This window comes from Colossoma macropomum, unplaced genomic scaffold (assembly GCF_904425465.1).
Source record: "Colossoma macropomum unplaced genomic scaffold, Colossoma_macropomum, whole genome shotgun sequence".
In the NCBI taxonomy this organism is placed as follows: domain Eukaryota; kingdom Metazoa; phylum Chordata; class Actinopteri; order Characiformes; family Serrasalmidae; genus Colossoma; species Colossoma macropomum.
The window spans coordinates 31149157-31221245 of NW_023494788.1; the positions used below are offsets into that span (position 1 = coordinate 31149157).

The 72089-nt window shown below is 37.0% G+C and overlaps 2 protein-coding genes across 4 annotated transcripts; both read right to left on the minus strand.

The window, feature by feature from the left end:
* Window positions 1–27333: 27333 nt before the first annotated feature.
* Window positions 27334–45642, minus strand: rell2 (RELT like 2). 2 transcript variants are annotated; one of them, XM_036569178.1, is made up of 7 exons: window positions 44974–45642; window positions 38098–38281; window positions 37791–37996; window positions 35712–35774; window positions 34096–34159; window positions 31171–31350; window positions 27334–30974 (listed from the first exon to the last, which is right to left on the minus strand). In XM_036569178.1, exons 3-7 carry the CDS (start codon window positions 37966–37968, stop codon window positions 30329–30331), a joined length of 1131 nt encoding a protein of 376 aa, XP_036425071.1. In that variant the 5' UTR covers window positions 37969–37996; window positions 38098–38281; window positions 44974–45642; the 3' UTR covers window positions 27334–30328. The 2 variants fall into 2 exon arrangements, with proteins under 2 accessions (XP_036425071.1, XP_036425072.1); XM_036569179.1 differs by lacking the exon at window positions 44974–45642 and adding an exon at window positions 40012–40173.
* Window positions 45643–45693: 51 nt separating this feature from the next.
* hdac3 (histone deacetylase 3) lies at window positions 45694–58904 on the minus strand. 2 transcript variants are annotated; one of them, XM_036569175.1, is made up of 15 exons: window positions 58737–58904; window positions 57604–57686; window positions 57353–57495; window positions 57118–57199; window positions 56889–56945; window positions 56236–56291; window positions 55925–56058; window positions 53318–53398; window positions 50174–50247; window positions 49980–50044; window positions 49431–49520; window positions 49254–49312; window positions 48418–48497; window positions 48067–48224; window positions 45694–46243 (listed from the first exon to the last, which is right to left on the minus strand). In XM_036569175.1, exons 1-15 carry the CDS (start codon window positions 58789–58791, stop codon window positions 46174–46176), a joined length of 1287 nt encoding a protein of 428 aa, XP_036425068.1. In that variant the 5' UTR covers window positions 58792–58904; the 3' UTR covers window positions 45694–46173. The 2 variants fall into 2 exon arrangements, with proteins under 2 accessions (XP_036425068.1, XP_036425069.1); XM_036569176.1 differs by lacking the exon at window positions 58737–58904 and adding an exon at window positions 58222–58704.
* Between the last annotated feature and the right edge of the window lie 13185 nt (window positions 58905–72089).

The window sequence follows — 72089 nt, forward strand, 5'->3', positions numbered from 1 at the left end:
CGCAAATCATTTCTGCTCTCAGCTCCACAGCGCGCCCTCAACTTTCACATCTGCTCGCTGTAAAATGTCTGAATGTTTGTGCCAAAACTCCAGCCAATCAGAGCTGTCGAGGGGCGGTTCCTGTCAGCGCACCAATCATGGCATCTTTTCTTAAGCAGCTTTGTGCCAATTGGTCAAGGCACGTTCGTGGCTGTGGTATTGAGTCGGCTAGTGTGCTTGTAGCCTCGACATTAGCTAGATGGTTTCTAGCTGTCTAGAAGCAAATTCACAGAAATGATTTATCAGTAATACTCCGTCATAAATAATAACGTATTAATCTAACTAACATTGGTAGCTAGGCCATTTGTTTCCTACCAGAGACTTAACGTTAGCTAACTTCAAATAGCTTAACATTAATCAACTAAGCTGACGTTAGCAAGGTTTCTTTGAAAGTAGCAAACAATGTCTAACAGTATTCTACTGAAAAAAGTCTTAACTCCATCAACAGTAGGTTGGTTTGAAACCAAACGTCAGTGTGTTTTGATAACCTAAACTTAGTGTCCAGGATATTAACTGCATTAACGCATTGAAATGCTGACAACAGATGTCAGTCAATTAGTTAAGCCTTTTAACAGTGAGTTTCAGAATCATCTGGTTTTTATGTTTGCATTTTAGAGTATACTGCTTATTCAAAGGGATTGGTGGAAATCCAGAGATGGTAGCAAAGAGCTGGGAATAATAAGAAATATCGTTTATATTTATAGTTTGTGTGCTTGATATTTTTAATCAATGATACAGTAACTGATATGTGAACACCAAATAGAGCAAAAAACATGTATGGCCCTTAAAAAGTAATATTATGTCTAGTAAACAAAATAGGATGAATTATATTACTTCCTGTGCTCACTGAAAAGTATTTTTGTCCATATAAAACTGCACGGCATCAGTATTATTTTTTGATGATGCCATTATAATATAAATATATAATAAATATACAGGATTAACAAGATGAGCCTATGAAGACAAGCGCTATAGGAGAGTTAAGACTTTTCAATAGAATACTGTTAGACACTGTTAGCTACAGTCAAAGAAACCTTGCTAACGTCAGCTTAGTTGATTAATGCTATTTGAAGTTAGCTAACGTTAAGTCTCTGGTAGGAAACAAATGGCCTAGCTACCAATGTTAGTTAGATTAATACGTTATTATTTATGACGGAGTATTACTGATAAATCATTTCTGTGAATTTGCTTCTAGACAGCTAGAAACCATCTAGCTAATGTCGAGGCTACAAGCACACTAGCTGACTCAATACCACAGCCACGAACGTGCCTTGAACAACTGGCACAAAGCTGCTTAAGAAAAGATGCCATGATTGGTGCGCTGACAGGAACCGCCCCTCGACAGCTCTGATTGGCTGGAGTTTTGGCACAAACATTCAGACATTTTACAGCGAGCAGATGTGAAAGTTGAGGGCGCGCTGTGGAGCTGAGAGCAGAAATGATTTGCGCGCATGTGCGAGTTTTGAAAGTGAAGAGCGCGACTGAGCAAGTTTTCCAGTTTTGAGTGAAAACCGGAGTGTTTTGCACATACGAGTTCTGAGAGGGAAATGAATTGTTGTGCAGATTTTCAAGTTTTGAATGAAACCAGAGTGTTTTGTTGAGCAAATCCGAAAGTGTTTATCTGCGCACTTCGTGCTGACAAATGCGTTCAAGTTCATTATCTGCACGCTCAGAGCACCGCTGTCCTCTCAAACTGGAACATTCCTCTCTCAAACATCATGATCTTCTCTCAAACATTTTGGCACAAAACTAACTCCACACAGGATTAAATCGGCCACAACTTCCTTATTACTCAACCGATTTTCACCAAATCTGTTTTGTTATAATCCTCAGACATAGATTAATCTAGGTTGCACGGACTGCTCTCGGTAGCTTTTATTTTTTTTAATAAACCAATCGTGCTAATTAGCCGTCCGGACCAGCAGAAAAGTATTCAGTCTGCACCTGACGTTAAAAACCAAGTTTAGCGCGAGAAACACAATCTCACAATCAGCAAATCCATCAATGTGTGAATCACTTCTCATCTTAATACACATAAAAATAAAATAAACCCCCAAAGACACTAAGAAAGACAGTAAGAAGGACAGTAAGCTAAAATTGGCTTCCTATTCACCAGCTTCTTTCTGGTGCCTCGAGCTGCACCATTTAAGGTGGAACGGGAAAATTCGAACAAGAAGCTGGCTGATGCACCATTTAAGGTGGAACGGGAAAATTGGAACAAGAAGCTGGCTGATGCACCATTTAAGGTAGAACGGGAAAATTGGAACAAGTTGCTGGCTTTTAAGGTGGAACGGGAAAATTCGAACAAGAAGCTGGCTGATGCACCATTTAAGGTGGAACGGGAAAATTCGAACAAGATGCTAGCTTTTAAGGTGGAACGGGAAAATTGGATCAAGATGCTGGCTGATGCACCTTTTAAGGTGGAACAGGAAAATTGGAACAAGATGCTGGCTGATGTACCATTTAAGATGGAACTGGAAAATTGGAACAAGATGCTGGCTTTTAAGGTGGAACGGGAAAATTGGAACAAGATGCTGGCTAATGCACAATTTAAGGTGGAATGGGAAAATTGGAACAAGATTCTGGCTTTTAAGGTGGAACGGGAAAATTTGAACAAGAAGCTGGCTGATGCACCATTTAAGGTGGAACGGGAAAATTGGAACAAGATGCTGGCTGATGCACCATTTAAGGTGGAAAGGGAAAATTGGAACAAGATGCTGGCTGATGCATCATTTAAAGTTAATGTTAGTCGGCTGTCAAGCAGAAACAGAACAGTCTGCTCTTATCATGCCTTTAAACTCTCCAAGAAGCTGAAGTCAGCTTCTTTTTTTGCTTGTTCAGACTTTGCTTGTATACCCTAAGACCTTAATGTGAACCAGCTGTAGGGAGTGGCTGCCATTTTGTTTGGAAAAGGGTTTGTCTGTGTGTATGGTTAGTCAGGGAGGTAGGTTAGTATACTGTCTTTTATTTCTTTTTGTTTGTATGTAGGGTAGGTAGTTGTGTTATAAAGTTAGTGTGGGGTTGTTTGTTGTTTTGGCCTGGGCCATTCCTGACGTTGTTTGTATTCTTATAACAAGTCACATAATACAGTCTTGAACTTAATAGTTACGTCTGGTGCTTCGTCCCCTCTCCCACATCACATTTTCACTTTATTCACATTGTGACAGCCTGACCTAGACCAGGTCGTAGCAGTGCCACACTCTTAAATATAAAAAGCACAGGAGCCTAGAGCGAGGAGATAACCATACTCACACTGAGCTAAATACCCCCAGCACCACCTCACAAAGTTGTGATATGGTAGATGTCTGTAACAACGGTAAATAACCCAATTAATCTGAGCTTAGTTAATAAAGATCAATAAAGATGTTATGATTAGCATATTTATTGATAATGTTTAACGTATGAGTAGGTAACCTGAAGGTGTCTCCATGTAGCTGCCGGTGTTGCATCCAAGTCACGTTTCCCTTCACAAATCAAACCCTCGGGCACGCACACTCACTGAACAGAAATCAATAGCAAGCAACACTGGAACTATGGAAAGTGAAAAGGTTCAGGAAAGATTAACGTTAAATTGCCAGTGTTGCTTGCCGTTGATTTTTTGTTCGGAGTGTGCATGCCCGAGGGATCAATTTATGAAGGGGAACATGAATTTAAGGGGGAACTCTTTGGCGGTTTGAGTCAGTGGCTCATACTGGTAAGGCTCAAGACACACTGCCTGATCAGAAACACCTTCCCCTGTCGGAAATGGGTATGGTAGTGGAGAAAAATTGTCAGCCTCGTAAGACCTCTCAGTTGCAAAAGTGCCGTTTGATTCTGTCACTCTGCATAATTTTTGATAGCTAATTTTAGTTATAAAAATACAGCAGCCCAGCCCGCCTGGTTTCCCTCACAGCCCCACCTCCAAATTTGAACATCACTGCAGTGCCCCTCTCAACGTGCCACCAGTCTAATAATATCAAATTAGTGTGCAGTGGCATTAGCTTACATGTAGCAATATTAATATTTCAACTCTTTTAACAACCTCGTAATTCAGAGGATCCAGTGATATTCGAGAGAAGAATGTTCTCTCAAACACAGGAGTGAAAATCAACCAGCAAATACACTGAGAATTTACAGAGTTTTGACTTCAGTCCCATTTACATAGCTGTATTAATGGCAGAGAGGCACTCAATGATGGCTGGCAAATTATTAAGAACTGCCTTTATTGAATGAAAGTGACATGCCCACAGTTTGTTTAACACCTGCACAAGTTCACATGGTTGCACATTTTAGCTTATAATAAGTATCTGTATCTTTATGGAGATGAACAAACAAGAAACTAAAAATGAATGCATTCCTAAAAATGGTGTGCACACCACTGGCTGGCACCCTCATCACTGCTGCACAATCATACCTCAATGCAACACATTTTAAATTGTTAATTCCTTTTTCTTGCAACTGAGTCTCTGTTAGAGCTGTTATTAATGCAGCATCAAAACTTAAAGCCAGAGCCTGTGCTTCACTGTACCCTCCAAAGTAACATACCTAACATAGATTGCAAACTGTTCTATATCTATATCTGTTTCTATATCTGGTCTAATCTGCTGTAATGGCATACGTTTTAAGATTCTTTTATTTCACAAATAATACTTGCGGTCACCTTCTGTGAACAGCATTCTATCATCTCATTCTGACTTGCATAGAAGAAGTAAGGGGTGTTTCATGAAGCCATGTATTTCTGAAGGAAAGGATGAAAATGCTCCAGGAGCGTCATGAACTCTCAGACTTTGCCTCTATTGTGAAATGTTTCATCATGACCTCTGAAAAGTAGGTCGCCACCACATTGTGCTACAAGCACTCCCTTTGTTGCCCTATAGCATTGTGGTAGTGTGGACTTGAAGTTGCCTGGAGGTTACCAAGTTGGCATGTTTAGAAGAAAGTTGGTTAAATGATTCTCTTTCCCTGTTTCTTTATTGCACACACAAGAGGACTGAATGACCCGTGCCATCACTCTGTCCAGGAAACAGGCAAGTAACTGTGTCTTTACTTTAATTAAAATAAAAGGCTCAGTCATACATTTGTCTCTTATAGTTTTTGTTCATGGCTATTGGTGATATGCTAGACCAGCTAGCATGATCACAAGCATCAAAAATGAACTTGTTGTTATATATTTCCAGGTTTCATTTGTCTGATGGTCTAAAACGATCAAGTGTGACAAATATGCAAAAATAGAACAAATTGGGAAGGGAGCAAATACTTAAATACTCAAATCTAGACTCACAAAGTTTCATCTTAGATACCTTTCCAAGTGAGAAAACACAATGAAATGCCCTTGCAATGGAAAGGAAAAAAAACATGAAGAAAATGTGATGCAGTGCCCTACAGTCTCCCCTACAACATGCCCTCTAGGGCAGGCATTCTCAAAGTGGGTGCCATGACGACAGTGCCAAACAGTTTGATAAGATTAAGAATTTACCTCTCAAACCCTGCTTAAACCTGGGGGTGGCTAAGAAGAAGTTTGTACTTTTAGAGTCTGCATGGACCTCCAAGCAGTTAATACTGACAAATACCTGCTCCCCACTTTTGAGGAACTCACAAAGCAGTTCTATGGCTCAACAGTGTTTTAAAAACTTGGCAAGGGTAGTTACAGGTTCCATTCCTCCCTAGCAGCAAGGCAAGGAAAGTTTATTCAATTATGTTAGGTCAACTGTATTTCATAGTAAAAGACAAAATAAATTATTCCCAACTATGACACAATAAAGGTTAAGAATCTTCTAAACCCTGAATCCTGCATATTCTAAACCCTGAATGCTGAATGTTCTAAAATCTAAACCCTCTAGAATGTACACGTCAAAGGGGGCTTAATATAATCTGAGCTGTAACATCCCACTACAGTGTGTGAGGGTGGTGTGTGAGGGTGGTAGCAAGCTTTCTTTGAAATTGTAAAGATTGAGTTTTACCAATGATGCATTACTAAATACTAATGTAGATACACTGCAAGTGCTTTTTATAGCTGTATCACATTTTTATCCTAGATGCCTAGGCTAAGGAGCTAACTAACTAAACATGTACCTTACTTAGCTGATTCTATGCCAACCTATGGACTCAAATAGGTGATTTGCACAAAATGGCAATAGGGCTTTAAAGTTCAGTGTGAACTGCTTTTTCAGTTAACCTGTGAGTGGGGTTAGCATAGGGCTACCCTATGATCGCAAAATGCCAAGGAGAGAAAGAAAACTAAAGCACTTAGAAAAGAAGCTGAAAAAATGCTGCAAGAAGCATATTTTCTTTGCAAGGTTGGGTCCATTGCTGTAGCCAGGAGGGAGGAGATAAGGATAAAGGTATGTTTATAAGTCCTCTTATTGCTAGCTATGTACTGGCTTGTCTCACAGAGCCATAGTTCAGATTATCACTGAGAGTCTAGTGCATATGTATCAGTAGCATGGTCAAGAATGTTCATTTTTGATGGAAAAATTTGACAAATTTGACATTTAAATTGACCAACCATACACCTTTTTGTATGACATTAAGAGGGGTATATTCCAGTAATTGTAAAGGTTTATAGTTCCCTGTGTGTTTTTATCATAGAGTTGTGGTTATACTTTTAATCAGAACCGACTAATAACACTATAAAAATAACAATCTTAATCAAGGATGAAGACTATTTCATCATTCATGATGCATCATAGGTTTTTGCATGTGGGTGGGGCCCCATGTAGTTTAGTAGGTGCTCTTTTTATTTTTTTTGCCTCTGCCTTTCAAACAACCCGAACCCACCACTGGTGGGGATACTGCATAAACGCTTATATATAAATAAGCAAATATGATAACATCATTGACGATGATGGTGACGACAACAATGACGATGATGATGAAAGATTTCACACTTAGACATGTAAATGCTTTCATAAATGAACTCATTGTGTCTGTTTATTGTGAAATGTGTCTGAAATTGTGAAATATTATTGGTGGTGTTTTATACCCAATAAAATGTCAGCTTAACCCAGTTAGACATTAGCATTCATTAAGCAGTTAGACTAGGTATTTAAGAGGCACTGTAGAAGATGAAAGGGGGGGAAAGTATAACATATTTTACAAAATAAAGAAGGAAAAGGAGTATAAAAATTTTGCGATTTTCATTGAATTGTCATGAGCTGAAAACTGCCCTCAATGAGCTGGTATGGCCTAACCCAAAGGCTTTATGTCAAATTGCCATTTCCAAGTCCATGACAATGATCACTGATCACTGAAATTCAAAGATTCATCAAAACCATTAAATGTCATAAACATAACATATTTCAATGTTTATAATGACATCATTTGCTCTTCTATTTTGTGATCAAGTTGTCAGTGTCTGTTTTAAATAACACTTTACATTAAGGGTACATGACCTGCCAGTAATTAAGGTATTTACTAATTAATAATTAATCAGAAAATAATGACTCATTAATCACAAACAAATTAATAAGTCATATATTAACAACAACAAGATTAAATTACGCAGTATTAACTAATGCATGTTCTAATGAATGAAGATGAAGGAAATAAAGGCTTTCTTCAACATCATAAATTATTAATTAAGCATGCAAATAGAATGTTAGTGCACATTGGCCTACTGCTAGAAGCTCTGTTGGTTTTGCTATTACAACAAAAATGTAAACTGTTGTGTTTATTTAGTTTATTTACTAAAAATAGGCATTATATTTAATTAAAACTGTGAATTATCCTAATGTATACCACAGTTATTCTGAAAAAATATATACCACCTTTAGAAAAAATGAATGTATTTTCCATTATAGATCTGTTATTCTTTTAAAAAAATTGGTATCACTGGGTTCATTGGTTATTCCTCCTTTGACAGGGACTCTTATTCTGAAGTGCTGTGTGTGCATGGTGGCAGTGCATCACAGGGCTTAGTAGTAAATGGTCTGAGCCAGGACAGCAAAAGGGTGTGCTAACTGCGCGTAGCCGAGCGCTAGCTTATACCTGTATTCTACTCTTTTCTTTTCTTTGCTGTTCTGAGTTTTTAATAACGTGGAGTCATGGACTTGGTCTTCAACTTGCGTGAGTTCTTTGGAAACACCGCACGCTACAGTATGAATATTATCATGAAGTTAATTAGCAGTTCTGTCCATTATACAGATGTTTGTGGAACAACAGAACCAGTATGTATTGGTTCCTTGTCATTTTCAGTGTACTACACTGACATATTCATGTACCCTCGTTCTGGGTATTATGTAAAAGTTATAAGGTGGTAATAAAATATTTCTTTTATTCCTGTGTGTACTTATCATTCATTACTGTTCTTGAGAGGGCAAATGAATAACTGTCATTTTGGTAAGTAATGATTAACTCATATTTTTTTTGTTAGCTTTTAATCAGTAATAAAGTGTGACTGGTTCATCACTTTACTTCAGGGGCACAAGCATTATGAATTCATCATGTAGAATTAGTATTTAATCAGTAGTAAAGTGTGACTGGTTAATCACTTTACTTTAGGGGAACAAACATTATAAATTCATCATGGATAGTCAGTAATCATTGCTTTCTTTATAATGAATTGAGAATTGACTCTGCATAGGCTTGTATTTTCCTTACTCTGACACACCTCAACCAGAACAACCGGAGCTTATAAATTATCAGTTGATCAGTTCAATCAGGTGTACTAGATGAGGGAAAGCCCAAAAAAGGGCATAGTGTGGGGTCCCAGGACTGGGATTGGGAACCCCTAAATTAAGGATTCTTATGAGGAGAAAGGCACTGCACTTTCCATATCAATCATTAACAAATCTCTGAGTTCAGTGGTAGGTATAGGATAAACCAGAGGCCCTGTGTATCAACATAGGAGTTAAAACATCATATTATTAACATGAAATTAAAACTATGGCAACTGTCACAAATGAGGACTAGTTGCAAAAAAGATGTAACTTTTGATTTTATTAAATAAACAGACACTAGGTAGGTAGAAACAGACAAGGTAACATAAGAAATCAAAAATAATAAACTCAAGACCTGACAGATAAAAACAGGCAAATACAAGGGCTGCTTACACAGCAAGATGAAGCAGAAGGACAAGATGATCAGAGGATGGAGCTACAGTTGACTTTGAAAGACACAATATTCCAGAACACTGTGCCTCAGTTGGGATCTTGTGACAACAAACATGATAAATTCAGATGTTGAAGAAAGCCTTTATTACCTTCATCTTCATTCAGTAATACATGCGTTAGTTAATGCGGAGTAATTTAATCTTGTTGTTGTTAATATATGACTTATACATTTGTTCCTGATTAATGACTCATTACTTTCTGATTGTTCATTAGTAGATGCCTTAATTACTAGCAGATCATGTAACCTTAATGTAAAGTGTTTCCTCAATTGGTTTTGATGAACATAATTGTGGTGAACATAATTTTATGTACTTTATTAATTAATTGTGTTTGCATCAGGCTGAATTTGGGGTATGTTGTATTTACATTTGTTACTTTCAGAAAAGTTAGGAGCTGGAAACCTGATTAATTATTTTATATTTTGTAGCAGAGATGTGTAGGTTGCTTTTATAAACATTATTTTTTTTGCTAAGACATTTTTTGCCGAGTTGTGTTAGATTGTGCTCCATGAGTCACAAGCTTCTTTCTCTTTCTGTTCCCAAACATAACAAACATCATATTTTCAACATAATCCTGAGAGTTGAAATGGTATTGCCAGGGGCATCGCTAGGACAGATTTAGCCCCCCAAATAAATGTACTTTATTAGTTCAAATCATCAATAGTATTTTGCAGTTATTCTTCATTATTCAACTGTAATAGTTGTAATAGCTGAAATGCATTACTCTGTAATAATAATAATATACACAAGCCTTGCTTGAAATGTGAACACATCTTTCCAAACTGTAAAAATAACATTTTTATCGTGGTTTGATTTATGAAGGGGAACGTGAATTTGAGGGGGAACTCTTTGGCAGTTTGGGATCAGTGGCTCCTACTGGTAAGGCTCAAGATACACTGCCTTGTCGGGACTAAGTGCAATTCCCGCTCGCTCAGAGCCCCAACATAAGGATAATTAAACACTGTTCTATAACTATATTTCAGTTCTTTATTTAATCTAATTGTTTGTTCTCATCATAAACGCAAAATAAAAAATAAAATAAAATTTAGTCAAAAATAAAAGAAAGTTGAATAAAAGACTTCAGCCGTTGAGTTCTTTTGGAAGGAAGGAAAAGGCCCTCTTCTTTATTGAGCTTCAGGTGGCAAGATGGCTCCTGGACAGCCAAATGCAAAGTGCAATACAGAAACATCATTTCTTATACCCTGTTTGGGGGCGATTAAGCAATCGCCCCTCCCTCTCACCTTTTCTCAGTTCACTTTGGTTCCCATTATTTCCTATTTTTACACTTCAGTTGGAAACCCTTATTTCCAACCGCACCTGTCCTTATTTTTTTAAAAACTTGCCATGCTCAGCTATCCCAGGCTACCCCCATCCTTCCAAGGCTACCAATTAGCTTCTTGTCTTATTGAACTGGTTCCAAAACTGTTTATGCCTGGTTCCCTATCAGCTTACCTCCCTCTTTGAGGGTCAGCTTTCCTTCACAACAAAGTACACTAGCTTCTAGATGCTTCTAAACTTCAGGACTTTCTCATGAGAAAATCTCCTATCTTACACACAGCAAGGCCTATCCTTAGTGAGAGGATTAATACACTTTTGTTAATCAACTTTTTAGCTTATAATTATGGATTTCTTATTGATTATAATAGTAATATATTCATTACAATACCACATTCCCCCATTTCATGGTGCCCTCACCATGACCTCTACAAATGTTTGATTATTTTGTATGCATAACACACAATAGATGTTATATGTTTACTAGTATATGGAAATCAAAGGTTACTTATTAGTATTAGTATGTGTCAAAAGGATTAAACATAGTACATAGTACACATCAAACCCCACAAATCGTTTCTCAAAATCATTTTACCCATATTTTACCCACTTCTTCCAAATTATATTTTCCAAATTACCAAATTATATACCAAATTATATGATTAACCCACATTCCCTCTACAAAATAAGACTACTACAAATTACTGTCCAACTAAAGTAACCACAACCTGTGTTCCAAGACCCAATATAATAATAATAATAATAAACAAAGTGTTCATAATTAAAGTAAATTTTTAAGACCAGGTCACGAGTCTGACGAACTTCTAAGAAATGGGTGAGACATATGGGCACAGCTTAATCGGTCTTTCCCGTCATATGAAGCCTTATGACCCCAATAAGCGAGCTACTTAAAACTCACCTGAGACCAGGTGTTCCAAAAAAGCCATATAGCCCAAATAAAGAGACCCTTCCGGCCCCTTGGTGGACCCTTCCGGTCCTATCTCAGTGCCAGGGCAATAACCAGTGTCCAGGCCCCAACTCCTTGAGACCAGGCAACCAATCTTAGCCAAAATAAGCAAGTCAGACTCATGAGGCAGCAAAAGAAATCAGCAATTTGCCAATAACTTCTAAGGATCATCAAACACAAGGAAGTGGCACTCTAGGGGAGAGCAAACAAAGAGTAAATGAGATTAGACTGCAAAAACATGAAATGATACAAAATATGGTTAATAGGGTAAATTATACAAAGTAAACTACTAAATAAGGAGTGAGTAAATGCAATAAGTAAACACATACATACAAACAGCACAAACAGTTATAGACAGTGTGAAATCTTGATCTTCAGCCCCAGTGAATTTACTCCACGTAGAGGGGACCGTTGTGGGCGGGGCGAGAGGTCACCAGTACAAATCATCCCCGCCCAATCAATTGTCCGTAGTCATGGGCGCCATCAGTCAGATGCAGTTGGTGTTTAAGACAGTTCGAGTAGATCATCATATGAGTCGTCATCAACCTGTTCGTTAGAAGTCATCATCAGATACGCGTTTCTTGCGTCCTTCTTCATTAGGGCCGTGTCGATGAGCCTCTCCAGAAGTCAGCTAGTCCTGTAACAGCATCTCTAGTGTAATTAATGAATTGCTGTTGGTTGTAATAGATGTAATTGATCCAGTCTACATTCTTGTTAATAGTAGACCACCAAAATAAAACTGACTCAAAGCCTGCTGCAATTTGATTTCTTGCTTTGAATTCATCAGGGACCCCTCTAGGGACCCCAATAGCATCAATGTAAATGGTGTTGTCAAAACTGCCAGGAACAGAAGTTGATCTCTTTTGTCTATAGTGAGGTGTATTGTCATGTAACGTAATTATATCTACAGGCATAGTAAGTACTGCAAGGGCGCATGTGCCCTTCCAAGTCTTGGGCAAGGTAGGCCTAAGGGTGGTTGTTTTACAATACCACCAAACATCTGCTCTAGCAACTGACATAGTGGAAAAATACATTGTTGGGATGTCAGTAGTATTGTAAGTGAGTGCACTGTGGGGAAAGCGTCCCACGTCTTTACCGTCAGTATCATGTCGAGTGAAACGTGTAATTTCCTTTACCAGGTCCTATCTTTTGCACTGGTGGAAATTTCCAATGCATGTCGGCACAGTCAGAGTCGTTTGGAAGTACTCTACTAGAAAGTAAAGGCAACAAACAAAGTGTACGGTTATAGTCATCTATCAATGCTGGAAATGGTGATGATGTCAACAATGGCTTAGCTGTAGAACATGCATAACAATTTTTGCACCTAGGGTGAGCGCAGTGTATTTATTTGTATCTCTAAATCCAGTCTCTACTGCTATCACTTCATCAGAGTCTCTAAAGGAAAGAGTCTTGATTTCTGGAACAACTTTAGGTGAAGTAGTGGTGTTTGGCTTAAGCACTACAATTTTAAATCTACCTATTGGGTCTCTGCCTGAGACGTCTGCTCCTAGGCTGAATGTCCCATTCATCAGTGCAGTGGCATTGTTAATGGTGAGATATAGTGGATTACAGTTCTTCGAACATGGGTGTGCGCTATGACCTTGAATTAAGGTAAGACTATTCTGGAATTGTTTCCACTTGGATGTAGACTGTCTATAAGTGTAACCATTAACACCTGTATTCCACCATACTTCATCCCATCGCCTGCAGACCCAAGAAGGGTCATGCTGATATGTAGGGCTTACACACATATATTTATCTGCAGTTATCAATTGTTGGGCATAAGTAGCATCTGGGCAAGAAACTACTGAACAAAAGTCAAAGTTAAAAGTGGTTGTGTTGCCCTCAATAATTGTCAAAGTTAACTCCATGCCATTGATAAGGGGTGTGATGACTGACAATAAAACTAGAATCCGCAACATGTTTGTAGATATGTAGGTGCTAATGTGTGTATGTTTGTGTGTGTGTGTGTAAGGATTCCGGCAAACAGGGGGAGCCTTTACCCTTCTTGTAGTATATTGGTGCTCGGAGTGCGGGCACGCCCTCTCAGCACTCGTCCCACCTCAACTGGGCTCCAGCACACCCTCCTTAGCCTGAATCCTACCTCAGTCTGTGTCTGGTGAGTCTGGTTCCGGTTCTGCCGGTGAATCTAAGTCTGCTGGTTCAGAATCGGAGTCGTCACTGTCCTCTCTGTCAGGTGGTCTCAGTTCCTTCCGGGCCACTGCTCTGGTTCATGGCCTTGGGAGTCCACTTGGTCCTTCCCCTCCAGAGTCGTCTTGATTGTCCTGTTCCTCTGGCTGGACTGGTTCTGGGGGTCTGAGTGCTATTGGAGCAGCTGAACAATGATTTAAATGAATCCACACTTTTCTACCTTCTACTTTGACAGCAGTTGGAGTAGCAAGGACCACCTTGAAGGGACCTTCACGTCGTGGTTGTTGCCAGCCTTTTTTGAAGGTTTTTATATAGACATAATCGCCTGGAAGCACTTTTTTCAGTTCCTTCTCTCTAATCTCTGATCTACGCCCTTCAGTAACTCCTTTAACGTCACAAAAAATTTCCCTATGAATTTTAGTCAAACATGTAACATAATCGTGCAATTCATCTTGCAATTGCTCGAGCCGGGTAGGTGCCCTCAAGTAAGTTACTGGCATTGGTCGTCCAGTAAGCATCTCATGCGGAGTCAGATGCGTATTACTATTAGTCAACATTTGCATGCTCATTAGGGCTAATGGCAAGGTATTTAGCCAATTCATTTTCTGTCCACTCGCCTCACATAGCTTAGCAATTTTGGCCTTAAGAACACCATTTTGGCGTTCAATCATACCCTGTGATTGTGGATGATAAACACATCCAAGTCGGCGCTTGATGCGTAATGCCTGTGTGATTGCTGCAATAATTTTATGGACAAAGTGTTTGCCATTGTCAGAACTAATTTTATGCCATATGCAAATCTAAACATGATCCACCCACAAACAAAATTAACTCACTATTCGATAGTGGTTCACTATATAAATCTTCTCTAGGTTTTAAGAAGGTTGTGGTTAACTATTCACAAGGATGTGGTATACCTTTTTCAGGCATAGCTAACCTCTCAGCTGGATTCACTCTGGAGCATCTCTGTATTGTCAATTCAGGGCTGAAGGAATTACGTCATATCCTGTTTATCTAACATTAGTCAACACAAAAGAGTAAGATGTTAATAACATGTGTATCACATTGTTATGGATGTTGCTTTCTCATATGTGAATGATGCCGCTTCTAAGCCTTGATACAATACCTTTAACTAACAAACTGAAAGGTGTTACTTCTTTCTTTTGTAACTTGGTTAGTGTGTTTCCCATAATATATTTACTTTCCTTTAATCAGTAAAATAATCTGTATTGTAGCCTCTGTGTGATCTCACGGTCCGCTGCTAAGAGCCCCCCCTTTCTTGCTTCTCTCTCTCTGCTGCAACTTTTTACCTGCCAAGATGACAGGTTAATACTCATACATTGATAATTTCCCTTATTTTCCAAAAAATCCTCCTTTTCCATTTTTTTCTTTTACTTTTACATGTCAATCACTATTTTAGAGTCAAATTCTTCATCAGCCATGCTTCACACACATCAATGTGTTCTTCTAACCTTTTTTCCAGCAGTCATTAACTTAATTTGGTCCTCAACTAATTGAGCTTGTGTCTTCCGGCCATTGTTTTTCCTCAAAGCGTGTTAACTTATTCCATTTTTTTGATGCACTGTTTTAACTCTTTCCAATGCCCTTTGAGAGCATTAAGCTAAAAGGTGTAATTTGTCCTGGTTGCTCGAGTTTAGCTAATTTGTTACCCATTTTGATCTTACTTTATGAATTAATACCCTGAGCCTCCTTATGAATCAATGCTGTCTGTGTTTGAAGCTCACTGTGTGAGGGTGGACACTCCTGTGTTCCACACGGGAGGGGCTGTTAGCAAGCACGCAGTTCCCCCCTCCTTTCTCTACTTCTCTCCCTGTGCTGTTTTACGCATACCCTCACGACGCAAAACTAGAGCTCCATTCCATTTCACTACTGCATTTATCTTACTCACTGTGGTACCTAATTTCATTAACAACTCACAGTGCTGATATAGCCTCAAATCATTAATTCCATTCCTCAATATGGACATTGCTGATCCTCTTTCCCAAAGCACCTCTGTCTTCTCAACCCAGAGGCGAATTTCCAACTCTCTACATTGTCTGTCATCTTCCGGGGGCCCGAAGGGACCCCACGGTAAATTATCTATTTTAAATACAGCCTCCAATGTAGCCTCTCACTAGTCAACAAAGTATCTAGCACTGGTGCCAAAAAAAATCCTTGCTCCAAACTCGTTTTATCTTGTCCTTTAATCTATGACTTGGAAACACTGCCTGGACTTCGTCCCAATTAGCCCACTGCGTTAATTTCCACAGTTTTTTATTAATTAATGTATCTGACTGCCAGTACTCCCTTCCTCCTTTATCTTTATATGTTCTCTCAAGCCAGAAATGTGTGAGAATACCCTGTGTTTCTATTAATAGATCACGGTCCGTGAAACGACTACAATCGATACTCTAACTCCAGTAAGATTGACACTCGTCATGGCTGTCACTGTAACTGTCAACTGTTTGTATGTAATCCTACTCTTATACTTCACCTCAAGTACCTCAATCATCTATCCTCTCCTCTTTCTCCCAAACAACCGTATTTTTTTTGCTGTAAATGACAGTGCTGGTACATATTCTTATGTTGCTGGTATTAAACGCATTTCATCAGTTCTTACAGGCCTTCCAAAAAAATATATTTTCATTTTACTGATATCCTGTTATTTTTATTTCTCTCTCAGTAACTTTGTTACCTCGTCTCATAATCGCAATGACTCTTATCACAACTTGCTCAAAATTTCTCAAGCTTGTAATGGTTACTTCGACATCTACATAAAGTATAATTCTAAATTCCAATCTTCTTATACTTCTGTAATTAATTAAACAGTAGCCTTTAATTGTTTATCCCCCTTAACATTCATGGCCACACATCAAGACAAAATCACACAGACACACACATAACATTTATCTCTCAGCGCTTTTTTCTCTGTAGCATGCTTTTTTCTCTGGCGCGCTTTTTTCTCTGTACACTGTTTTTTGTCAACCAGCGGCTCGCTCCAATCACTATATTATTTTCACACACAACATAAAACTACTTAATTTTTCCACTCGGTCTTTTCTAACTATTACTCCGTTTTTTTTCTTTTTTCTTTTTTCTTTTACATTTTCCTCCCTTCTTATACGGCTCACTACCCTTATCACTCTATTATCTCTTCAACACAGTTACAAATCTGTCTTTAAAAATATTTTTATTCAGCACAAGCGATCACATAACCCAGCAATCAAAGTCTGTTCGCACATATATAGCAGAACTTTTATAACAGGTGTCTGCTTACCTTTTTCTCTCTAGCGCGCACTGTGGACAGACTTTTGTCACAGAGTCACATGGTGGCCCACGATGGCAGTCCTAGCAATCTGGTGCTGATAACGATCTGTCAGGTTCGTCACTCGTCCCCGTACGGGCCACCAATTTATGTCGGGACTAAGTGCGATTCCCGCTCGCTCAGAGCCCCAACATATGGATAATTAAACACTGTTCTATAACTAGATTTCAGTTCTTTAATTAATCTAATTGTTTGTTCTCATCATAAACGCAAAATAAAAAATAAAATAAAATTTAGTCAAAAATAAAAGAAAGTTGAATAAAAGACTTCAGCCGTTGAGTTCTTTTGGAAGGAAGGAAAAGGCTCTCTTCTTTATTGAGCTTCAGGTGGCAAGATGGCTCCTGGACAGCCAAATGCAAAGTGCAATACAGAAACATCATTTCTTATACCCTGTTTGGGGGCGATTAAGCAATCGCCCCTCCCTCTCACCTTTTCTCAGTTCACTTTGGTTCCCATTATTTCCTATTTTTACACTTCAGTTGGAAACCCTTATTTCCAACCGCACCTGTCCTTATTTTTTTAAAAACTTGCCATGCTCAGCTATCCCAGGCTACCCCCATCCTTCCAAGGCTACCAATTAGCTTCTTGTCTTATTGAACTGGTTCCAAAACTGATTATGCCTGGTTCCCTATCAGCTTACCTCCCTCTTTGAGGGTCAGCTTTCCTTCACAACAAAGTACACTAGCTTCTAGATGCTTCTAAACTTCAGGACTTTCTCATGAGAAAATCCCCTATCTTACACACAGCAAGGCCTATCCTTAGTGAGAGGATTAATACACTTTTGTTAATCAACTTTTTAGCTTATAATTATGGATTTCTCATTGATTATAATAGTAATATATTCATTACAATACCACAGCCTGATCAGGAATACCTTCCCTCGTCGAAGATGGGGATGGTAGTGGAGAAAAATTGCCAACCTCGTAAGACCTCTCAGTTGCAAAAGTGCCGTTTGATTCTGTCACTCTCATATTTTCTGGTAGCTAACTTTAGTTATATAAACACAGCAGCCCAGCCTGCCCGATTTCACTTGCAGCCCCACCTCCAAACCCAAACATCACTGCAGTGCCCCTCTTGAGCATTTTTCAAAGTTGGGGATGGAGTTAGCTGAAAATACTGGAGTGTATTTACTCTTTAAGGGGTCAAAAGGACCTTTATGGAACAGCAAGAAAATCTGGAATATGAACACCAACAGATAAGTTTTCAAAGCAGTGTAATTTCCATTGTTCATCTATTTCCAAAACATATTAATTGGCTATACCCAAACCAAATATGTAGACAAATTATGCACTTGGCTGACATATTCATCACCCACAAGACATGATTTGTGTCTGAATTTATTGCCTTAGTTTTCTTTTTCTTTGAAACCAACATTGTTTATAGTTAATGCAAGCTCATTCTCACCTAGTTAGCATCTTGTAAATAAATGAGTTAAAATAATAAAACATTTAACTCACACTGGGCCAGATGTGCACAAGTGTGCAGGCGAAGCACAAATTATGCCATAATACACCGCCTGTGCAACCTGTGCCCACAATACACATGAATTTAATGTTACACTTACTAAGACTGCAGCCTGCTACACAAACTGTGTAGCACTGCCCACTATTTGGTAGCTCAAGAGGCACAGGGTTTAAATGGAACATTAAAATAACGGAGGCCTCAACTAGACACAGACAAAACAGAAAATGAAAGTTCAATGATGAAGAGATAGTGGTGTATGAAGTTTTTTCCCTATGAGAAATGAAGTTTTTTTCTACAGTGGCGTTGTTTTATTCAGGCTTAATTTGTGAAACAGTAACTCTGACTTCGCGGGCGAATATTGTGGCTGCAACTCATATTTTGAGCTGTGTGTACTCATGCACAAAAATATGGTCCCGAGAGTTAAAAAAATGTTATTCTGATAGAAACATTCTTTCAGTATGTGTTTGAGAACCGTGCCTTAAACACATGCTGCACATCCTTTTTCATGGTGTATCAGGCAGAACAGTGTTGCTGGGAGTATTTAACACTTCAGTGTCACTGCTGAGCTAATAATAGTCTGCCAGCTGGAAATACCCAACCTACAGTGTTGCTGTGGTTATAAACTGGCCATTTTTGAAGAGCTAAAATGTCTAACAAAATATCTGCTGAGAATATCTTCCATTTGTGCATGGGAAAATTTGAGTACTCTATCTGTACACCTACAAGGTCTACTAACAAAGTAGGTGAGTCTATTAAAATTGCCAGGAAGTATGCTGAGTGTTTGAAAATCCCAGCAATGCTTCTGTGGCTGATATGCTTAAAGTCACATTTATATGACACACACAAAAGGACAACAGGGGCTGGGCTGCCTCTCTGCCTTTGTGGATGCCTTGGATCTTGAACCTGGTGGTGGCAAAGACAAAGTTGACGCTCTGTGTATCTGCATGGATCTCCAAACAGTTAATAAGGCTGTAATTCCTGACAAATACCTGGTCCCCACTTCTGAGGCACTCACAGCCCAGTTCTATGGCTCAATAGTGTTTTCGAAACTTGACCTTGGAGAAGGGAAGTTACAGGTTCCTCTCCACCCCAGCAGCAAGGCAAGGCAAGGCAAGTTTATTTATGTTGCACCTTTCATACACTGCAGTCATTCAAATTGCTTTACAAATGATGAAAAACAAAGATAACTCAATTTATAATTTAAAAGGTAACAAAGTAAAGGAGAATAGAAATTAAAAACAAGATTAAAACAATAGATTTTAAAAGAAAAGAGTCATTAAAATTAAAAATTGAAATAAAAATTTAATTAGAATAATACCGTCCCAAGACAAGACAAAAGTGCAGTAGAGCTAACAGTGTTTTAAACTGATCTGAAAGCCAGCTCAAATAGGAATGTTTTCAGCCCAGATGTAAAAGTGTCTGGTGTCGGGGCTCTTCCAATGCTCTCTGTCAACTGTTCCATTTAAGAGTAGCAAAGTAGCTAAATGCTGCCTCTTCATGTTTAGGCTTTACCTTCAACAGGACTAACCAACTAGTTCCTAATGATCTGAGATTTCTGCTTACCTCATCATATTGCTGCAGCATATCAGATAAATACACTGGTCATACACCATTAAGTGATTTATAGATCAGCAGTAGTACCTTATTAAACTCTATTCTGTTATTTACATGTCTGCTTTAGTCAGAAAATCTCAAATCTTGTTGATGTTCTTAAGGTGATAAATGCTGATTTAGTAACTGCTTTGACATGGCTGCTAAAACTGAGATCCACTAGTACACCAAGGTTACATGCCAGTTTCTTAGATTTTAGGGCTCGCAAATCCAGATAGACGTCTAGTATGTGCCTTTTATTGCTATTCCCAAATAAAATAATCTCTGTTGTATCTTTATTCAACTGCAGAAAGTTTTGTCCCATCCAGTTAGTGATGTGCTTAAAGTGATTTTTCTAATTAAAGGTAGATTTGAAATCAGTCACTAATTACTCAACAGAGTTGCTCCTAGGTTTTTCTTTTTTAAGAGAGGCTTCACAACTGCAGTTTTTAAAGTGTTAGGAAAAACACCCGACACAAGTGAGGCATTGACTATTTGAAGTATGTCCACTGCTATTGAGTGAAACTCTTGTTCTTTAAAAAGTTGGTTGTTAATGTGTCAAGCCTACAGGTGGATGATTTAAGATGACTCACTGTATCGATTAGAATTTCATTATTAATAGCACTAAACTGGGACAATTTAACCATGATATCTTTAAGTGGTCATGGAGGGAACATGGGATCCTTGGTGGATATAGATGTATTAATGGCTTGCCTGATATTATGGATTTCAGTGTTCAAAGGTGTGCACTACATCTCTTAACTGATACTAGTTCAAGGGCCATATATGTAGATGACAGTTTGTCAATCAGGGTGAAAAGCATATTGCTGTTGTTAATATTATTGTTGATAATGCTGGAGAAGAAGGATTGTCTAACTATGCACACTATTGTGTTGCAATCACACAGCTTATCTTTGAAGATTTCTTTGAGGATCAGAAGCTTGGTTTTACACCATCTGCATACAGCCTTACTATATTTTCTCTTTTGGGGTTGAACTGCAGTAGCATTCCCCCATAGCACTTTCTGTTGGCATGACATGGTCATGAACTATGTGGTGCAATCTAAGCTATAGCACTGACAATTTTTAAGCTGAAACTACCCAGCAAAACATCAACAGAATCAAATGATTTGCATGGTGCAGAGCACATCTTGGTCATGTAGCTGTGTTGACATTTATAACCCTTAAAGCAAATGGGTCTAGTGAGTCAAGTCAAGCCAAAGTTTATTTATATAGCACTTTTTACAACAGGTGTTATCACAAAGCAGCTTTACAGAAAAATCTGCATCCAAGCCCCCAATGAGTAAGCCAATGGTGACACTGGCAAGGAAAAAGTGCCCATTAGCAAGAGGAAGAAAACCTTGAGAGGAACCAAGAGAATAAGGTTTGAAAATTAGTATAAGATACGGAAAAGTGGAAAAGCAGGAGAAGCAATGGGTATGATTAAAGAATTTCTAAATAGTTTCTTTAAATAGAGTCTGTGCATGCAGCAGTATCATCAAGAGGGTCAGTGGCATGGAGGTGGGGTTTGCACAGCGTTGTACAACTAGTGATTTGAAAGGAAACATAGTAATGACCTGACAAAGTGACATTCTTAACAGGTTAACAGGGCTGATATGTTGTTTAAATGTTTAAATGGCCCTGCTATTTTTATGATGTTTTAACTTAGTGAACATGTTTCAATTTGTTATAGCTTCACAAGTACCCCAGGTTATGTGCTGTTATTTTTATGCTGTTAAAGTATTCTGTTACAGAGGTGCCTAGATGAGTTTGTGTGGCCAAATAACCTACAGCTGTCATAACTCAGGAAGCTAACTCAAACATTTGTTTGTAGAGTATGTCTGTTCCGGGGAAAAGAGTTTTCAGTGAACAGCCTCGTCTGCTGTTTTGCTAACTGTCTGTTGCTAAATGTACTCAAAGGCACACATTTGAACCTAGTCAGCTAGCTTACAGTGTCTTTAGTTTAATAGCACTAATCAGTGATAAATTGGTTAGTTATGTTAGAAAGGAAGACTGGTTTACAGTTTTAAAAAAAGTATGTTTCCAAAATCTGATTGGAAGATGTTGAACCTGGCAGTAAAGTGTTGCGTAGAGGAGAATTATTTCACAAGTTTCGTGTACAAGCTCTCTTGTACTGTATTATACTGTCAAAAACGAAGGGCAGATGAGCAGATAAAAAGACAGGAAAAATTGTTGATGTAAGAGGGGTAGCATTATGGATTGGAACATTTGATTTAGCTAATTTAAAGGTGTTAGCTTTCCTTTCATTTCTGGTAGCAATCAGAATATATCTTTATATAATTTTAATGCCATAACTGATCAATAATGACTACTTAAAATAGCCAAGCAAATTAACTGACTATATTAAGCCATCAAGACAACAACAGATGGCTGTTAATTGTAATCGCATTTTATAATATTTCATAATACGGGCATTGGTTCATTTAGAGTGACGATTCGTTTCATTAATTGAGAGAATTCAGACTTGGGTGGTCTTCACACTGTCTCGACTAGTCTTGGACTCGTCAAATGTGGTCTTGGCTATAGCCCTAGCCTCACCCGTGTCACCTGCGATGTATTCTCTAAGGCATTAGGGGCTGTGCTTTCACAAATGCAGAATGGTTTTGAGAAGCCTGCTTTCGCTTCTCAGGCCCTCAGTCCAACTGAATTGGGCCTGGAAAAGGTGGCACCTGTACTTTTTTGTCTGCTCTACCTGCTGGTCTCCGAACACTTCTTATGTATCCTTCGCCCCCTTGTAAGGTTTGGAAGAATAAAAGATGTCTCTTTTTGTCTCAATTGCTCCTCCTCCACTCTTTAAAACAACTATTAATGTTATTTTTTATCCTTTTTTATTGATTGTTTATAGTAAATAAGAGTGACAGTTTTTATTTATCTATTGTTCCCTATTTTACCCAGAAGGATAAGTCGTTTAGATGATGTGTGTGTGTGTGTGTGTGTGTGTGTGTGTGTGTGTGCGTGTGTGTGTGTGTGTGTGTGTGTGTATTGTTCCAAAACTTTTAGTGGAGTAGTTCAAAGAATGCAGTCGCAGTGGAACAAAGCTAAATGGTCAAATGGCCTGTATTGACAGCAATCAACATAAAAAGCAAGCTGGTACAATAACAGTGAAGGTGCAATAGCAGCCAAAATCACTGAGCCTAATGTAAATCCGTTCAATTGTTTTATTTGTTGCCAACACAATGTTGACAAAATAATAAAAAAACATACCCCCTCATGTGGGAAATGTAGAAGTGAGTGGTTATAAGCATTACACAACTAAAGATGACTGCAGTACAATGACCAAAATTTTGCAAAAACATTATTTTCTGTGTATTTATTAAATTTCCTTTAGATTCATTGTATTCTGCTTTTAACATGAAAAAGTACTGAAACATATACTATAGAACTACAACACCACCACCAACAAAAAGTTAAATGTTCCAGTAATCCACAACTAGTGCTCATGGACACCTGGTCACAAAAGACTAAAATAAATAATATATAATATAAAATACAACAAATAAATAGTATGAATTGTAACCGTTCTACCCGAATTAGCTACTTTTATATTTTTGGTGCTCCGTTTTAATGCGGCGCAAAAACTCTTTCGGGGCCATTAGCGTAACACACATAGTTGTCTCATTCTTCACAATATCCTGTGGAAAAACAAAGATAATTAGCCAAAAAAAAAGATATGATGTTTTGGGTAGATTTGTATAGGTTAGCACAATAATTAAAACATCATCATGTCTTGTCTAAAACAATCACTCCAAAAGCATTTTTCTAAACCAACAATTAAAATTGTATGTACAACATTTTTAAAAGCTATGCATCAGCAATTAAAAGAACATTAACGTGCCCCATGATAAATAAATAAATTGATATAGAGCTCTACAACACATCTTCTAGTTCCATTACTGGATATCCATAATTGTTATTAAACAAAAATGTGTTTTATGTGATTCTGATGTTTAATCAATATGCGTTATTACCTTCAACCTGTCAAGCACTTGGCATGTTCTATGTGTCTCTACGTTGGACGAAATACAGAGTAAGTTTAAATTTTTCAGTCCTTCTTCAATATATTGATAATTAGTGCAGTCCTAGAAAAAAAAGAGGAAACATTGGTTGCACATAATCAGGACATATATAAATGAACCCAGTACACATTGCCATTTGTCTAACATTTGTTTAGAAAAGGGTTACTTACAGTTTTGTTGGGTAGGTACACACACTTGCATTCAGTCTCCTTTAGTAAAGAAAAGTAATCTCTGTAAACTTTTGGTCTATTCAAGAAACTCTCAAAAAGGTTGAATTCTGAATCTCCTCACATTATCTGAGGTCTATTTGTAGGAGCTACAGGTTCAAAAATAGAACTGACTAAAACACTGTTTCTAAAAACAAATTGTACAAGTATTTCCTCTATTAAGAACTATGTGCATTCTTCTGTAGAAGTCTATGGTAGAAAGGAAGTCACTGCAGTGCATATGAATGATACAATCTAACCATCAGATAACAGCTCGGAAGAGACTGTCAATGCAATGACTGCTCAACAGTTTTATCAGTTCTGATTTAACAAACACCAGTTTACAGCTACAAAACTTTTTCATTATGTTCACTCACATTTCAACTGAATGTAATTTTAAAATTTTTATTTTTAAAAAAGGAATCGATGCATTGAGAGTACTTACATTTGTCTCTTGGCAGTCATTTGGACACGTCTATGAAACAAATACAGATGTGTTCAATACTTCTTAAAATATCATTCATTAAACATTTTTTGTGTATTTCTGGCTAGGATAGAACAGTTGTATTATAGCAACTTACCTTTTTTGATTCCTCTAATATTGTTAATCTTTCGCCTATTTCTTTAAATTCTATGTCAAACTCTGTTTGAGGGGTTGGAGCAGAGTGACATTCTGCGATCAGTGACACCAACAAAATGAAGCCTAAAACAGCATTCATTGTTCTTTCTAGGGGTTTGAATCCTATCCTCTCTGTGTTTTACGAGTTGAGCGATGCAGCTTTTAAGACTCCTGAATAGAAATTCCATGGAAGAGGGGAACTCCTTTTGCTTTGCTTGGTGCTATAGATATTTATCATACCCACAGAATATCAGTTTTACCCAAGGGGTAAGGAAAGGTTTTACAGTCCTATTCGCAAATGTGTCAACCACTTATCTTTTTAATCTCCTACTACCTTGAATCACCCAGTAAATTCAACTGCATCATTATGATGCTGTTTTTCCACGTCTCCCATGGGCATTTTCTGAATGTATTTTCATATTTTAGGTTACACAGACAATGGGTTTTGTCCTGAACCTCAGTCTTCATTTCAGCTTCGACTTTTGATAGTATATATAAAAAGAAACACCTTAAAATTTATGTAGCATTCTAAGCACTCTTTCGTGATTCACAAAGCAGAATTGTTTGAATTAAATCCTGATTTGTGTTTGTGCTGTAGTTCCATGACACTGTAGAGTGGACACCTGTTTAAATATGCCACAAACAGTCCACTAAGCCAAGCTGTTGAGAGAGTACTCCTTGAGGTCAAGAGTTTTCAGGTTCCCATTTAAGCAGCATGAGAAAGCACTGTGTTAAAACCAGCTGTACTGTGGAGAGGGAGAATCACTAGCTTTACTCTCTTTCAGAGGAAAAAGAATACTTCCCTTCTGGGGATTCACTAAAGAGCTCAATGCTATTACTTTTTCAAAGTTGAAGAAAGAGCTCAGGATATCAAAGAAAAGTGTGAGAAAAAAGTGTTAACAGAGTACACAGGGAGAAGACAGAAAAGTAGATCTTAATGGGGCTGTGCATCAGCAAGACTACAGTTTCTCTGGCTCCCAGTGCAAGAGTCCTAAGTGTTGAAGAAGCACATCAAGGAGCCGAAAGCAGTGCCACACAAAGTCCCATCTGGGGGGAGCGTACCTTGGGCTCGGGCACCAAGGTGAAGACGGACAGCATGCTACGGAGTGTGGGAGCTAATCTTCTTTCCAAAGGCTACATGGAGTTAGGTAGTAAAGGTGAGGGGGAGCCACAAATGTCCAGGGAGGCAGAGGAGGAGGCAGATACAGATGGAGATGAACTGGAGAACCTCCTGAACTTCTCTGACAGTGTGGAGAGCCTAAGGAGTGAGTTTCTGGAATGATCTTCTGAGGCAGAACAGGCATTCTCTGTATGCACCATAACAACAAATCAATGTCATGCAGCAAATAGTGTAAATTACTTGTGATATAGAGAGATTCATTTGTTGCTGTGTTGTCCTGCTCTCTGCCCTGTCATCTTGGAGGGTGCTTAATATGACCTTTTTTTTACTTGTTGGACATATTTCTGTTTTGTTTTTGCAAACAGATTTACTATTAGACTCTTCATAGTTTAGAGCATCTTTTTTTAATTCATTACCATTGAATGCATTAGATTTGCTTCTGTTATTTACTGTAATAATGAAAATAAAACAATTACAACAATAAACATGTCTCTCTGGGTTACTTGGTTGTTAGAGTTTGGCTTCTATGTACAAGTAGGGACCAACTCTAAAAATCAGCAAAATGTTTATTATGTATTTATTCTACAGATATTTTGACATTTACAATATACTTCTTACCCAGGCTCACCGAAAACCTCACCAAAGCTGAAAACTAATGTATCAGAGAAAACTATTACTATTAAAACCTTAGCATGTGTGAATTCTATGTCACATAATTATACAAACTGCTTACTTGATTTTGTGCGAGTTTAACCACATGCTAGTAATGGTAATAGCTTCCTTATCTGTTGTGGGGAATCATGTTTTTTTCCCTTAGAAAGACAGGGAAAACCCCTTGTGTGCATAGTAGAAACATGTTCTCAGTGGGATTTCTATGTGATGACTAAGTAGTGGGATGCCCATCATCAGTTTTCGGTCATACAATTTGGTACTACAGCAGTTTGTAGGATGTGTACAATTGTGGTCAGAGGTGATGAGCACTTACCAAACAGAAATTTGTCAAAGTGCTTCAGTTTACGTAAAGTTCATGGAAGTACATATTTTGATGAATGCATAAATTCCATTGTTGTGCAATATGACGTGTTAATTAACAATGCACTATATATATTGCAGAACTAACTTTCTCCGATACCTTAGATCTAAGATATCTTGACATGTTGATTTTGTATTTAAAAATATGTTTAATGCTAAATAAATAGTTCAATCATTTTTTTAATAGCAGTACTTCATTAGTGGTTATACATAATGTAATGCAAATATATATGTAACATCACTGTTTGAACAGTTAATGTAAAAACTAAGGAATTTATTCTAAGGAATTTTTGACCATTTGTATTGTCTTTTCCTCTTGAAATTTCAACGCAATGTAAATGGAAACTAGTTTTTTTTTTATTATGTAAAAATACATAATAATAAGTAAGTTGTAATAAGTTAATAAATAATAAACAGCAAAAACGAAGAATGAAAAATTTATTCTGACATTGGCCATATGTATGTTTTTACATGTGTGTATAATCATTAAAAATACTAATAAAAAAACATCCACATGATGCTCACTGTGAGTGTAATTATCATATAGGTCTATTTGCATTGAGAACTCTTTCCAAAGAGCACTGAAACCTTTACTGGGAGCTGTGCATGCAAGTACACATCATAAGTACATCTCCTTTGCTGACCAACGAAGAACAGGGTGAAAAAAGTATGCAGATAAAGACATTGATGACTCTCTGTAATTGTAGAACTAGAAAGTATGATATATATATATGATTCAATTAAATCAGCTAAACATCATGATTTGTGATCCTGCATGATTCTGCACAATTGTGGTGATTTGGCTGTTATGGAAATAAGCATAATAACAAGAAAATAATGCTTTATAAAACCTAAAAGATTTACATATTGTAGCTTTATTGACACAAAATCATTCATATGACCAGGGGTCGGAAAAGTATTGAGAAATAATGCTTAAGTGAAAGTATGGGTACTGCACCAAAAATATTACGCAATTATAAGTAGAAGTATGGAGCCAAAATATTTCTTTAGTTAATGTCAGAAATAAACAAGCATTTAAACAGATACAATTAAGAGTCAGCAAACCATTTTTCACTGATTTTTAATTCAGTTTTTTTTTTATCTCTCCATGACTCCACCCCATCCTCTATCAAGGTTGGAACCTGAAAACATTTCTGTTTTTTCAACATTTTCATTCTTCTTTTCTCTCCTAATTTACACCTGCCACTCCATGATGATGATGTTTAGTCCTTTTTGCCTTTTTTTTGCACTGGTGCAAAATAAGAGGGTGTTGTGTGACATGTCCATCTATCGTTTTGATGTCATTTTTCAGAGTAGCTTTTCCTAACTTGTTCTTATATCAACATTACTTTCTATGCTACAAAACACCTAAAAATGGAGTGTTAGTTTATCAAAAAAGGTCTGCTACTCATACCATTCAGTTACCTCATATGAGAAGGTTTTTCTGGCTGTTGTAATTTCTCATAAAATAAAGCAAATAAAGCAGACACAGCCATCAGCTGTCAGATTTTTAAAATATTTACAATAACTCAAATTAAAACACAGCCAAACACAGATAGTTGCTTTTTCATTTTTTCAAACCACAAACTGCATTTTTAGAGGGTCATGGCTCAGAAAGGATTGAGAACTGTGTAGCACTACTATTGACTGTTCCAATATTTATCTAATATTTATTAACTATTCACTCACTGAGGAGTTTGAGCTAACTATCGAGTTTGTGTCTCGCATGTCACGCACAGCAGGAGTCTGACTGGCTGCTCTTGTTTTCGTGTCTTGTGACTTACAGTTATGATGTTTATCAAATTGGCACTAAATATTTTCCTGTGTATTTAATGCAACAGAATTTTGTCATAAAGCACCTAACTGCTCTGCCTTTATACACTGTTTGCAAAATTTAATTTATGTAAGTATTATTCTATAATATGTATTGCAAAATGCAGATTTATTTCAGTGACAATGGAACAAAATCAGCCTCTATTAAGAGCAAGAAACTGATATACTGAATATGCATCAGAAAATACATGATATTATTCCTGTTAACTCCTGTTTAGTATTGTTAGTATTTTAAGATGAAAATATAAGATGTAAAAATGTAAATAAAAATGATGTAAATAAAGGTAAATGAGTTACAATAAATTATTCATTAGTATTTAGTACAACAAAGTTGATGGTGATCTTATAAGTGAGTAGAATGAGTTTTTTGGTAGAGAAATCAATTTAAATGTGACAGAGGAATTGTATTGCTGCATGTACTGCAATAAATAAAGATGCTTAAGTCACACGTCGTGAATTTGTTGTACAAACCTTTTGAGAGCTGAACCATAGTCATCTGTATGGCACAAAAAACGTGTAACATGCTTAATAATGCCTGCTGTTTTTATGTAGTCTGTTAGGAGTGACCTATAGGAAGCAATTTTTAAAATATCTTTAAAATACAGAGCTAGGTTAGAGTGATTATATATGTGATAGATATTTTCAGGAATACTGTATTTTATTTAAAACAAATATTAAAACTATATTTTAAAACTATATTTTCAATTAAAAAATGTTTGCTAAAAGACAACATTCTACCTAGTCCACTGATCAACTACAAAAAGCATAATTTTCCAAAGTTAAGCACTTTTTTGAAAAAAAAACAAAAAACTTTGAATGTTATACTGTGTTTGACTCAGAAGTCAGAGCTCAAAACAGCATTTCTGAGTGACAAAGTGGGAAAAGCATAGATACCTCATGGAAGCACGAGCAACAAACTTGCAGGCTAATGTAATTTATATGAGTGACTAACATGCATGATATTTACCTTCTCAACACATCTTTAAGGACGTTGTTACAGCTTTAGCCAATCATAAAAATAATGAGAATTCAGAACACCATTCCAAACTTCCAAGTGGGAATTGCCAGTTGAGGAGGAATTTACTTTAATTTGTACCTATTTTGAAGTCCAACAGTCAAACGCAGCATTATGCAGAACTAATTTCCAGTCAGATTAGCTTCCTGAACCGTGAAAAATACATGAAGTTAATCTGGTCTTTGTAATTAATGACTATTGATTTGTGTATTGCATATGCTTATTAGTGTACTATATGGGGCATCAGGCAGGTAATTCTAGTTAGAATTAACCACTACTATTTCTAGTAGTAGTAGTAGTAGTAGTGTGCATAAGGAGTAATGTTTTACTGTGTTGACTGCAGCATAAAATATGTGAATACACTGTGATGAAACACTATCTGCTCAGTGTTTATAAGTTGATATCCATTTTATCCATACAATCATTCCAGTAACTGTGATATGTGATTCTATATTACTACTAAAGTTAATTTGTATTGCTGACTACATATTTTTGTCAGAGTGGTTTTAGTCTCAAATGACACCAGTATCAAACTTCACATGAGCACACATGACTTGTTATTGTACCTCTATTGCCCTAGAGACTTCACGTGTACCATGGTAACTCTTTGTTCTTCAGCGGAGACTGCAGTTGTACTTGAGGTTTCCTCCACGTGTACCATGGAAAATTCTCGCAGACTATCTGGTCTGGCCTTAACAATCTTCATTTCTTCTATCTCTGACTTGGTTGAAGATGTTTTATTAGCCTGTTTACTCTCTGGTGGCATATTAATTTTCTCCTCTAAGGTCTTCAGAGAATTTGTATTAAAAAACTTTTTGTGTGAAATGCCCTCTGTATTAGTATCAGGAACCTGATCTGAGCCTAAACATTGCTTTGAAGGAGTAGGGAACTGATCAGAGGTCTCATGCAGGGTGTCTCTCTCAGCTGTTCTCTGATTCTCTTTTGAACTCACTGTATCACTGTCCTTACGCAAGCCTAGGAGAGTGACACTTTTCTTCCTCTTGGATGCATTTGGTACAATGGCATTAGTTGCTTCAATTCCTTTGAACATATTACGGATATTGTAACTCTCTTGAATTGTTTTAGGGGTATCTTTCATTCTTGTCTCAGAATTTAGGGGTGCTGTATGATCCGGATGATCTCTTGATTCATTTATAGGCAGATTAGTTGGGTCTTGAAGACTGTTCTTCTTCTCCATGTGGGTGACGCGGAACCTGTGATTTTATTACAAAAAGGTAGGATATTTTTTACATTTTGAGAGGAGGGAGATAGGGTCAAATACCTACATTTCATCTACAAAAATGCACAAAAGTGACAATGCTAACAATTACAATGATGTTTTCTTCCAGACAACAGGACTATCGTATTCATAAGGACTATGCACATTCAATTTTGGGTTTTGTGTCTCACCTGCCTACAGAGAATACAGTCTGCTCTCCAGGTCTGCCCTTGCTTCTGACCATGTGGTTTCTGCGTTGAGTTTTCTTGGGATGACCTTGCCCACAGTGATGGCAAAAGTTCTGAATACTTCCCAAGTGGATTGTATGATGATGTAGGGGAATGCCCTGCAAGCTCTCCTTGCGTAGTGATCTTAAAAAAAAAATAAAAAAAAAAATAAAAAAAAAAGACCTTCATTTAGTTTCTTTTAATGTTCCATTCCTAAACAAACAATAGGAAAAAAGAGACTAAGAATATGCTAACCTAATCAAATATGTTTTTATTCTGGATTTTAAAATACCTATTCAGTTTGAATTCCTAATATTCCCTGGAATGCTTATGTTCAGGAACTATACAAGAACAGGCAGGGACAATCTGTTTACACAGTGACCAAGTCTCAGACATCAATACATAAGTTGGCGTGACAAAACAAAATTAGTATTCAAGCCAAAATGATACTCTGTATACTTCAATGATCAAAAAATCTCAAAACATATCACAGTCAGAAGCCCAACTACACTCAACACACAAAAACTTCAAATTTTAGTTTGCAATGCATTTTCTGCATTACAATCAAGCTAGAACCAACAGACTTTACACAGCATTCATCTTATAGCCATAAGTTGTGCTTTAGACAGATCTTTGTGTAGCAGGAGTTCAAATTTGAATACATTCAATAGTGAAACATTCTGAACTGCAGCTAAAAGGTGATTTAAACCTTTAAACTAAAAATTAAAAGTTATATTCTTTTAGACACTTAATCTGTCAATTTACAGTTTAACAATGCAGTAGCATAGCTTAATGCAAACATTTAAACTGCTGCAACTTCTTCACTTCTACAGCTAAAGCCACTAAACTTATATACTTTTCAGACCCTTAACCAGGCTCTTAGACTGTTCTCGTCTCAAATAACCTTCAACTGAACTGAACCCTTGAGTTGTCCGGTATATGTACAGTACTGTGCAAAAGTCAAAAAAGTTCTTCCTTATTTAGTCATTTATTATTTTTCAGGAGATATTTCTGAGGAGATTAGATATAGATAATCCACTTACATAAGGAAGGGGAAAGTCATTCTAGTCACTGCAGTTTGTCATTTTAGCACTCAGACTGACAGTTTGTCCTTTTAGCACTTGTTGACTAAGACCCAATCCCATTCCAATCCCTTGACCCTACCACTTAGCTTCTTAGTGTTCATGCCTAGGGACAAGGTGTCCCGATTTTCTTGAGATGGAGGGGAAAGGCAAAGTGTCTGCCAAATGGAGGTTTTGCAGAGGCTCATTCTAAGCAGAGTGTTATGAGAATAAAAGAAAAACTGGCAAAATGCCTGTGCAAGAGATCAAAGAAACCCATTAATGTAATTAATTTCTTAATTAAAAAATTACGATAACCATTGTATTATCTTAGTTTAATGTTGTTTTAATGTAGTATGGTCCTTTTCTTCATAACAAGCATAAGAAATCACTAGTAGTATGCTGATGTCTTGTTATCTAGCTAGCTAAAATGAGAAAATAAAAATAAGAAATGGGATTGGGTCCAAACCTGCATTTAGTTAAGCATGGTAGGATTTAGGTGGCTTCACTTGTGATGTATTTTAAAGACATACAGCTCTATGTTTTTGCTTTATACCAAACAACGTATACAGAACCTTCAGATATTTTCACATACATGAAAAACTTTTTTCATTGGGGGGGTGGGTAGGTGGCTAGTGCAAAAACAACACTAGTAAAAATTGTAAACGATCTCAAGGAAACTTTTCTTTGCTGATTCTGCTTGACCTTAGTGTGGCATTTAATACAATAGACTACTCTATCCTACAAGACAGACTAGAAAACTGGAATAGCTCTTTCCTGGTTCAAGTCTTACCTGACTGATCGCTGTCAGTTTGTGAATATAAACGGCAAATCCTCTGTTCATACAAATGTAAAATATGGTGTTCCACAAGGTTCTGTTTTAGGACCTCTACTATTTGCATTATTCATGTTATCACTGGGTACCGTTAGCAGTAAACATGGCATCAGTTTCTACTGTTTTGCTGATGACACACAATTTTACATATTGACGAAACCAGATGATAAACTTCAACTTAATAAGATTGATGACTGTTTAAAAAAAGACATAAAAGACTGGATGTCAAGTGACTTTCACCTATTCAAATCAGACAAAACAGAGGTTCTTCTTGGTCCAAAAGCTGCTAGAAACAAACCTAATTTAACCCCCTTATCTTAATGGCACATATGACCAATATTACTAGAATAGCTTTCCTTCATCTTCACAATTTTGCCAAATAAATAAATGGGATGCATAAAAAATAGTTCATGCCATCATTATTTCAAGGTTGGATTACTGTAATGCCCTGCTGTCTCAGTTTTTACGTCTAGGCTAAAAACTTTCTTATTTACTCAAGGCTTTGGTAATTCATTTTTCTCCTGTTATATAAAAGATACAGATCTGGGGGTTCATGGACATAGGGTATTATGGTGAACTGGGAGTGTTGGTGCTGTCGTCCAGCTGCTCTCACACGTTCACTCAAGTTTGTTGACAGTGGAGTGGAGAGGCACTGACCTCTCAGAGAGCCCTCATGTGTTTGTTACCTTCTGGCTCTCCCTTTTAGCGAGGCTGCAATAGCTTAGAAATGCCAGAGTCACTGCTGCACTACATTGTATATTGTTCTCAGTCACTCCTAACTGCTGTTGGTGTGATAAAACCATGGACAAATGTGAATTTGCACTATGGTAACACATTTGCCCCAAACACCAACCCAAAGGAGTTAACAATTTATAAACACATTTTTCAGTGCAGGGGGTCTTTAACATCTTAGAAAGATTACAGTATTATAATCACAATAACTCTAACCATGCTGCTGACCAGAATACATACAACATGATCAAAAAATGATACCTTAGGTCACGCTGTTCAGAAGGATTCTGGTTTCCCAACATTTCGCTGAAAGCATCCAGATTGGCTAGAATCAAAATACAAAGGAGAAAAAATCAAATTTGCAATGTTTGTCTCTCTAGTAATATAATAATAATAATAATAATCATAATAATAATAATTATTATTATTATTATTGAACTGAAGACTGAAGAATCCAGTTAATAATTAATTACCAATAAATAACTGTTAATTTGCAAACAGATTTCTTAACAAATAAGTCAAAAGCATTCAATGTGTGACACAAATTTTAATTGTAAAGGTGTTCAGCTAAAAGAACTGAATCACTTGACATTCATTACTTGACATATTCAGGATACAGAAAATAATGTTTTGGGGAATTTCAATGACTTTAAATCACTTTGTGGGCTGTATAATTTTGCATGTCTCAAAGAGTTCTAAATGTTGTGGTGATCAGACTACCTGTTTTTGAGTAAGCTATTTTAGTCTGAAAATTTATTCATACGTGAAAGCCATTCTAGTCAATCATTTTGTTGTTTGAATAAACATTTTTGCATAATTATTTATTAGCAAAGAACATCCTAGGATTAGTGCTATTATCTGTTGCTATTAGTGCTATTATCAAACAATTGGCAAAGGAAAAAATACTACGCATTTTATTAAAAAAACTGTAATTCCAAAATGATGAAAAGCATGCAAAAAATCAGCTTAACTGAATAAAACACACATAACCAACTATCAACACACCAAAATTGATAGGCCTATACATTCAAAAGTTTCAACATAGCCTATAAAAATTCGACAAAGCATTCATGAGCTTCAGTTGTTTTAGTCAACTATGCCCTGATCTGGAAGGATTGACTAGCATGCTGCAGCCAGTGTTGGAGGTAACACAAAACAAAGTAAAGCATTGCAGTAAGGTAATTATTTTTCCTGTGATGAAGTAGTGTAAAGCTTTACAGCTTAAATTCTTATAATCACCTTGGTGTTACAAACTTTACAAGAACTGTGTTACTTTTGTTAATCAAATGCCTGCAAGAAAACAATATTAATTATGTGCAATCCACTTAAAACATAAATTTGATCTATATGTATTATCTGTGCCTATCATTGTACAGAATTTTAAAGTGCATGTGCTACCTGTGCATGTGCTACCTGTTAGGCTAGCACAGAATGAGGGTAAAAACTTTCCACCAATGTAAATTCACGGTCAAAGAATAATAATGCTAATATGAAACTGATGGAACAGCTCTGTAAGTTTTATATTATTTCATTAATAAAGATTTTATTTTGAACTGTTTTTTTGAGGCTTTTCAGGTTCTTGTGACACCAATTTTGTGAGGATTAGGAAACAATTCCACAACAAGTTTGCAAAAGCATGCTTTGTGTATTATGCAAAATAGCAAAAAAAACTTTCCAGGCAGAGCTTTTTGGTCCTTGATGCCAGCACTGGATATGTTCGGTGAGAACAAGTTTACTTGATTTTGCATTCATGGCACATTAACGAATAGCCATTAATTCAACATTTTTACCAGGTAAACTTTTTAAATAAACCAGGTAAGTATTTAATTTATATGTCTAATTAATATGACGTATGTAATGTGCTCATAGCACTTTACCTTCATTTTCAATAATACATTTAAGTATTTTCTCTACAGTGTCTTGATTGTCTTCGGATTCATCTGTAAATAAATAAGCAAACAGGAAGAAACAAATCAATGAACAGTATTTAGAGAATAATATAATAGTATTAATTTAATTAATTTCACAATGAAATGAAACACTACTTGTATCACTTGGATTGTAACAGCCATTTTGCCCCAAAATAGTGAATTGGCAAAAACTTACAGCTAAAATTTGCTGTACATACCAACTGGAGTTATAAAGATAATGAAGTTAACAAAAAAAAGCTTAAACATCCAGAGAACCTAGGTCTGTATTTTCTTTCTAATTATGTTAATCTTGTTCTTGTAAGCAAACAGTAAACATGCACTAAGTACACCCCTTGAATAATGTTCCACTCCTAATCTTGTGCAAAGGTTGAATTATACTTTCTGCATACAGCATCCATTGCCTTTGAGGACGAAAGGGGTGCGCGTACCTCGCGACGAAGACCTGTTTCATACTAACTTGTAGCATGTATAGAGGTGCAACAATATTCTCCTCTCCACTAGGTGGCCCTCTTCAAAAGTCTCCATGTCCCTGTTTGGCGTCCTCGTCGGCAGCGCTGCCAGAGCTGGTTTATAAGAAGCCTGGCCACTTCCTATTCCCCCTGTTACGTCAAGAACATGACTGCAAAATGCTAGAAGGTGCCTGCGAGCAAGTCCTCAATGAATGGGAGTAAATGGTTTGCAACGGCTAAAAATGAAAAGTCAAAATAGTTTCTGATAGTTTGCTTACAACTTTCCTTTAATTTTATAAAGTAGAAGGATGTATTTCACTAAATAAGCAAAGAAGACTTACCTATATATTTCCTTTTATCTACAGCAAACGGGAGCAGCAGGATACTAACATTACCGCTAGTGAGTGCTGATTGGTTGGCGAGCGGAGCAGCTCATTAGCTGTTCGCGCTCACAGACGTCATCACAGGGGCATGTCTGGATGTGTGACGTCATTTAGCCGTGCGGACCCTTGCTCAGGTATAGCCCAGGTTTAACACTGCCATAAACTTTTCCTGAAGGGCTCACGTCTCTTGCACCGCCCACACAAGACAGTTTTTTGAAACTCAGCAAGCTAAAACTAACTCAGTATAACCAAAAGCTAGCAAGCTCGACCTCCTGTCTGTAGCTGCATGTGCATGTGTATTCGTTTATCAATATACATTGTTCATTCATCCTTCATTGTTCACATGTCATCGTTCACATTGTTCACACGTCGCTTCATCCATCCATTTGGTTGTCCATCCGTCTGTCTGCATGTCTGTTTACGTTGCTTCTTCTGTCCATTCATTTGTCCGTCCGTTTGTTCCTCTGTTTGAACATTTGTAAATCCGTGACTTTTTAAAGTTACCATCACATAAAAGCTGGATAAAATTTTTAGTTCTGAATGAGTGGCAGAGTGGGCTAGGAGAGTTGAGAGTGATCAATAATCTCAATACATAATCTCAAATAAACTTGCACATGTTTTTTATGACACTGTATGTGGCTGCACAATGTGACAATATTGAAATAATCATGTGAAGACACAAAAGAGATCGCAGAGATCACGATGGACCTTGCAACAGTGTTGTAGTCAAGACTGCTAGAGCTGAGTCCGAGTCAAGGCAGAGACCAGATTAAGATTTTTTTCGAAATATAAAAAATGACAATAAGTACACTTATAATTCAGATAAATACTTATTATAAGCAATTTCCTTTTTTTTTTAAATGTCAGTGCTAAAAAATAACTTGTTTATTACAAATTTAATAACAAGTTTACATACACTCCTGCTGTATGACATCATATTATCTGTAAAAAAAAGGACAAAAGTCTGTTGCATAGCTAATTACATTTTGAAGCCTTTTACAGATAACAGTGTGTCATACAGTGTGATGCAAACATGTCTTGTCTCAACAAGCAGTGCAAACTTTTTAATTATGAGTTTCCAAAAAATTCTCTTATTGCAATAACATGGTAAAAATTAAATAGGTAGACACAGCAATAAACAGCAAAATATATGACACACAAAATGCAAAAAACATTTTTAGTCTGTCACTCACCGTCACTGTCTGGCCCAAATGTGTTTTTACAGTCTTCATTTTCAGACTCAGCTCTACGACAGCGGTATCCTTTTTCCTTAAGCATGTGGCAAATGATAAAACCCAAAAGGCCCATGATGAAAAAGCAAAAGACCAGGACGAATATTATATATGGAGATCCTGTGTTCTGGTCAGTCATCCTCTCCTTATATCGTCACGCACAGTCTCTGTTTAGAGGGCAAAGAGAAACAAATGGCTTAATGCCAAAATGATCACATTTTACCTCTCAAATTCCATATGATGGGGCCTTTCTAGCTGACATACGTACCCTCCCTGCAGAGTTCATGGAGAACTGAGATCTTGTCACACCATCGGACTGTCTTGGCTGTGAGAGATAATTTCCCTGTCAGTTCTTGCGGTACACTTCTTGCTAACCCAGTTTTATCTTACTCTGCAGATGATTAAAGAGGAGAATCCACACCCTCTTCTGTTTTTAAAAAGATGTATTAGACCTGCAAGAGAAACATGTAATTAAGTTACTAGCTTGTTTATACTGGAAGCTAGAGCAAGTCTAACAGAGAAAATAGTTCATTACATTTGGAATGTGAAAACCTTACCTTACCAATTCAGGTAATAGGTTTGTGCAATATATATATATACATATACATACATATATTTATATGCATGTATAGCTGCTCATGTTTTTTTTTCTAAAACTGTGTATTAGAATGGAAGTTTTAAATAAAGCAGACCTAGGCCTGTTCATGTGCTTGTCCAGACTTGTGCTTTTGATGTGTTGCCATCATGCTGGACATGCGAAAATTCAGTTTTTCAACAGTGAATTTTGATCAGTGTTGGAAAGACAAATGTCTCCCCAGCTTGAATTTCTGGCAGAGTTATACAGGTTTTGTCCAGGATTTCAGTGTATGGTGCACCAGTCATATTACCATCAGTCCTCACTGCATAGAACATAAACACCATTTTATTCAATTCCAGTTGCAGTATCTCTACTTTCGCCCTCAACAAACAGTATTTGGTTTTAGCAATGAATCAGTCCAGCACATCTGCTTATGTATAGAGGTGGGTGATATGCTAAAAATATAATACTGTGATACATCAAGAAATTTTCACAATACACAATTTTTTCAGACATCTGATCAGTTGGAACAGAGAGAAAAGAACGAGCAGTGCTACACATTAAAAATACTATCAAAACTGTTAATCCAATTATTTTTAATTGATTTACTGTGTTGCACTAAATCCCATTAAATGGGACAAATTTTGCTCTCTTTATAATGAAACATGCGGTTCGTCAGTGTTCTAAAAGTACTGACTATATACCTATGTTCAAAAGCATTATATATTGTATTGTGACATATGTGTATATATATGTATGTATGTATGTATGTATGTATATGTGTGTGTGTGTGTATAGTCATATTGCCAAGCCCTACTTCTGTATAAATGCAGTCTGAAAGCTTCTAAAAATTACTGTCCTTCCAAAAAAAGCAGTAACAATATTGAGATTCTCCTAGATTCAAACTGTTTTGGCATGTATAAAGAAGACAAGAAACAACATAAGGAAAAATATATGGATGCTACAACAACTGTTAAATAGCCTTTTTTTTAAATAATATCTAACGATTTCATGCTATGAACTTTTTCTTGACAGTGACTACATCTTACCCCAAAATGCCCATTATTGGAAAGTTGTGAGGAACAGGCAATTGCTTGTAAAACTGTTTTTGCTATCAGACTGATGAAAAACTAGCGCACAGAAGTGCGTACACATAAATGTGTGGATGGCCAATGAGAGTGGAACTGACAAAATTCCAGTAGTTGTGGCCAACTTAGTGTAAGATGGTCCAGGGGCTAGCTTCCAAGACTGAGACTAGATAATTCTCTTAATGCAATGGTATAGAAACGTCTTATGCTATGATTAGAGACTGCAAAACATCTCTGTGTTTCACTATTTAATAACAGTGCCACTCACACACATTCTTACCCTTCAGTAAGCCTATATGCAGGTTTTACTATTCCATTGTTGATATTGTTTTCCGCTTATCTTTTATTGCTTACAGAGTTATGAGAAATCATTGGGATGATATTTGTTATATATTTGTTATATTTTATATTTAATTAATTATATATTTGCACCAGGTAGGCATTTTTGTTAGATGTAAGTTGTCTAACTGTTTCAGCAAAGAATGCAAAGTCTCCTTGCCACCACAAAGATGTCCACCTTTCATCTGGAAGCATGTTGTGCAGAGCCATTTTTCAATTGAACCTTGGGTTCATTTCAGAACGCAGAAAACCACTTTCGAAAAGCTGTGCTCCTCGATCACACCATCTGTAGGAAACATGGTATCATGTGACTTATGGCTTAATATGTAATTGTTTATTTGAAAAACTCTTTTCCATCAGTGTTTCGGCTTTACCGATATTCTAGCTTTTTGATTCTATTAAAACAAAACTAAGTCTGGCATTGAATGTCATATATGTAACCCCTTTGAAATTTGAAATGAAGCTTCGGCTACTTCACATCATTTCTGTCAATGAAGTGATAATACTTGATTAAATTAATGAACAAATAATTAAAAATAGAATCAAGCAGATCTACTGCTTTATTCCATTGTCATTTAGTTTAATTGTTTGTGATAGGTTTCTATACTTTGAATGATGCAGCGATTACTGCACCCAAAGGTCATGCTTCTTGTGGAGTCCTGAATCAGCGGAGGATGTAATGCACCAAATTCATGGTTCAAGTACACAGGTAAACACAGAATATCACAGAATAGCAGACTGAGTAAAGCAACGTCTCTCATCCAGTGTTTGTAAAACGCTAAGAGCTGGCGATTTGAAGATGAACTATTGCACCTCAACTTGAAACTACAAAACAGCTTACAACGTTCATTTTGGGTGCAGGTTCTGTACTGGTTAGTCTAAAGATTAATGCGATGTCTCAGGATGATTCGGTGCTATTACCAAGATGGTTACACTGTCCAGTTCTCTAAAGAATTGCTGTAGCCGGTTACGATTTATACCTTTAGAAATAGTAATGCTCGCTCTACCACCTTCCAGTCATTTGTGGAACAACGCTTTTCACCTTTTACTAAACTCACCTCTAAAAAACGCACGTGCCACTCAGCGCGGCATCACACTGCACCAATTCCCATGATACACACCAAGCCGAAATAATCCCTACTTAATGTCATTCGAAGTAATGCGAATACGCTACTCTCCGTTATTTTATGAGACTGCGAGGGTGATAATGGCATAATTACTTAAATTATATCTTAATCTCTGTAACATCCACAGAGAAAATCAGCTTCACCAAAATAAACCAAAGACGGAAAATGACACGCGAGTGAACTAATCTGTAGGTGAAAAAAAGGCCACAGAGTGTATATAGCCAGTCCCGGACTCTTGTAGAACGCGCACGAAACGTCGTTGTTTAACAGCCTAGAAAAGTAGAGATACAACGTAAAGCTTGACTTATCAACGCATCATCCGAAAACCTGCAGGTAGCTTCTAGCGGGCACGCGCCGAGGCAACAACCGAACCGACGCAGAGGCGCAAGCAGCCAGCTCGTCCAATCCTAACAAGTGCAAACGCTTACACTGTCTGCCCGCTCAGTCGCGAAATGACTATTTAAACCAGAAAATGACACACCTAACTTTTGTTTGGTAGTCTTATGAATGTATAAAAGTCATTCTACTGGTTTAAAACAGGAGTGAGCAGGGTTGGTAATTTTCATTCTTTGCTGTATGTATCAGGTGTATTAGGACAATACCATAGGAAAATGTATGGTATGAAAACTAGCAGCAAATGAAAGCTGAACATCTTAGCTTAAATACAGGCGCTTTTAATGTCAGAAAATATTTTTTAGGTATTTGATAGTTTAGCTTATTGTATGAGTAACTTGATGCTGTGCCAACCGCAACAAGGCACAATTTTTGATTGGCCCAACGTTAAAGGCTGACTATAGTTTAAAAAACAAAGCAAACATATAGAAATATTCAGAACTTTTCATTTGAACCAGACCGCTAATATAAACATTCACATCATTCTTTTATCATTGCCCTGTATTGAACAGTGGTGGTACACAAAGTACACAAATCCTGTACTTGAGAGAAAGTAGAGATACACTTTACAAAATATTATCAGAGTACACTTAGAAATCTTCAGTTTATATTTCAAATTTAAAAATTCACTTTTAATACATATGTAGCTTGGGTTTAAAGTTATGTTATTTTCATCTTGAGATCTTGAGTCTCACTCAGCAAATGCCCTACAGCTTAGAAGTTACAATAATTTGTTAAAGATCTAACGTAAATGTTATATAAACACTGCATTCTGCGAGTGGAGTTGTATGTTTCGATGAATGGCGATCTAAATATGTAATATGGTGTGGTTTGCTGTTTTTTAATAATAATTCCTTATTATACAGCAGTTGCTACAGTTAAACAGTTGTACACCGATCAGGCATAACATTATGACATTATGATCCTTGTTTCTACACTCATTGTCCATTTGATCAGCTCCACTTACTAGATAGGTGCACTTTGCCATTCTACAATTACAGACTGCAGTCCATCTGTTTCTCTACATACTTTGTTAGCCCCCTTTTACCCTGTTCTTCAGTGGTCAGGACCCCCATGGACCCTCACAGAGCAGGTACTATTTGGGTGGTGGTTCATTCTCTGCACTGCAGTAACACTGATGTGGTGGTGATGTGTTAGTGTGTGTTGTGCTGGTACGAGTGGATCAGACACAGCAGTGCTCCTGGAGTTTTTAAAAATTGTCCACTCTATTAGACACTCCTACCTTGTCAGTCCACCTTGTAGATGTAAAGTCAGAGATGATAGCTCATCTGCTGCTGCAGTTTGTGTTGGTCATCCTCTAGTCCTTCATCAGTGGTCACAGGACGCTGCCCACAGGACACTGTTGGCTGGATATTTTTGGTTTGTGGACTATTCTCAGTCCAGCAGTGACACTGAGGTGTTTAAAAACTCCAGCAGCACTTCTGTGTCTGATCCACTTGTACCAGCGCAACACACACTAGCACACCACCACCACATCAGTGTTACTGCAGTGCTTAAAATGATCCATCACCCAAATAGTACCTGCTCTGTGAGGGTCCACAGGGGTCCTGACCACTGAAGAACAGGGTAAAAGGGGGCTAACAAAGTATGCGGAGAAACAGATGGACTAATTGTAGAAATACAAAGTGCACCTATATAGTAAGTGGAGCTGATGAAATGGACAATGATCACAGAAACAAGGAGGTGGTCATAATGTTATGCCTGATTGGTGTAGCTTGTAGCTTTTGTACTCTTCCTCTAAGAAACCTATTAGAGGTACAAAGTTGGACCTTAAAAGCATTGTTGTACCTTTGAAGGTACATTTGCATTATTTGCACCTTGATAAATGAAAGATGTACCTGCACTGTACCTTTTTTTTTCTGACAGTGCTGGGAAACCCTGACTTCCACTACTATACATCACCAGTGCAACTGACCCATAACCTTTTCAAGAGTAAACTACTATGTTGAAGGGTTACTACGTCTCTCTTGTGCAGTTCTATACCTTTAGTAAGTCTTAGCATATATACTGCATGCAGAGTGTGTGCTCATTTATTGGAACCAATGGGCTGTTTTCAGTGCAGGAAAATGGAAAAGGATTACACAGCATATGTAAGGATAAGTTAGATATATTTGCTTGTATCAGAAGATGCTTTATCATTACAATGCACGTAAAAGAATTACAGGTATTGTGGAATGAAGCCTAGGAGACACTGGAGAAGTTTCAGGAATACAGATCTAAACTAAAAATATGTTGGAAACTAAGATGACAGACCGACTAAAAGAGAGAGAGCACTTAAAAAGAAGAAATGAACCAAGCCAAAAAGATGGTAATGGAGGAACTTAAAAGCTTGAATCTATGATTATCAACAGCTAAAATGTTTACTGTTGATGAAAAAAGAAGTGCAAGGGCAGGAAGGAAAGCACTGGAGAGCAGAAAAGCACGGGATGGAGTAGACAGTAAAGAGGTTTGAATGTGAAAGGCAGATGATGAGCATGCTGTTAGAAAGATGATATCGTTTGTGGGAAGCAAGTAAGCCAAAGCCCAAATAAGAAAGAAAGATTGGAAGATGATGCAGAAAAGAAGGATAAGTAACTCAAAAGGCCAAAAAACACCAGAAGAAAATGACAAGTACAGAAAGCCATAAAGGATGTGAATGAAAAAAAGGCTGAAAAAAAGAAGCTTCTGAAAAAAAGGCTGTTTAATAGAATGAAAGAAAGAGAGTGAGGGCTCGGAGCAACAAGAATTAAAGAAACAGAATGTATGAGTTTTAAAAACATGATTAAACACTCCAAGTTTCCCTTGATGCTTGTTAAAGTGATACATCTACAATAAAACAAACGCAACTATATAGGAGAAACAGAATCTTTAGACATCTTAAATGATATTATTTATAAATTAATAAATAATTGTTGATTTTGACCTTTTTGGCACTTAATGTGACTTTTTAAAGAGATTTTGACTAGACCATTGCAACTACTAGTACAAGTCAAACAATGTTAGTATAATTTTGATAATGTCCTTTCATTGCGTTATATCTTTACTGTATGGACGCTAAGACACAAAAAACTGTGTTAGCTGTTTCTTTCAGTAAGCACCACATGCTCCATAACCATCAGGGGACACAATCTTTTTAAAATATTGTTTGCTAAAAAGCACAGTGTGCAATGGTTCAGGCCAGTAAATTATTAGTGAAGACAACTGCCATGTACTAATCTTTTCCAGATAGATCGGACACTAGAGGGCTCTCATGAGAGAGTGTGCAATATGATTGGGGATCCTATGGAGCTTTTGAGTAAAAGTGCAATTTTAGAGTGAATTCAACAACAGTGGGACACTACAGAATCCCTATAAAAGCTAGATATTTGTATACAATATTTTTATATTTGTACTATGGTATAATTGGTAGCACCCTTGATCATGCAGTTTTTTTACTAACTTCTTTTGCATTAACTAAAGACCAGACCAAACTTACTGGACATAAGAACAGGCAATACACAACACATGCCTTTGACAGGTTTATAAGGTCACTGGTTTATCTCCCAAATCTTTTTTTATGCAATTCAAGTGCCAATATATCTAATCCTGCAGATTTCACCCATGTGTGCATATTCATTTACTTTTTTTAGGTTTGTCCTCTGAAGGTATCTGCAGGAACTGTTGCAGAGGTTACTACACAACACACACCCATGGCATCCACCTATGAAAATAAAAAATATATATATTATGCTTGTTAGAAGTCTGAACTGTGATGGACTGGCATGTATGATGCCTTTAAAGACTCCAGATGTTGTTATACATACCTAAACTGACCCTCCATCATGCTTGACTGATGGTTGTAGTCAGGGTTCAAAAAAAGCTTTCATTTTGCATGCATAATCTTCTGTTGTTTTCAAAGATCTCACATTAAGACTCATTACCACATAAAATCTTACTCCACGTCTCAGATGTCCAGCTTCAGTGTTCTTGTGCAATTATTCTGCTTTATTTTATTCTCGCAGTAATGCCTTCTTAACAGCTACACATGCTTTCAGACCCATAGCCTTAAGCAGCTTTCTCACAGTGAAAGAATGTGCATACACCTGCTGATTTTTTCAGAAGCAAAAGTGGAACCTGATATTCTCCCAACCTCTCACATTCTCAAAGATGAAAGCTTTAAGTGCTGTTTACCTGATGGAGAGTTTTAGTCTGGTCTACAAGGCCTTGCACAGTTGTTAAGAGTCCCATTTTGTCTACACCTTTTAATATTTTTTTTTAACTTAAGTTTTGGAAACTCCTGCTTTTCAAGTATTTTCCCCTTAGCAAAGAACTGTAAATGTGAGAACTCAGACTCAACAAACTTCAGTGGCAAGGTGAATGATTTTCATCTATTATTAGTCCATACTTTGTTTAACAAAATATGTGTAATTCCAGCTCTAACATTTACATATGTTGAGGAAGACACCATAATGTGTGTTATTTCAAGTGTTACATAGTATAGGCTGAAAAATGCACTCGTTTTGGAAGAAGATACATTGTGAAGCATCTTATTTCACTAGGAAAGATTTTTTGTGACCAGTTCATAGTTTTACATGTTTACTGCAAATAATACATAAAGTAACTATTTAAGAAAGACAAAACAAGGATACACAAGAAAATTTTCAAGTCAGAAAATGCTACACAGGCGAGTGTCCTATGTTAAAAATACTATGCATTTACAGTACAATAACCAACAAAAAAGCACTTTGAGATGGCTTCTGCTCAATTACATGGCAAGTCAGCTTTTAGTAAACAGAGTCCAATTTTTAGAAGAAATGTGGAGGACTTCCATTGGCTGGAGGTCAGATTTCCACATCACTCTCTTTGTCATTGTCATGATCGCCGTCATAAAATTCATTTGCTGCCTCAGGCCTGTTGATCAAAGAAAAAAAAAAAAAAGACATCTAATCACTCTTATGATTTAAATGAGTTATACCTTGAAAAACTGGATCAAAGAGAATTTGTTCTTTGAAATATGAAAACCCCAAAAATTACTGTGATATGAATATTCATGCAATGCAGTTTCCTCATTGTTGCCAGAGAAAATTCACAACCTGCATTACACAACAGTGTCAGAAACGACTCCAGTTGGGATGTAGATTGTAGATTTTAATATTATTGGGCTGTGGTTAAACAAAGAGTTTAGATCAATTATTTATAACAGGGGTCCAAATGTTTTTCAAATGAGGGCAGAATAAATCATATCAAAATACCCGAGGGCCAGTGCACAACAGTGTAAGGCATAGATTACGTGCTTTCACAGCACTTTGCTTTGCACATGGTCATTTCCCCACTCGCCGCTATACCATCCAAATATAGTTAGTTAACATAGAAATCGGCTATGAAGAAAACAATACAATCATATATTTCTGAGAAGAACTCTTAATGAAAAGACATATTTACATTTATGATCTGCTCCTCTGATTACGGTTCTGGGTTTGTTATCCGTGCTTGATATTTTGGGAATGAATCCAGCACTATGATTGGTAATTTTCGGAAGGGTAGATGCTGCTGCATCTCGCTGTTATGCTGCGTTTACATGTTTGAGGTAGGTGAACGACAACAAACCAGATATTCTATTGTTTTCAATGGACCAGCAGAAAATTCCACCCCCACCAGTGCCTGCGTTCTGCAGTCCACAGCGGTAGGCGAAACAGTCTGTCAAGAGTTCAGTTTCCCCAACTTTTGCCGTCAACTGCAGTGGTGGAATAAACCAGATGTTGATTTTTTTGGGAGCCATGGATGCCAAACATCTTTTTGAATTCCAGACGAACTCAGTATTGTACAACAAAAATAAAAGAGCACACAGAGTGTCCTCCCGCCCTTTTCCACCATAAATAATGAATCTACACTGCTAGAGCTCTCCCCTGATAATCAGTCATTTTTGTTGGCACCATGGTCACCATGCCAACGTTGATGTAGCTTCATGCAACCGTCGGTCGCTATGAGGTGCGGAATGACTGTTTTTCAATGCAACCATGCAAAAATACTGCACATACTGCATGTGCACAACTGAACTCAAAGATGTCACCAGCTTTTTGCGTAAAGTGACAAATTACTTTGATGTCAAAATGTGAACCTGCTATGCAAAATGCGCACAGGTTGGCAGGACTGCTCTTGATAAAAAAGTATTCTGATTTCCACCTGTCTTGAAATTGCTGGTTCTCATGGTCAACTCTGTTTTTTTGGCTGTAGTCATGTCTAAAAGTTATAAAGTAAATTAATTTGCAGGTCTAGTGAAAGATCTTAAAAACACTGTACATCTCACTGATTATCATGGTCTAACTTTTAAGACTTTCAGCAATCCTGCACAAATCTGGCTACATAAGGGAGTGATTAACACTTATACAAAATCCAGCAGATAAAGTAAAAACAGCACAGGGTAGTGCAACAGTAACACAGTCAGCTTTGATACCGTCCAACACTGTAGAAATACCAGCAAGTCCCTGACAATATTTCTCTGGACACGGCTATTTCCAACCTCTACCTTAAGCTGAAAAGAAAGAGGAGCTGGGCGATTGTTTAAAATGCCACAGATTGGACTGGCTTCCGTATTTTACAGTCACATATTTAAAAAATAAAATAAAGATTTTTAAAAAACAGCGATCCCACCCACATTCTCTGGCTGCCCTATAACAGGTTTCTATGAGACAAATAAAAATATCCTGTCAACCACCCAACGGCAGGTAGCTCACCTGGAATAGTTCTCTTCTGAACCTCTTTCATCAGGATCAGCATCATCTGTGCGCTCATAGCTCAGCAAGTCTGAGGGAACGTCATGGATCTGAACACTTGGTGCATGGTTTAGCATCTTCAAATTCTCAAAGACAGTCTGACGAATCTGTTCTAAGTACTGTGGAAAAAAGGGAATCACAATAAGTTTTTAAGGAAATGTTTTAAATAACAGTTAATTTAATGTCCCTAATCAAGGTCTTCATGAAACATTTAAAAAAAAATATTTGTTTGTAATACCCAGACATTTACAAGTCCTAATATAGTCCACTGCAGGCACTGTTAGTCATTAACATTGCAAAACACTGCCATACCTGTCTGGAGTTTTGGTTCTCAATCCTTGTGCTGACATCTGGATGAAGTGTGAAATCAGGTGCAAAATATTCAAAGTACTCTGTGTTGAAGAAGTAAAAGCCAAATATCAATATCAGCACATGTCTTTGCGGGGAAGTATCAGATGCAGAATGATCTGAAATTTAAGTGATAGTTTGGAATTGTGAAAAAAGGAAGGTCCAAAAAAAACGAAACTGGGAATGCCACTTTGGTGGCATTAGGTTGAAATTTTGACCTAGAGTCTGCAGGAATCTGGAGGTTCTAACTTGAACACTGTCAGAGTTTAAACATTTAGAAGACTAAGGAAAGTTTTAGTTGTTTTAAAGATTGGTGACCTAGCTCAAAGGTCAAAAAGCAGTAAAAATGATTTGTTCTATTACATGATGGAGGGATGAATGAAGCGGCAATCTCAAATCAGAAGACAATTCATATGAACATCATAGAACATCACTACATTTGGTGATTATGGGGTAACTAGAGCATTTGTTATAAGTGCAAAAAGTTCATGTTTAACCATTAAACATCTAATCAATGTAAGCTTTAGATCAGAGAGGTCAAACTGGGTTCCTTATGAGCCACAGCTCCACAGAGATTAGCATTATCCTCCTGTTACCACTAAGCGCTTGCTAATTAGCTGATCAACTTAATCAGGTGAGTTTAATGACACGATGCTAAACTCAACAGAGCTCTGGCCCACAAGAAACACAGTTTGACACTCTTGCTTTAGAGTACATAATTTTACAGCAGCTGTAAATGAAATCTGATGCACTTTTAAAATGCAACTTAAAAAAATAAATAAATAAATACTCAGACATACCACTATAAGGTAGTTCGTCACTAATGGACTCTTCAACTAGCAAAGATGTTTCATATGTCCTAAAACCAAATGTTACAGATATGGTGCACCATTAATGAAAAGTACAAACATTAGTCTCAATCTGCATTTTATAAATTCTAAATTAAGCATATACAGTATATAGTACAATCAACCCACCAACATCTAGCCACGTTGCGTACAGTGTACCCTCCTCCACCCAGCACAAGCAGGGGGATCTTGAAACTCTTCACAAACTCCACACATTCCCTGAAGTAAAAAGGTCAAACAAAAATGTGGCATATTAAAGGACACACACAAGCACCAAACAGGTTTTGGAAAAGATACAGACTCTCTCACTGACCCATTCACTTCACTCCGACTGCCTGATCCACTCACTCAGTTGGCTGACCAACCCACTAACCCATTCATTTGGTCAGACGGACTGACTCAAACAACTGATTAACTCACTCACCTTTTGTATTAATTTACTTGTTCACTGACCAAGCAACCAACTCATCAACCCACTCATGCACTTAGACATTTACTCAGCTACTGAACGACTCACAAGCTCACTCATACGTTTTTAATTTTTGAAACTTTCGCAATAAGTGTGTGTACAGTTGTTTAGTGTGGGCAATATAGGGGCAGTAAGATGTCAATATATCCTAGCAATGCTGGCTATCACAGTGAGCCACTCAGAGTGTATTATATAAAAATTATTCTTACCCATGACCTCGTATACTGAGATTGAAGCATCCCAGTCTGTCACAGCCCAGTGAGTCTGCTCCACACTACGGACACCATGTATTGACGAACAATATAAACAGAAATATTAATAAGAAAGACTTTAAACAGTACACATTTTAAAAAAAGAGGGTTTAAAAATAAAAAATACACCACCGAAGGATATTCACTTTTACCTGAAGCACAATACAGGTTGGCTGATAGAAGTCAACTACTTGCTTGATCACAGGCTGAAACAACTGTCTGTAGCCTAATAAGAATAACAATGAGAGAAAATCATCATCAAGATTATCTTTACTTTGCTTCATGAAAGCTGTATTCAATATCAATACAAATCTGGAATGCTAGGCTCTTTCTGGGACTTTTTACTCTGTTTAGTTGCTTGCAGTGCTCTTGATACTGTGGCTTTATTAAGATTAGCCACCAGTACCCTAAAAGAACCTACTGAGGCAATTCCACAGTTTGTGGGTTTAGGAATATAAGGTCCCAGTGAAAGAGTTCACTGCACTATTAAGACATTCAGTATCAAAGCCACAGGCACCAATTCTGTTATAAAATAGTATTCTGCATCATGTACATTTTGTTTTGGAGTATGTTTATAGTTTCATGAGCCATGTCAATTTTATTGCTAAGTTAATTAAAAATATATTCAGATGAAGAAATATTAAAAAAATAAACATCAAAAAAGGTTATGGTCCTGGTATAAATCTACTTTGCTGCATCAGTAGTAGAATTTGGTAGTAATTGTGTACACAACATGTATAAAAAACAGAAAAGTTATAGAATAAAAGTTGATGACTCCATCTCGGTACAACATTCACAAGCGGAAAAAGCTGTATTTAGAAATGAGTTCCCTCATAAGTATTTACTGGAGTACATCAACATTAGAAATATTCTCTCTCCAGAACAGTGCGTTTGTGCTGTTTACCTCCCTCTTATTGTCCATTAATTTTTCAAAACTTCCTTTAAGTAAACCTGATTTTGAACAGTGGTTAATTTGATTTCTCCTGTTAGACAGGGCCATGTTTATTTGTTTACACTGCCTGTGACTCTGTCATTCTCCAAAATGAAAGACGCAAAGTGTAACCACAGTAACAGGCATACCAATGATGCTGCAGTAGGAAGTCTGATATCACACTGGTCCCATGATGAAAACTGACTGACGTAAAAGTTGCAAGAATTCTGACCTGGCTGTTCAGAAAGAAGTTGCAATGCCACATGAGATATGTATCAGTACCACATACAAAAGTGGCCCATACTGGAATAGAAAATGACATTCAGTATTTTCTTCTGGACTCCATGTTGCTTCCATGGATTTGCATCTTTTATTTAGGAGAAAAACTTAGGGTCAGATGCAACTTTTTTGGGTAAATCTCAGAGAAGAGAAGGTTTGTTTTTTAAACACATATCTAAATTAGAACAGCGGTGAAATACATTCACGTCCACAGACAACAGCAAAGGGAACAGAAAACACAACTCTCACATGGGTAAACCATGGTGGTGTTATCTTAAAAAAAAAAGTTTCATTTTCTCAAGAACATTTTTCTGTTATTTCGGGGAAACATAATGACACATAACTTGAGATCTCGATAATACAAATAGTAATTAAGTCTTTACCAATGGAAAAGGAGGGTTGTTTTTTTAAAAAAAAAAAAAGCCTTTAAGAGCTTCCGTAATATCTTTCCATTCACAATGTGTTTCACATTTGAAGATCCTGGGCCACATTTTCTTGCAGTGAGCAAACAGCCTAAAATACACAGTACCTTCACTAGCACTTCAAATAACTGTGAAGATTGATTCCATGATGTAACTTCATTTTAAATGGCTTTGCCAGCTAGTATATGGTCAATATTTTTATTATTGTAGTTAGAGGCTGATGTAATGTGATTAAGCTGGATATAGGTTGGCCAGCTGGCAAAATAACATCAACTAAGTGAGCAATGTATAACTTTAATCATTTATTTCCTCACAAACTAACCATCTACAGATGACCATAATCAGTTGATCCTAAACCTTCAACTCATCTTATAGGTAGTTCTCTGTTTTGTAGAGATGGTAATTGAGCTAGCTGGCCATCAGGCTGTGTAACTTCAGTTAACCTGAGCAGTGAGTACTTGACAAAAGATAAATTTTGTTTATTTTTCCAACACTCATTAGTTGCACTAATTGGTTTGCAGATAAACCCTTATAACACCAAGTTAATATGCATTTTTAAAATGAAACCTTTAATTCTTTTAAACAACAGACTCTACGGTGTTTGTTTTTCAACTTTGCATTCTAAACCTCAGAGATAGTCTTACCTTGTACAGTACTCTCTATAGTGGTCTTCCCTCAAGGCCTTATACCTTATATAAGTTCATCCTTCTAATTTTTTTGTCTCATCCTCTTATTCATTAATATACAATTTTTTCTTATTTAATGCCATCTCCAAGCACATATATATTCTATTATCTAAATGTCTTAAGTGTTTTTCATCTTAGTCCTAAGAATAACATATGAGAGAGAAAAAGAAATTAATGCAGTAGATGTAAAAACACTTTCTTCATGATAAAGCTGACAAGTAAGAAAAAGCTGCTAAAGTTGTAAATCACTTAGAGCTGCAGCTTATCTGTCAGAAGTTCCCCTCAATATGTGAACATGTTCAAGTTCATGTGGCAGCAAAAATTTAAGAAGTGAGAGACTGATCATTTAAAGTGTTAAATTTGCTTCATGTTGTAAGATGTTAAGATACTAACAATATTGAGACAGTGTTGCCTGTAATTGGTTTCAGATTTATTTTTATCTATTTACAGTGTCCATTCCGCTTGTTTAAACTGCATTTTTTATATAGATATACACATGTTCTGTGCTTTCTAAGATTTTATTCAAACATGTTAATCCAGTTATCACTCATAAGAGGACCCCCCCCCCCATTTTTTTAAATAGACTCCAGCAAGGATTAACTGGATGTTAGGGTACTATGGTGAAGCAGTGTTGGTGTTTGAAAACTATGTTGTCTAAGAGAGATTATTGTCGTAACAGTAATGTCGCTCATTTCTTCTCATACTGGATAAGACTGACTTCTTGACTGCCTTGTTAAGAGGAAAATCTTGGTTAATGGTTAAATACACTACAGAACCAGTGAGACAGTTGTAATGTAAAAGATGCTTATGCAATTCTGTCAACTAAGACTAAACTTTAACATCTCAGCCTTGCATTCAAAAAGACAAAACATTAGAACAGAATAAGGACATCAGAACCCACAGTACAATGATACAAAGTCAAGAATTCCAGTAAATTGACAGAGTTAAGCAATAAGCTTACTCCATTCATGCACTCACTCTGGTCATCAATCCCATCACGGAGAGGCACATTCAAGCAGTAGTAGCGACCACTCTCTGCTCCAACTTCATACATGTCACCTACAGAAAATGTCAAAACATTTAATATATAAGAAATAAAAATACATTGATTTTCAAGGCCATATTCTTTCATGCAACTGACTGGCACTGCTCTTCCTTTTGCTGGACAACAGTGTTATTTACCTACTATCTGTTTCAGTCGCTCATCATTCACACTAGCATTCAACTGCAGGGTGCTATGGCTAAGGACCTACAGCTCAGGCCTGATACCCAAAGTCAAATCAATTCCACAACCTGTAGTGGCAAGCAGAGGTCCTTCACAAAGTTAAATAAGGTTGTGATGACACCCCAAGCAAACAGGGGTCGAACCCACTACCCTAGCATGGACACCAGAACGTAACAGTAAGAAAAAACATACATTTCTATGGAGTTTTAACAGATTTATTATTATTTAGCAGACCTAAAGAGGAACTCTGCTGTATTTTCAAAATTTCAGTATGATTCAAATGTTCAGATGTAAATAAAGTCATTCAGTGTGGTTTGACGTGAAATGGTTTGTTGTAGATCGGTGTACAGTTAGAGGCTATAGCTCATCTTTTTCATACACAACTAGTTTCAGTCATTCTGTATTGCTTCACACAACCGCTGCTGTCGGGATATTTTTATTTGGTGGCCCATCAGTGGCAATGGCCGCTTTTCCACTGTCGAGGCAAGTGCTTCTCAGGGCTGTACTGTGTTGTTCCGCACTGGTGCTCATCGGGCTTATCAGACTGGTTATGGTTTCCTTTTCCATCTGTTGTGCTGCCAGAAGTCAGAACCAGGAAAAAACGAATAAAACTGCACAAGAGAGTTTTAACTACTAACAGGCTAAAAGCTACACACAACAACACCCACTACAACACACATTTGATTCTGTCAGCCACTCCAACACCAGTCTTACACTGTGCTCTCAGATGACACTTGGGCAGCAGGTATTGATACTGAGCCTGTACTTTGTTAAGTTGATCCTGTAGTTGGCCAACTGTGTAAGCATTAGCATAGCCCAGCAGGGTACAGCTCAAAGCACCACACAATTCTTTTTTATCTTTGTCACTTCAACTGTCGCTTCAATTAAAGATCTCAGATTTGAGTCTTTATCCTCTAAACAGGTGTTTCTAAGCATCATATTGCTGGACCTGAGCATGTGCTGCAGTGGGCGGCATTGTACATTCACCTTAAAGGCTACATCTTAAAACACTACAGGTCTGTCACTCCAACATGAACCAGTCAACTTTGCTCTCGCTGTTTTAAGTTTTTATCGTCTATACCTGTGATAGCAGAGCACTAGTTAGTCAAATCGAACCCATTCTGGGGGGTCTGGATCTCATTAGCTAAGCTGGGATAGCTAGGAGCCTACAGTTCCAAACACCACAGGACAGGTTTAATTTTGGCTTTAAGCCGCTCAACTTCACTTCCTCAGAACTCAATCAGTATCAACTAAACTTGTGTCAGTAAAGCTTTTGTTAGTCAAAATCAAACATGTTCTGTGGTCAGCAGAGCTGGCAGCATGCTAGATAAGCTAAAGCTGACCAGCTACTCTATGAGTAAGTGCTGAGCTTGGGTTTCAATGTTCTGTTTTGGACTGTGTCCATGTGGAAATGCCACTGGAACTGTTACCATCTGCGCTCAGAAGTCTTTCGCCCTGCAGCGGAAAAGCATTTATAAATCCCATACAAATATTTGAAATACGTAGTCAGATTACAGAATTAAGTATCTGTATTCAGTTTGAGTTACATTTTGTAGACACAGTATTCTGAATACACTTACTCTTTATATTTTTAGGAGAATACTTTTAAAATACTTGCTAAGTAAAAAAAATACAATCTTCAAAACAAACACCATTAGTGCTTGTTTATAAACTATTTTAGAATCAGTGTATGGCATGTAGCAGTCATGCTTGTCAGACAAAACCTAAAGAGAACCTCAATTAACAGCTTCTTTACAAATGCTGAAGTTCTTACTAAAACCTGAGTAGACTGATTAATCAATGCGATCAGTTATTTACCTCACTGTTATTAAGCTCTGCTAAAGCCTGAGTAGACTGACAAATCAATGTGATGATCAGATCAGTTGTTAATCTCAGTGTTACTGAGCTCTTTTGAGAGATGATTAAACTAATAATCTCCTCAGTAGTGGACATGTTTGCGAGTGACAGGCTTAGCATCAATGTTGCACTGGATTCCTGCGCAAGGGATTATGGGAGCCACAGTGGATTTTCTAATGAAACACTTTACATGAAAACTGCCAACCAGTAACAGCGAAGAACAGTGTGAATTAAGTGCGTATTAAAAAATTCCCATGTGGCTTATCAAGATGTATTCTAAAAGTATCCCAAGTGTATTCTCTATATGTTACTTTTTGTGTATTGTAAAGGAATACATTACAAAATACACTTAGGACAGTGTATTCAATATTCAGCCATCACTACTTTCAATGAGAGAAGATACAAGGTAGGTTTACTTAATAAAATGCTCAGTGTATACAGTAAGATAACGACTGGGAGAACAGAACCCAGAGTTATAATTATAGAGGGGTAATCAGACCTACCTGTCCCTGGAAAAAAATAGTTCCCATACTTATGGAAGGACACAGTCATGACCCGATCTGTAAGATAAAAAGCTTCCTGCACTCCATCACCATGATGAATGTCAATGTCGATGTACAGCACGCGTGGGTGGTACCTGTTCAAAGAAATTTGCAAAGAGGTGTATCGCATTTGAGAGAAATTAATGTTAAATTATATATAAACCATGCCAGGATAAAACTGATACATCTCATAAGAACAACTGAAAATGTTTGATTATTTAAATAATTAAGAACAGATTAACCTTCATGTGACAACCATACTTTGCCCTTACTTTAGCAGTTCAAGTATGCTGATGACAATGTCATTCACATAGCAAAATCCAGAAGCCTGAAACAACCAAAAAAGAGAAAAAAAGAAACAAAAAAAGGTATAATTTAGTAACTAAAAAAAATAACAGTAAAGGGCAGGTCATTTCAGACTTATATAGAGCGCCTACAGTGCAATTTGCAATAAAGCCTGTGGAAAAATTTGCCTTTCATTACAATTCTAAAGGGCTTTTACATTCAAAATAAGAGAAATCCAATCAATTGATATAAACAAGAAAAAAGCTCATTCTTTGCATTTCTAGAAATTCACATGAACTCAACTTTTCCACTACTTTCCATAAAGTAGTGACCTTCATTAATTTTGCATTAGTCATGAAAAATAGCTACCTACCCCAAAACATACACTGTGACTTTTAATGTAGTAGGTTTAAAATAATAGGCCAAAAAAAACTCTTGCAATAGCTGATACAGAAAGAATATTTCGTTAAAAAAATAGTGTAAACAGAATTAACACGTAACGTCACATGCTTTACCTTCATAATTATGTATAAGAAAACTAATTTAATAGTGTTGCCCCAATATATACAGATGACAATATGTAGAAGCATCACGCAACAAAATTCTTTAAAAACAAACACACACACACACACAACCTTACCTCAAACTTCTTAGCATGATGTAAACCTCCAGCCCAGTTGATAGCAATGTCACAGATCTAAAGATGATTTGGTTTCATATTATTACATGTTCAGCCTGCCCTTAATTGTGACAAACAATGTCAAAAATGAAAGCTATGAATACAAAATATTTTCTCTTATTACTGTTAATGTATTTCTAATGAAGCAAAACATGGAATGCATACTGTCTGATTTGTATCTACAGATTACCTTATGATTTAGTTGAGTCGCTCCTTGCAACGAAGCACCAGTGTATCTGGAGCAAAACTCAAACAACCCTGGAAAGACAGGACTAAAATCCAAAAAAACAAACAAACAAACAAACAAACAAACAAACCAACCCTTTACATTAGAACAACTACAGACAGAAGAGGGTATGGGTGAACGTATTACATAAACTAATACAAAAAGACAAACTAAAAATAAATAAATGTCACCCGCTTACCAATCATCTCCAACATTGAAGGTGTTAAGGCTCTTTGTGAAGCCTTGCATATTGTTTGGGCTGACCTTCTGCAGAAAATCGATATAGTCCTCTGAGTGGAAACGACACATATCATGTTGGGATGCCTTGTATGGCTTGAAAACCTGTTGGGGGAAAAAACACATTAAGTAAAGCTTAACATAAAGCTTGTGCGACAGGTATTTTATGTACAATACACCGACATTAACAGTGAAAATGTCAAAATGCAATACCATCATTTTCTTATATAAGCCATAATGCAAGACCAGACTGTGGGTTAGGGACAACCTATGAGGTTTCATTGGATGTCCAGCACCTGTAGTGATAAGGAGGGAAGAACAGTGTTGGAGAACAGATACACATGAAGCACTCCATGTGAGATCATAGGGCTCTCCACTACCAGTCTAAGGATAATGTGAATGCTAGCACCATTTTTTAAGTTGCATTACACTGCATGTAAACAATAACATTATTTAACATATCACTCCCCATGCTAAAAACTGGGACATCACAACAGTTGAAATGTTATGAGATTTGTTTTAAACTAAATAGTGGATTGTATAATCCATATTTGAGTTTACTTATTTTTGAGGCATATTTCTCAATCTTTTCAATGAAACATACTCATGATGTTGACTGAACCACCTGGGAGTGTGACCTTCTGCCACAAATCTTGGCACTACATTATTATATTTGCCTGGAGTTTTCCCCCCCTCCAAATAAAATACTTTTAAAAGAGTTTACTCAACAGAAATGAATTTAAAACACATCACAGGCTAAACATTAGATTACCCTTTTTAACGCTCAGTACCAAACCATTTCCAAGCAAATGTATATGAACTTTAACTTACAAAAATCATATTAAGAGATGTGATACCATGGCTTCTCCCTTTGGGGCACTCTGGCTAGCGTCTATTTTACAATAAAAAGGTTTGCACTAACGAACATTCCAGAATAAAAAAGTGTAAGATTTAAAGTATAAAAATGGTATTGCAGTCATGTATTTTTACGCTTGAGAATTTCTAGCTTTTAAAGTCGAGTGACAAAAGTTGTAAACAGCCCCTGACGGGTTTGCTCTCCAGCTCGAGTTAACGCTAGCTATTTGCAATAGCGATTTATCCGCTCATATTCATCTCCGTAGAAAGCCATTCTATCTGCACATTGACTGTACGCAAATAATGGAAACCTAAAGGGGAAAACACAAACGTTGCAAATCTATGAATGTTCATTAGCTAACGTTAGCAAATTAGCCTGACCGCCTGCAGTTAGCACTGAACCTGGTAGCTAGCAATGTTTGAGCTAACAAACAACTAGCTAGCTAGCTAGCTAACGTTCAGGTTTTGCGGTCCGAGGACTTTGGCTTTACCATAGTGAAAGTTCCCAACATCTGGATCATAGAAATAAGCCGTCCGGTTTGTCATTTTACTTCCAACCCAGACTGAGCACGCAACTTCGAAGCGAATTTTTAGTAAGTGGTCAGCAAATCTTTCTCACAGCTTCATTCACGAAATGGTCGCCATTGTAAGTACGCACATATGCGTCATCAACAGTAGACGGAACATAGTCTTTTGAATATTTACAAAAGAGGTTGTCGCTGTGACCTCAAACAGTTCGCTGTTTCTGTGTTACTTTAAAGCCTGATTTCATCCACTGCCCAGATGTAAATATTCAAATCAAAAGCCCCATTTAATTATATTTATCGAGGCCAAATACTTGAAAACGGTTGCTGCTGTCAACAATAAGAAAGCACTGAAATTATCAACAGTGTACGGATCATAATGTTTTGAGTATTTACAAGAGAGGTTGTTGCAGTGATCTCTAAGATGGTTGCTGTTTCTAAGTTATTTTACTAGATCCACTGCCCAGAGGAAAGGAGAAGTACAAGTGGATCCGTAGCGCATATTTACGGATATAACCGCAAATAAAACCTCTAGGTAGGATATTTTGCTATTTAGGCTAAAACTCCTTATCAAAAATACTACCCGTGTTAAAACTACGAGGCTGAATTAAGCTTCTTTTTCGCTGGCTGCTTGTTCGAATTTCCCGTTCCAACTTAAATTGCGCAGCAGTTGACTGCTGCACCATTTAAGATGGAACGGGAAAAGTCAAACAAAAAGCTGGCGAATGTCCTCAGTTACCAGCATAAAAATAATTTAGGTTATTCTGATAGCCTAAATCAGTTTATCAGGGGTGAGCAGTATATTAAGCTGAGTCTGAACTGGATTAGAGTGCAGGTACGTTTGTAGATCTTTTCAAATCAAGCTAAAAGGAAAGATGTCATTTAAGTGAGTATCAGATGAAGGACAGAGAACTGCAGGGAAACCTGCTGCTTTTGTTCTGACTTCTTTTTATCTGCCCTCAGTCTGTACATGGAAACCATAGATATACATAGCTAGAATCCGCATTGGGTCCAGCCAGGCACGTCAACGGCGCCGACATTTTGGGGCGGTCAACGTTGCAGCTGGACTGCATTCATTACAGAGCGGCAGTTTAAGAAAGATACTGTCCAAAATTATACTATTTCAAGAATATTGCACTCAGGAAGTGTTATAGGATTATATAACGGAGGGAACACAGTTTTCCACGCTCATTAATGTAACCAGTAATGGAGAAAACTGAACTCTGTACCGATTGATCTCGAAGAGAAGGAAGTTAACGCTACCCTGGAGAAAGAAAAAAAGACTGATAAAGGAAACACACTCGTATACTTGCAAAGCATATAACAACGAGGATGAGGTCTGCAGTTCAAACTCAAGTACACCTTGCAAACAAAGAAAGCGTGAAAAGGAAATCCAAATGTGAGTACTGAGCCTTCTCTAGCTGAGCTGCATGATAATATTATCCGTGTTCTCACAGCTAAGATCAATGAAAGAGCAGATCAGACCGACGAAGCGGTGAAATACAACACAATGCACATTGAAGGACTAAAAAAATCTTTGGATTACTACCATCAAGAGGTGGTTGAACTCAAAAAGGAAAATGCGGCCACAAAATCTAAGCACGAACAGCTGCTGTTTCTAAGTTATTTTACTAGATCCACCGCCCAGATGAAAGGAGAAGTACAAGTGGATCTACAGAAACCCCCACAAAACATCAAGTTATTGAGTGAGTGTCAGATCTTTTGATATTTTTGTATAAAGTGATGTCTGTTTTTTGTTTTTGAATATACTGAATATACCCTGGAGAAAGAAAAAAGACTGATAAAGGAAACACACTCGTATACTTGCAAAGCATATAACAACGAGGATGAGGTTTGCAGTTCAAAGAAAGCGTGAAAAGGAAATCCAAATGTGAGTACTGAGCCTTCTCTAGCTGAGCTGCATGATAATATTATCCGTGTTCTCACAGCTAAGATCAATGAAAGAGCAGATCAGACCGACGAAGCGGTGAAATACAACACAATGCACATTGAAGGACTAAAAAAACTTTGGATTACTACCATCAAGAGGTGGTTGAACTCAAAAAGGAAAATGCGGCCACAAAATCTAAGCACGAACAGCTGCACAAGACAGTTGTTGAGATGCAAAAACAAGTGAACAAATTGGACAGATACAGACGGAGATACAATCTGCGAGTGTATGGAGTTGCCGAAGAAAAGGAGAAAAATATAAAAGTTAAAATAAAAGACATTTGCCGGGCTGCCCTGCCAAATGGCGAGATTTTTTTTCTAAAGGCTATTAAAACCTCATATAATGGTTGTTCTAGCTCAGTAAAGTTAGCAAATGGTACGACTGCTCAGTCTGGAATAGATCGTGGTATACAACAAGGAAGCCTACTATCTCCACATTTATTTTTATTAGTAGCTTAAATTATGGCGGTACACGTTAAAGAAGGCCGATTTCAAGGCATAAAAGCATTGGGAAAGGAATTCAAGTTGTGCCAATTGGCAGACGATACTATGCTTTTTTCTTTAAAATAATACAGAGGTTCAAAAAGCTGTGAAATGTATTGAACAATCTTCACAGGTATCTGGTCTTAAAATGAATAAAATCAAATCTGTACTGTTTCCATTAAAATCATGTGACTTAACAGAAATAAATGGAATAGCTAATAGCTAAAAACAAAGTCACGTATTTAGGAGTTGTTATAGAAAAAGATGAGAATGAGCGTAGTATGGCTAATTTTAAACCTATCCTTGAAAAAAAAAAAAATCTCTGGCTACAGAGAGATCTTTCACTGAATGGAAGGATTTTATTGTCTAAAGCTGAGGGTATCTCCAGATCTGTTTATATATCTTTACCCTTATCCTTAGATATGCCCCGTAACATGTGCCAAGAGTTAGATAAAATGTTATTCATTTCATATGGAAGAATAGTCCTTATTATTTCAAAAAAAAGGGGTTTAATGTAATAATAAAAGTAATGGTGGTTAAGAAGTTTTAAGTTATGAAATCTTAAATAATACATTCAAAGTTAACTGGCTTATTAGGCTCATTCAAGAAAAAAAAATACATGGAATACATTTCCAAAGTACTTTGGAAATGTATTCCATATATTTGATGGGTGGTATAGAATTCTTGCTGAGATGTGACTATTAATTTGAGAAATTACCTGTTAAACTGTCCAAATTTTATAAACAGGCTCTACTAGCTTGGACACTGGTTTATAAGCATAATTTTTCCCCTTTTTATCCATTTTAAGAATAAATCTCTTTTTTAAAAAAATGTTTTGATGATAATATTATATCAGTGAAACAACTTTTGAATGCTGATGGCCTTTTGTTGAATTTCTTAATAAATTTGGAGTGCCAGTCACAACTAAAGAATATGCTATAGTTTTTGACACTATACCACAACAAATATTACAGCTTCTTAAGGGTTCAGCAAATAGTGATATGGATATCATAGGGAATGGTCTTTTTATTGGGGACACTGATATCCTTAAATATAAATGTACAAACAAGTATATTAGGAAAGTAATATCTAATGAACAAATTTATAAACAACCGTATTGGTCTTTTGTATTTGGGAACATAAATTGGAATAAAGCATGGACAATTTGTGATAAATATTGTATGAATTATGTTATGTTATTGTATGAATCCTTTAATAAAAAAAAAGAGATGGCCATGTGGTTGTTGATGCACAGAGAAACTGTTGATGGGATTGTTTTTCCTCTGGTTTTCAATTAAGCTTGTTTCATTTAATAGTCTATTCAGGGGATCTGTAGTAGCTATTTATTTACAATGATGGTTATTGCTTTATAGCTAGGTAAGTTATAGCGTTTCTTAATCCGTGTAGATATTCATAATAGATTAACGTAAGCATCTTCTTACACGAACCTGAAGTCAGCTTCTTAATGGCAACTTCTTGTTCGAATTTTTCTGTTCCACCTTAAATGGTGCAGCTTCGGGCAGCAGAAAGTGACAGCTGCACCATTTAAGGTGAGACGGAAAAACTCGAACAAGAAGCTGGCGAATAGGAAGCCAACTTCAGCTTCGTTCCTCTTACTGTGTTTTTTTTTGGGGGGGGGGTGAATTTTATTGTTATGTGTTAAGATTAGAAGTGATTCACACATTAATGGATTTCCTGATGATATTGTGTTTCTACTCGCGCTAAACTCGTTTTTTTAACGTCAGGTGCAGACTTAATACTCTCCTGCTGGTCCGGACGGCTAATTAGCACGATCAGTTATTAAAGAAATAAAAGATAGCTTAGATTAGACTATGTCTGAGGATTATAACAAAACAAATTTGGTGAAAATCGGTTGAGTAATAAGGAAGTTGTGGCTGATTTAATCCTGAGACTCATCATCTCTCAATACAAGTAAATTTGTTCACAAGTGGATTTTGACCTCTCCAACATGGCGGATGCGCAGACGTATCGCCTCAGGTGTGTATATCTATAATGGAAACATACACTGACAAAACCTGCATAAGGAGACTGCCAGTCTAATGACGTGAACTCTTTAACTACCTCGTAATTCAGCGGATCCAGTGGTATTCAAGAGAAGAATGTTCATAGGACAAAATGTATCGGGTTCAGAGCATTTTTATTTAACACAGGGTGCGATAGAGGCGAAAACCTTATTCATTCTGGCCATAAATGAGAAATAGACCAGGAGTTCCTAATATGGGCATAAGAGCATGGCGCCGACTACAAAATGATGGCAAGACTACAGTGGTCTGTTTTTCTAATCATAAATCATATTTTAAACAGTCACACACCTCCTTTTCCTATGGTATTGGTGTCTTCCAAAACTTGCAGGAAGAAATCAGTTGGCAACAGCTGGTACAGATGCACACACCACACTGTGTGCATCATTGCTTAATGATTGATGAACAGCATGTTGCTGATGTAGTTAAAGGAGCATCAGTCCCTTTTTCAAATGTGTGAAAATTAAATGCAATTAGTAATACACACTTAGGTGCATTTGAGAAATATAGGCATAGTTTGCTTTGTTAAAGTACCAGTACCAGTTAAAGTTAGTAGCCGTCCCTCATATTCAGCCTTCTGGCTCACTAGCTAGTCGTGACTTGTGATAGCACAGCATCTTATTTAATATTGGTAAAGGAGAGCTGTGTGAATCTTATGGCGGTGAGTGGTCTCATTTGTACTCATGCTGCGTCCTATGCATTGCATTTGGAAATATGCCATGTTGCCAGGTTTAATTAATCTGTGGCTTTATTATCTACGTTATCTAAATTAATTTGGATTGTGGGTATATACTTTTTATGTCCCTTTTTGGGTGAAGCAGACAAGATATAGCTCTTTTTCAAAGAAAAATGGCAGCAGTGTAAGCTAGCTTAAAAGTGAGTGAATAAGTCAGTGTCATTTTCAACCATAACAGCACAAATAATTGACATGAAAATCTCTAAATATGCAATACTTACACTAATATAAAGTGGGATCTTACTGAGGTACAAAAACTGATTTTGTGAAGGTTTAAAATTATCCATCTAAAGTCTTACACATATATATATATATATATATATATATATATATATATGTGTGTGTGTGTGTGTGTGTGTGTGTGTGTGTGTAATGATCAAATCCCTATATTTCATTAAAAATAGCACAAAGACAACAAATCAGATGTTAGAACTTACAAATTGTATTGTTTTTTTGAAAAATATTTGACCATTTTGAACTTGATGCCAGCAAAACGTTCAAAAAAGTTGGGAGGGGGACATGTTTACCACTGTGTTGCATCACTTCTTCTTTTAACAACACTCTGCAAGCGTTTAGGAACTGAGGAGACCAGTTGCTGTAGTTTTGAAAGCAAAATGTTTTTGCTTAGTATAGGATTTCAGCTTCTCAACAATTTGATGTCTGCTTTACTGTATTTTTCATTCATAACGCACCACATATTTTCAATGGTGACAGGTCTTGCCTACAGGCAGGTCAGTTTAGCATCCAGACTCTTTTACTATGGAGCTATCCTGTTGTAATACATGCAGAATGTGGTTTGGCATCGTCTTGCTGAAACAAGCAAGGCCATCCCTGAAAACGACGCTGTCTGGTTGGTAGCATATATTGCCAAAACCTGTATATTTTGTTCAGCATTAATGGTGCCTTCACAGATGTGCAGGACACCCATGCCATATGCACCAATGCTAACCCATACCATCATGAATTCTGGCTTTTGAAGTGGGTGCTAATAACAAGCTGAGTGGTCTTTAGCCAGAGGGATGCAGTGTCGATTATTTCCAAAAAGAATTTCAAATTTTGGTTCATTAGACCACAGGACACTTTTCCACTTTGTCTCAGTCCATTTTAAATGAGCTTGGGCCCAAAGAAGTTGGCGGCATTTCTGGATCCTGTTTATATATGGTTTCTTCTTTGCATGATAGAGTCTTAACTTGCATTTGTGAATGCAGCAAAAAACTGTGTTTACAGACAGTGGTTTTCAGAAGTGTTCCTGAGAACATGCAGTGATTTCGACTAGAGACTCATGGCTGTTTGTAATGCAGTGCCGCCTAAGGGCCCAAAGATCACGGCCAGCCAATATTAGTTTTCAGCCTTGTCCCTTGCATACAGAGATTTCTCCAGATTCTCTGAATCTTTTAATGATATTATGTACTGTAGATGATGAAAAGCAAAATTTTGCTATTTTACACTGAGAAACATTATTCTTGAATTGTTGCACTATTTGCCCGTGCAGTCTTTCACAGAGTAGTGAACCCCTCCCCATCTTTACTTCTGAAAGACTCATACTCTTTGGGATGCTCTGTTTATTCCCAATCATGTTACTGACCTGTTGCCAATTAACCACCAGGTTTTTATTAGCATTACACAACTTTACTAGCCTTTTGTTACCCCTGTCCCAACTTTTTTGAAACATGTTGTTGGCATCAAATTCAAAATGGGCATATATTTTTCAAAAATCAATAAAAAATTTCAGTTTCAACCTTTGATATGTTGTCTTTGTACTATTTTCAATTAAATATAAGGTTTAAATTATTTGCACATCATTACATTTTGTTTTTATTTACATTTTGCACAGTATCCCAACTTTTTTGGAAATGAGGTTGTATATATACTCCTTTTAATATTAGACAATGATAGCCTAAGTAAACACAAAATGCTGTTTTAAATTATTTCATTTATTGAAGGACAAATGCTGTTCAGCCTTACCTGGACCTTTGTGAAAAAGTAATTGCCCCTTATGCAACTAGTTAACCAAATTCAATTGAGTATTGGGTTCAATTTCAGTAGCCATACCCAAGCATGATTTCTGTCCGACCTGTTGAAACTAAACATCACTTAAATAAAACCTGTCTGGCAAATCTGAAGCAAGCTAGACAATCTCAAAATGCAACACTTGATGCCACATTCTAAAGAGATTCAAATAGAGATGCAAAACAAAGTCATTGAAATCTGCCAGTCTGGAAAGCGTTACAAAGCCATTGCTAAGGCTCTAGGACTCCAGCGAACCACAGTGAGAGCCATTCTGGATGGAAATGGAAAAACACAAATGGAAAAATCTTGGAACAGTGATGAACACTTCCCAGGAGTGGCCGGCTTACAAAAAATTTCACCAAGAACGCATCAATGACTCATCCATGAGATCACAAAAGAACCCAGAGAAACATCTAAAGAACTGCTGGCCTCACTTGCCTCATTTAAGTTCATTGTACACAATTACACAATAAGAAGGACACACGGCAAGAATGGCATCCATGGGAGAGTTGCAAGGCACAAATCACTGCTGACCAAAAAGAACACAATGGCTCCTCTCACATTTGGGGACTTTTGGGGCAATAAAAAAGGTGGAACTTTTTTGAAAACATGGATCCCATTACATTTGGTGTAAAGCTAACACTGTACATTTGGGTTAGGACAATAATCTGTAGCACACAAGCAAGTCCACCTCTGAATGGCTACAGATTAAGGTTTTAGAGTGGCTGAGTCAAAATCTTGACTTGAATCCCATCTCAAGACCTTAAACGGTCAGGTCATGCTTGAAAACCCTCCGATGTAGCCAAATTAAAACTTATTTTAATTCTGCAAAGAAGTGTGGGCCAAAATGCCTCCACAATGATGTAAAAGACCTATCGCAAGTTATCACAATCGTTTGACCGTAGTTGTTACTGGCAAGGGTGGCACAACTACTTATTTTAGTTTGGGGGTAATTACTTTTTCACATGGGTGATATAGGTTTTGAATAAATCTATATCTTCAATAAATGGAATGATCATTTAAGCTGCATTTTGTTTATATTGTATTAAAATTTTGTTGGATGATCTGAAACATTTAGTTGTGAGAAGTAAGCAAAAATAGAAGAAATCAGGTGAGGGGCAAATTCCTTTTTCATGTCACTGTATGTCAAATTGCAGAAAACTGCGTCATATATCATTTGAAAACTATTGAAGAAATAAATCATCCCTGCTGAAAAAAAGACCATTAGAACCATTGGGATTAAAACCTGATTGTTTTGCTTTCTAATGGTAATTGGCTTAATGGTTACCATTTATAGACCGCTACTTTCCTGTAAGACACCTTTAGATCCCACTTTAAAAAAACATCAAATGCATCTGGAATCAGACCCAGAACATCCGTTAAAGCATTAGAATCCTTCAAACTGTGATAACAACCCATTAGGAAAACACTTAATACCATTAGTGACTATTGGACACTTTTACCACTTTTTTCACATTTTGTTATCCACTATTCTTCTGTCCCAGTTTGTTCTTCTTAGTAAATGTTAGCTCACTATAGCATGTTAGCAAACATTTAAATTGTAGCTATTCAAACTCTATTATGTAGCAACAATAAAAGATTTTACTCTCAGATCAGCAAGCTCAGATCTGAGTTCTGCCAATAAAAAGTGAAATACTTTTTCTACAGATTGGCCAAATAAAAGGACCAGTAAGCATTGACTGTTTACTATAGACCACTGAAGTCATGTGTCTTTCTGTAGACCACGTTATGCCCATATTTGAAACTCCAGGTCTAAGCTCGATTTCTCTGTGTCCAGAATGAATGGAGTTTTTTAAAGGGTAACCTCTATTGCGCCCTGTGGTAAATCAAAATATTAAGAACCCGATACATTTTGTCCTGTGCACATTTTTCTTTCGAATATCACTGAATCCTCTGAATTACAAGGTTGTTAAAATATCTTACTAATAATATTGCTACATGCAAACTAATGCTACTGCACATCAATTTTAGCAATTTCACTAAGCTACGCAAAAGTAAGGCTACCAGTGTTAAAATCACAAGGTAGAGTTAGTTTCTTTTTTGCCTGCTTCTTGTGCAAATTTTTCTTTTCCACCTTAAATGGTGCAGCAGTTGTGATCAGCCATCACAAACATTAGCAAACAGGAGAAAACAATACTGACTTATAGGTTCTGTGGACATCAAAAAGAAGTTACCTAACACCTGTCAAGCAGAAACAGAGCAAACCTCCTTCATCCCTTCTCATGCCTTTCAACTCTCAAGAAACCTGAAGTCAGCTACTTTTCCCCCCAGCTGTTTGTTTAAATTTTCCTGTTCTACCTTAAATGGCACAGTAGTTATTATTATAACGCCTCAGGTGCAAGAATGTAACTCCTGCACCATATAAGGTGAAACGGGATAATTATCAAAAAATGTTACTTTTAATGTTGCATTAAAAGAATAATTAGTGATTTTTGATAGCCTAAATAAGCTTATAAGGGAGGTAGGCAGTAATATTAGGTCTGAGTCTGTACTGAATTAGCCTGAATGCAGTAAGCGGTAGGTACAAAGGTTAGTGTAGAGCTTGTCAAAACAAGCTATGAACAGAAGGGAAAGACCTATTATATTTCAGTGAGTACCAGATGAAGAACAGATAACTGCACCATAACTTAACATGGAAACCTGTTTCTTTTTTTTCTGACTTCTTTTTGTCTGCCCTCATTCTGTACTTCAAAATACTTGACCACAGTGGCAAAGCGTGCTGATTTTTGCAGTCTTTTAAGGAGGCTGAGTCTACTTTTGTCAGTTTAGTGTGCAGTGGCATTAGCTTACATGTAGCAATATTCATATTTTAATATTTGAGAGAAAAATGTTCATAGCACAGAACAAATTAGCTTTGGAACACAGGTTGCAACAGTACCACAGGTTGCAACAGTAGCAATTTTCAAAAACTCTATTCCTTTTAGACCCTGAGTTTCTTATATGGGCATAAGAGTATGCCTCTGACTATAGAATGACAGGACTTCAGTGGTATATGCTCCCTGGCCAGAAATAGGGTCATGTCAATGGCTAGACTTTAGGAAACTTTTAAAATGGAGGATGAATACTGTTATCTCACTTGCCTCTTTGCCCTGTAAAAAATTTCACAGTTGTGAATAAAAAGCCTACCAGCAATAAGTTTTTTTTTTTTTACAGTTTATTCGCTATCGCTCTCACTATCGCTATCAGTTTTCTAACTGAAATGTGCATGACAACTTGTTAGCTACTTAGCTAACCTGCTGCATTTGAGTTAACTTTACTTATGCTCTTTGATGTTAATGTTTGCCATCAACTACCCACTAAATAATATCACATGCTATATTTAGCATAATAACACAATAGAACACGCTGTATTTCACAAGTATTCTGCTTTTATGGAAACAAAGCATGACAGGCTAATAGGTAACAGGCAAACTAGGCTCCTTCTTTGGAAATGCTCAGTTACTGACTGTTAAGTGAATGTCTATTTAGTTGTCAGTTTTAGCTACAGCATCTGTCTGGGTATGAATTGCTTAGGTGAACCACAGTTAGCTTGATGCCAGCAGTGCTAACTGAATTAGCATTTATGCTATAGTGGTGTTAATGGCCTGAAGAAAGGCTTAATTGTATTGAACACTGCTGTGTGTGACTGAAATGAGAATGTTCATGAAATGACTAGAATATATCATCCTAAAAATGACAGTATGGCTAAGCACAGCACAGTAGATGTGCTTACTAGTCAGTGGCTGAATTCAACTTAATGCGGCCGTGCATTCTGACTTGACTTGATGCATGCTGGTTGACATTTTGTCTGACTTTATATATGCAGCAGTTCCTCTTCATCTGCTGCATGAGCTACAACATGCCAAATGATGTCAGAACACCCTTTTGGTCAGTTTGATGTGTGAACACTCCACTCGTCCTCAGGTCCACGCTAAACAACTGAACTATAGCCTGGGAAAAATCATGGGTCTCAGCCTGCTTCTAGCTTTTATTTCTAGCAGGAATTATAACTGTAATGGCGTCCTAACTGGACTCCCAAAAAAGACAAGTAGGGACCTCATCACCCTGATTCTTAAATCCTTACACTGGCTACCAGTATGTTACAGAATAGACTTTAAGATACTATTACAGGTCCATAAATTGCTCAGTGGTGTAGGACCAGCATATTTAGTTGATATGTTGCAGCAGTATGAGCCAAGCAGATCATTAGGAACTTGTCAGTTAGTCCAGCCTAAGGTAAAGACTAAACATGGAGAAGCAGCGTTTAGCTACTTTGCTGCTCTTAAATGGAACCAGTTCACAGAGAGCATTAAATGAACCCTGACACTAGACACTTTTAATTAAGGAGCAAATTTATATAAAGTTGAAATAAACATTATAATGTCTGACTGCCAATTGACAAGCATCAACATCACAGACATTTGCAGAAAGGCAGTGCTTTTAATGTGCATGATGTAACATTTATGACCCATTATCAGTGTTTACTGCACATCATCCTTTTCACCAGCAGATGTCCCCCACGTGTGCTATGAATGAAACTTCCAATAGAGAACCAATTTTTAATACAATAACTGCATCTGAGACCACATCCTACAATACCACACATAGGCTACTATACAAAAGAATGCATTTCTAGTGGTGGTGGATTATTTTTGGCATACTGTTTACTATGGTGGTATGCAGTTTTGGATGCAACCAGTGGTTCGAAAATGTTCAAAGCTTCAGAAAGCCTTGTTTTTTATCACTCATTCGGCATCACATCACTATGGCTGCGTTCGTTTTTGACTTAGCCTGACTTTGGCTAACTTGGTCAACCTGAGCTGCCAATGACTACAGGGGTGGGGCTATTTCCCCTAGCGTGAACTCAATGGTAGATCTTGCAATTTTTTTTTATTTTTTATTTTTGCAGACGAATTAGAAGTGCTTGAAAGTTTACATTAGATTTTTGATACACATCAAATTGCCTGCTAGAGCCACACTTTCAGAGAGATTTTTTTTATTTCTTTCTGTTTTACTAAGAACCATATACTTGAGAATACTATAAAAATGACAAAATTACAAAGTCAGTGCCAGGAAGGTGACAAGTAATCTAAAGAATAAATTATGACCTACAATGGCATTATTTGTTTTAAAAGGCCCTTCTTGCTGTGAGGTGGCAGTGCAGCACTGTTCCACCCTGCCGCCCAGCTTACATGTAGCAATATTCATAATTCAACTCTTTAATGACTTTGTAATTCAAAGGAACCCGTGATACTCAAGAGAAGAATGTTCATAGGACAAAACGTATTAGCTTTGGGACATTTTTGATTATCACAGGATTTAAATAGGCAATTTTCGAAAACTCTATTTTCTCATAAAGGAATTACTTTTAGACCCTGAGTTCCTTAAATGGGCATAAGAGCATAGAAAATGACATACAAAATGATGACACAATTACAGTGGTCTGTTCTCCCTTAATGTATCTGTGTTCTCCCTAATGTTTTTGATTTCTCCCTAAAAGCTGTTGTGTTCTCAATGTTCATTTGCTTTTTAAATGTTGTTGTCATCTGACTCAGTGGGCCACTGTAGTGGCACCAACCCTGGAATAACTGTGTTTCAGTATTTTCTTTCTCTCTCTTTCTCTCTCTCTCTCTCTAAACTGTTTTACAGTATTTTTAACTGGAAATAAAAACTGAACATGAACTGAAAATGTACTTTTTTTCTTAGGACTACACTACTGATCTGAAGGTCAAAATAGCCATGACAATGTAGATGTGGTTAAAAAGCATGACATCTCTCTTTCAGTGTAGATTTACAACCCCATTTTATGCCTGATTTTAATGTCTTTATTTGCATTTTCAAAGGTTGCTATTATTGCTATACAAAAGTACTTGTAAAACAGATAGAGATGGTGGCATAGATGCCAAACATTCTGACACAGGATCCCAGCAAGTTTATCCTCTATAGCTTCAGTTGAACTTTGCATATGGATGCCCTCTGAACATTTAGCTTGACACAGCTGATTTTTTCCCATGTGTATACACAATATGACTTTTGACAGCATTACATTTAAAACAAGATACCCACAAAGGTAGATGAATAATAGACATTTGATTACAA

What these genes read in the sequence shown, in the direction of transcription:
- rell2 (XM_036569178.1), bottom strand. Translation starts at nt 37,968, where the DNA reads ATGACTGACCAGAACACAGGATCTCCATATATAATATTCGTCCTGGTC. An exon ending in ATTTGGGCCAGACAGTGACG is followed by an intron (nt 35,775 to 37,790) that starts GTGAGTGACAGA and finishes ATTTATTTACAG; the next exon opens with ATGAATCCGAAGACAATCAA. An exon ending in ACTGTATTCTCTGTAGGCAG is followed by an intron (nt 30,975 to 31,170) that starts GTGAGACACAAA and finishes ATAAAATCACAG; the next exon opens with GTTCCGCGTCACCCACATGG.
- hdac3 (XM_036569175.1), bottom strand. Translation starts at nt 58,791, where the DNA reads ATGACAAACCGGACGGCTTATTTCTATGATCCAGATGTTGGGAACTTT. An exon ending in ATCATGCTAAGAAGTTTGAG is followed by an intron (nt 56,292 to 56,888) that starts GTAAGGTTGTGT and finishes TGGTTGTTTCAG; the next exon opens with GCTTCTGGATTTTGCTATGT. An exon ending in CGCAACGTGGCTAGATGTTG is followed by an intron (nt 49,313 to 49,430) that starts GTGGGTTGATTG and finishes ATTTGGTTTTAG; the next exon opens with GACATATGAAACATCTTTGC.